The following is a 72,089-nucleotide window of genomic DNA, read 5'->3' as shown; positions in this document are numbered from 1 at the left end:
CTATAACATTTATGATACCACTAACATATATTTGTTTATATCTCTTGATTAGCCCATGTACATATGTGAGAACTATAGATATGTGAGTTTATGGAGGTTGTGCACTAATGCTGTCACCACAGCTCATATAAATGCACCGAAGTGCCACATACAATTACATCGCAGTGCCGCGTAGAATTGCACCGTAGTGCCATATAATAATGTCCATAAGGACCACATATCATTCCTTAAGAATCATATACATATACTAGGGATCAAGTATATGTCTTACCAGACTTCACACATGTTCCAAAGAATACATATATGTCCCGAAGGACCACATATCATTCCTTAAAAATCATATACATATGCCAAGGATCAAGTATGTGTCTCACCAGACTTCACACATGTTCCAAAGAATACATATATGTCCCGAAGGACCCACATATCATTCCTTAAGAATCATATACATATGCCAAGGATCAAGTATGTGTCTCACTAGACTTCACACATGTTCCAAAGAATACATATATGTCCCGAAGGACCACATAGACCCTCGACTCTTGACATGCCAACTATACCCCTAGCTCTCATGACACATAACACGGGCATTGTCATTTATATAATTTCATATTCACACATGCATATTAATTATCTTTTATCACATGTCTGATCTCTTATAATCATGTAATCACATAGCTCATGTCATTTCTTGTAAAATCACATATATCATGTAATACATATAACTTATACACTTTCTCATATGTTCACATGGTTCACATCACATGAATCATATCTTTTCATATAGTTTATGCTTTATTCTCTTATATTCCCATACATGTAACATATCAAGCATGGTTACACTCCTTTTCGATATAACTTGTACCTATATTCTTTTTCATATACTCATAGTCATATAGTATATATTTCATATAACCTCATGAACAACTCACATAGATACATACTCAAATACTCATAGTTACATATCACTTAAATTATTCATATTTACCTAATCCATGGTCATATAGCTTTTATCACCAAGTCACTTATCTAATCTCTTATTCTCATATATTCATATTTATCATATAACACATAAGTTTTATTGCATATTTATATCTCATTCCTACATCACTAATTCATAATATAATTTACATCATATCATCTACCTTATTCTGTATTTTCTTAGTATACACTTACATTACCTAACCTACATATACTATAAACCTGAATATATTACTTCTATTATTTCTTTTATGTACAATTTAATCTATTTGCTTAACTCAATTCCGTACAACTCCTATAATCATTCATATCACTCCATAGCTTCTATTATACAACTAATGTATCATAATTTATTTAAGCATATGAATCTTTCTCCTCTATCTTATTATATGCTCATAGTATCACTGAAGTTCAAGTCTCCTGGTTAATATATATTATTTATGTAACTTTTGCTTACTTAGTTCATATCCTTTCTCATAAACTCACTTTTACCATATTCTCATGTTATTACTTAAATTATCTCATAACATGTATTCACGTAGTAATATTTCATTATATATCAAAGATCTTATCACATAACTTATTTTTTATATTCATATAATTTATTATTATATCATATGGTTTATATCATCATAACATATCACACATTCACATCAACCATATACATATATACAATGTCAACACGTATGAATCATACACATATATACTTCTATTTTGAATTCATGCATTTTACTATGGAAAATAGACTTGTCGCAAGTCTTATTTCCATTTAACATCATATAATACTAATATGCACTCACCTGGCCTCACTAGTCCATTCCAATCTCTTATCTTCCCTTTTTATCGATCTTACTTGTCAATGATTCCGGAACTCGTTTAGGCTTTGAATCTACATAATTATACATTTTAAGACAATTATTAGATACCTACACCTGTAATTTGATACTAGCAACTTAACGAACTTATTAAACCAATATTTACAATTTTCCTTTAGGGGGAATCAGTTCCCTACTAAGGGGTATCGATTCCCTCATGACATTCTGGAAATTTTTGTTCGTTTGAAGGGGTATCGGTTCCCCTTGAATGGGTACCGATTCCCCTTGCCCAGAAATCATATTTTTAGCTCGAAAATCACTTCATTTTTCAGCTCAACACTTCATATATCATCCCCTTTTTCATTCTTAACCTAGTACACATACTTAAACCAATCTATATTCATTATTCATCTTAAACCTCAAAATCCTATCTTCCATATGTAATTCAAGAATCATACCAAATTTTCTATATGTTCTAAATCCAATTCTATCACTCCAAATCTCTTAATTTAACCATTGACAAGTCAAATTTAACTTCCAATTTAAGAAATGAACTTTATTCCAAGATTTCATTTGTAAACTCTAAATCTTTAATCTCTCCTAACTCCACCATCCTTTGCTTTTAAGATGATTTAAGCTTTCCTTAAGCTTAGTTATCATCTAATAATTAAAACCCAACCTTAAAATCAACAATTCAATTATAAACAAAGAAACTTACCTTTGGCTCTTGGCTTCCACGTGAAGAAGAAGAAGAAAGGATAAGAGAACTCTGGAGAATTCTCTCCCTTTCCACGTGCATTTATAATCCCATTTTTAAATCATTTCTTGGTCAATTGACCCTTTTGCCCTTTATTTCCTTTAATAATTACTAAATAACATTCATCATATATATCCAATAATCATTGAACTATTTCATTCTTATACTTTAGTCACCAAATTCTGAAACTTTACAATTTGGTCACTAACCCGGTATTGCGGATGTTACATGTGCGGTGCTTCATCAAGAGCTTTGTAAGACCACTTTTTATGTCATAGTTGCACAATTAAATATTCGAGTTGCCCTTTCAGGTTTTCAAGTCGAATCCTCCTTTGGCTTCAAGATGTTATTTAAAATTTTATGTCTTAAACCCCCTTTATTATTTTTCCTATCATGCATTAAAGATTTTAGAAAACCAATTTTTGCAAATAAAAATTAATCCTGAAAAGAGGAATGAAATATGAAGATAATCTCTTTCACTTAGAAATCCATGTATGATGAGAATGGACTTTTCAGGCATGTAACATAGGCTAGAGCTCACAGTTATTAAAGAAAGGGATAAATAGGCCTAAATGAGTGTTTAAGGGTAATTAAACCAAGGATTAATTCATTCTGATGTATTTAATCTTGCATTGCTTGAATTGGATCCTCTCGCTCCTTATCTTTTATCTTCTTTTACTTTTTTCTGGATCCCTCTAGAATGCCCATTTTTGGGTTTTCACCCTAAAGTTCATCTTCTATTTTCTTATATCTTCAGCATTTCTCGCTCTTGTTGAATCTTAATCTTTGAAACGATTGCACTTGAACAACCTTGTGGATTGAGGCTCAATGAGTTACTCATCTTGAAATACTTGCTTTATTTTCTCCTTTTTCTTTTTCTCTTTTGCTTTTTTCTTTTTTCTTCATATTTTTCTATCTTTTTTCTTTTTCTTCTTTTTCCTTCTTCTTTTTTATTTTTCTTCTTTTTTCCTTCTTCTTTTTTATTTTGTTCTATCTCCTTTTTATCTCTATATTTTTTATGAATTTATTGGATGAGTATAGGACTCCAATTGCTTTGAGTACCTTATTGTCCTTTTTGTTTCTTGTATTTGGAAATTCTTTTATTGTTCTAGACTGGATTTGATCTCCAAACACTTTACATTTGATATGTCTTACGGTTCCTTGTTATTCCTCTTTATTTCACGGAGACTTGCCCCTGTAATAAAACCTGGATTGACGATCTTTATTCCTGCAAGTAGATATCCTTCACCTTGCCCCTCAATGTGGAGGGTGGTCCTTGGTTACGGTTGAATCAGAAGAAAAATAATTTAAATTCAAATGGAAACAACAAGGGATATATTTTCTCTTTTTGTGAAGGGATAAATAAAATAAGGTCATTCATCATTTCATACACATAATTCCTTTCAAAAAGAGGTATCCCCAGGGGGAAGAATACTCGGGATTAACTTTTATTTACATGAAAACAATGTAAGTGATGCATAATAGAATTATTTAAATCATTCCCTTTATTTCTTCTTCGTCTTGCTTTGATAATTATTCGAGCTTCTCTTAAAAAGTTGATTCATGATGCCTCATCTTGTCTCTTCTTACAGGAAGATTCACGGACTAATGAAAACTTTTCACTTGAGGCCTTTTGGTTTTACTGGTATAAAGAAAAATTATAATTTTGTATCTAAAAAGAAAAATGTTTGACTTTGAAGTCGTGTATATAGAGAAAGGTAGTGTTATAACAAGATCGGCTCTACTTGAGAAGGAAAAAGTATAAATTTGTTGTCTCGAAAAAAGGTAAAGGTATGACTTTGGAGTCTCATATACATGTAGTGTCAAAATTTGGTTTTGGTAGTGACCATGAATTATTTTAAGGGAAGAAATCGAATAAGCGTGTTTTTTTTACTTTGGACGGGATATGAAAGGTCTAATTTTACCACTTTCCAAAGATCTATAATTCTTTGAAAAATTAAAAGAATCTTTAATTCACTTGATACTCAAAGAACTTCAAGATTAAAAAATTGATTTATTGTTCATAACCTCAAAAGTATTATCAGTTCAATCACCATACATTTTGACAAAATATTTAGGTAAACAGAACTTCATGATGGATGAAATGATCTCTTCCTAATTAAGAAGCCCCATTACTCATCAGACATGTGGGTGCTCGACTGGATCTTCAGGGTTGTTATAATCTAATGCCCCACTTACTCATTAAAAGACCATGCCCCTAAATGATCAGATTATATAACTTGATATTCGTCGCCCTACAAGTCTTAGCGACATGCCCCGAACTTCATATCTAGCTCTCAAATATTCTCTAGGAACAAACATGGTGGCCTCAATTTGCCTTCAATATTTCTATCACAAGATTCTCCGTGAGTTACCACCAGGATCCCTGATTAATGCATGTTAAGATGCAATGTATATTATGACATATATATGAATGTAAAGATGCAAAAATTAATGCACATACGAATGCGAAAATACAAAAATGAAAATAAAAAATGTGTGATGCAAATGTATGTATGCAAGAGGTGTCATTCCAGAGTGACCAACTTAAAAAACTTTTATTGAACAAAGGGTTTTGGTATATTAAACAAACTTTACATATAAGGAATAACTTTAACTCCTAATTTCTCTATCTCCTTCAGAAGCCAAGTTAATTTCCTCTCATATTAAGGTGTGGCGTTGTCGATCTGCTTCAATTATCTTGTAAAACCAAGTAAACAATCAACTTGCGAGCCTCATTGCTTGCTTGGACCATAGCTTCTTTCATGCCTTCTTCTTTTTACTCCATCTTCTGTGTCAACTTTCGGAGCTGTAGACAATGTTGTTCATTTTCCCTCGTAAGAAAGTCTTTGTTGTTATGAAATCCTTGGATAATATTTCCAAAATCATCTATAATCCTCCTCAATATCTTGTTCTTGACTCTAGTGGCTTCTAGCTCAGCATCAATCACACACTTGTGGCGTTGATATGAAACTCCCATGTTGGCTATTGACATATTCAACATCTTGGCATCTTTCTAAATCATCTATGGTTGTAATGTGTCTTCTTTTTACAATCAGTAAATCATGAGAGGACTTCTTGGCTCAACCTTCATGCACCTTGTAATTCTTTCTCCAGTGTTTAGCGTCATTTTTCAGTTCAGTGACCCCTGTTGTCCACTCATCAAATGACGCACTTGAGCTTCGTACCCTAGTAAATCTTCTTCCTCCAGGATGCCCCCACTAATATCCTTACCTTTGAACCTAACATGACAATCAGTTACCAAACTAGGTCAGCCTCTCATTTCAATACTCCATGATCCAAAAGATGTTGAACTCGATGTTTGAAGGCGGTGCAATTCTCAATGGAATATCATTGATCTTCGGTATGATATTCACAATGAACATTGATGTCATACCAATTTAGATATAGAGGCTACCAAGGTTTCACCTAATGTGAGGCCACCTCTCGAGTCTCTAAAAACTTATCATATAACTTCTTATATGATATAGGGATAAGATCAAAATGAGAGCCCTCTCGGCTTGGATTGAACTGGAGTCTTCATGTTTATTTCCTCTGACATTGGGAGTAGACTCTAAAATACCAACGAATTCTGATTGCATGATTTCTTTTCATGTTTTTGAACTTCTACAGTTGTCACCATTTCCTTAGGGTCTCTAGATAATTTGTTGATATGAATGGTGATTGTTTGTGATTTCTCAGATTGGCTAGGATTAACCTGTTCTAAAGTAATCGCTTGTGTACTTGACATCGCATGATCGTTTTCATCGATCTCTTTCCTTTCTCTTACAGAAGTCTCTCCCCCCTTGGCTAAAGAAGTTATTATATTCATCATCTTGGATATTTTCTCTCTTATGTCTCTTATTTCATTTTTCTCCTCACCGAATATACGATCCTTGGGTGCATAGCTCTTCAATATTCTCGGAGTCTTCTCAATATGTCATTCCCTAGTTGTGTTATAGTTTACTTGATTATAAAAACCTTTGTCCATCTTGAAAACCTTTTACTCTGATAACCACTCATAAATCAACACATTGATTATGTCATGAACATATGATGCAAGCAGAAAGAAAAGCAACATAAAAACAATTTAGTACAAATAAGATAACAAGATTATTATATAAGCAAATAGAAAAATTAATAAGCTAATGCAAAACGAGAATCCAAATGCATATACAAATGCAAATACATGAGGTGTTAATTCCCAAAAGCGACCACCATAGGAAAACCTTCATCATACCATAAGTGCTCCTTATACTAGACAGACGAGCTTTATTTTTTTCATTTACTCGATCTAGGTCTTTCTCACGATTTGATGTTGTCTTTGTAGTCGTTATTGGACTCCTTAAAGTATTGACCCACCTTTCTTTGTTTGAATTCACCCATTGTGATCATGAGATCTCTATACTTCCACTTCCGTGAGATTCTCTAAGGAGAAAGCGGCATTGATATCTCACGAAATATATTCTCACTCTTGACTCAACTACCATCTGGCTATTTGATACCATCTTGATCTTTGTTGAATAGGAATATTCGATCGATCTTTGAGTTCTTCTATCGTCTAGCAGTTTTGTTTGTAAGTTGTCGCCCTTACGAATTTAACTATCTAGTTATGGAACTCTAATGTCGATATGAAAGCCTTCTGATTTGGTCAATCACTTGTGAATTAACACCTTGTTTAGTTATGATGTGAAAATACAAACATAAGGTAGATAAAAATAAGATAAAACAAAAGAAATTGTTAGTACCACTTAACCAAAAAACAAGGAAATATTTACGAAAGGAAAATATCCCACCCAGCATGGTATCTACCATGGCATGCTTTTATAACAGTTCTACCCAGACATACCCCCATGCTTTGTTCAACATATAAATCCTAACCTCATGCCTTCTAGTTCGTATGCTTCGTACGGAAATATAAAACCTAATCGCATACTCTTCTAGTTCTCATGATTTTTGCAAAATAAATAAATAAATAAATAAGTCTGAGGAAAAGGTTAGAGTAAGTTTCCCCTTTGTGACTTTTAAAGAAAAGCAGACAGAAAGTCAGTATGAAACGGGCATAGTTTCGATATTACTAACAGGGTCCTCGAATTGTCCTTTGTGGGTGCCCCATTGGGCATGTCAAACCCTCGATCATCACTCATTATAGGCTTAAACGAGGCGAGTTCAATTCGAGAGGATGCATTTCCCTATTTCCATGCGAGGAAACTTAATGTTTCATTCGTAAACACAAAGCATATATACCCCAGAGGGTACTTGATAAAGTCCATGCAGAGAAAAATATTTTTTCTCACATAAGCGTAGCGTTCACCTCTACCTAAAGGGACAGAGCACAGGTAAAAGGCTCTTAATACTTAAACGGTTATAGCGCGAGTGAGGGAACTCATAATCCTTTACGTCGATCCAAAAACCAACAAACTAAAACAAAAGTCAGAGATCAGAAACATGCAAATCACACGTTAATACAACTAATAAATAAAAGATGTACAATGCGATGCAACCAAAACATGAGGATCAAAATTTAAATATCATTCGAATTTACCATTTTTGACTAAAAAGATGATGTATAATCGATTACAGCCTGACTCTCTAATGTCCCTAGCGGAGTTGCCAAGCTTTCGGAACGATCCTTAAGCTTTTTACGGCTATGGCGAGGAGCGATCTAACTTAATCTTGGAAAAGGTTAAGTTTTAAAATAAAGAACAAATAAATAGATTTGAAGTCACCATCGACCTTTGGGTTAGGTAGGTCGAATACCTAAAAATACATTTTAAGATAATTTTAAGAAAATAATTTTAAAAGATAAAAAAAGATATGTGTTTAACCAGAAATAATTTTTGAAAAAGGGTTCAGGAGTCGATTACGCGTGAGAGAGGATTAGCACCCCCACAACGCCCGAAATTGGTACCTAAGTGAATATACGTCATCTAAATATTGAAATTGGCAAATTTGAAAATACATTTAAATTATGATTCTTTTTTTTAAAAAAATATAAGGTTTTTTTATTTTGTACGAACAATTCTTGAAATACATTCCTTGTCAGTTAATGGGGCATTTCCATGGATTCCCCATACAAAATAATATTGCGCAAATTTTTAGATAAAATACATATACTAATTATATTAAAAACAAATTCATTCAAATATATAAAAGGTATTATTTTGTTCGAACAATTCTTGGAAAAAAACTCCTCATCAGTTAAGGCACGTTTCTATAAATTCCTCAAGTAAAATAATATTTTGAAATATTACAACTAGTAAAAGTTAACAAATATGTAAATGATGGATCAAAATAATAAAGATTGTGAATTTAGTGATGAAACTATACAACCAACAAGAAATAAAGGCAACCATTGCAAATATTTTACAAACTAGGTACTGTAATCATAAATAAACCAACTTCACTCATTCAGGACCATAATAGAAATTATTAAAATAAGACACTCGAATTAAAATAAGTATAAAGATAAAATAATAAGCAGAAAGGGACTAAATTAAAATAAAAATAAAAACAATATACAAATCATAATCAATCGGTGACTAAAATGCATAAATTACAGACATCATATCTAAATTATAATAAAATAATAAACAGAACCCAAACAGTGGATAAAATGAATAAAAATAAAAATCAGTGACTAAATTTGAATAAATCACAATAATAATAGTGACTAAATTAAAACAAGCACAAATTAGAGCACAAAATCAAAGAAATAAAATAAATAGAGGATTAGTGACTGAAATGGAGAAACATGCGTAGAGTAGAGGGACCTGGAAGGAAATAAACCAAAAAGTGAGTGTGGAAAACACGCATAAACATAAAAAGGACTAAACAGAAATTAAAGTAAAATATATAGCATGCATAAGAAACAGGTAAATTACAAAAACAATCCCTACATGTGACCATTTTGCAAAAACACGCCTAACTTAGATGGACCTAAGTGCAATTTCCCCTAAAATTTTCTATAAATATCATATTTTTCTTTTTTTATTATTTTTTCATTTTCTTTTTTTAAACTAGAGAGAATGTCTCCATTCTCTCTAGAAAATCGATCGTCGTTGGTCGCTTACCCTCGTCAGTTGCTGTCGCGTCACCGCCGTTGCGAGAATCGTTTCGATGCAGTGGTCACCGATCTGGCCTTAGCATTGTGAGAATCGGACCCAAGATCCACGAAAACGACCAAGAAAGTTACGGCTTCTACTCCTTCGATCTCCTCCATCAGCCGTTGGATCGAGCTGCCTTTGGAGTATGTTTTTTGGGGATGTTCATTCTCTTGTCTCCTTGTTCAAATCTACGAAGAGATGTCTCGGTCGCCGGCGAAAGGGGTCCGACCGAAAGGGTAAGTCACTCCTTTTCCTTTTTTTTGATTTATTCTTGGTTTTGTTCGGTTTTGTAGGAAATAAAAGAAAAAAGAAAAAAAAACTATTGATTGTTTCGAAATAAAGAAGAAATAAAAATTCTTGAACCTTGTTTTTTTATTGCTTTTTTCTCCCGAAAACTGAAAGGGGGACTTTTTTACACTTTTGTTTTCTTCATCAGTGGTCCTCCCTCTTTTTCATTTTACATATCTCTTAAATAAATAAATAAATAAATAAAGGTTGTTGAATTGATGGTTGTTGGATGCTTGTTGACAGGGGTTGTAGTGGAGTAATATGGTCACGGGAATGGTGGTGGCGTGCTTGGTTGGTGGTGCAGGGCATTGGCACTTGGGATAGGGTTGTACAGTGATGGCAGACAGTAACATGGTGTTGGCAGTAGACCAAACCGAGTCGGATTTGGGTTTTAGGTCAGTTGGCTGGGCTTGCTTGTTGGGCTGAATTTGAGCTTTTTTTATTTAGCCCGATTGGGCCTATTGATGTAATTTGGGCCTGGTTGGCCTTGTTGTAATGGTCTACAAAGGAAATAAAAATAAATGTTAATAATAATAATAATAATTTAGAACTCGGACAAAAACGGGTGTCTACAATTTTATTTGATTAAAAATATTTTAGTGGAATTATGATTTTTAGAACCATTTTCAATATTAACTATGGTTTACATGTGATTTCTTATAATCTTTCATGTTTTTCCATCATAAAAGAACTCAAAATCACTTGTTTTTGTTACATCTTAACCTTTCTCATGCATTCTTTCATTTTTCTTTTATTTCTTTTATCTTTGATATTACTTTTGTCATTTCTCGTATATTTAAATTTCGTTAAATACAAATCAAGTAATCTCAGTGAAGAATTGTTGTTGTTCCTAGAAGTTTCGGGTTCGAGCACCATGAATGCTAGGAGTGTGAGCGTTCAATGTTAAATGGTTGAGAGTTATGTTTAAATAGATACTACCTTATACTTATCTGAAATTAAAAAAAAATCTAATTCAAAGGCTATTTGTTTCTTTATTTTATGGGATTAGCATTGTAATTTCATCATTTTCATTTTGGTGAATAAACTATTTAAGTGACACTTGTTTATAATTTGATATTTTTTATTTAATTCTTTAATTAAAATAAAGGAGGAAAGCACAACTGTATAGAATAAACCTTAGAAAAGAAATTAAAGGTGTTTTATTCATCTTTAATCTTTTGTCATCCATGCTTTAGAGAGAGAAATCTTGAAACCCTAAATTTTCTCTCTAGGCTTTAAACTTAAATAGTCACCCAATTTGAAAAGCAAGTACATATTTGGAATCCTCATCTTGTAAGCTTTGATTTGATAATCTCAATTTTAAGATTCGAACATACTGATTCTGAACTTTAAATTTTAAATATTGGAATTTAAAAAGTTAAAGTGATCAAAACTCTAATTGAGTACACCATTAGAAAGATATTAGATTTTTCTATTAAATGATGAATTTAATTTCATCGTTATTAGATCTCAAATAGGGACTTTTGTCAAATAAGGGTTAAGTGAAGATTGATATTAGATATTGAAATTGATAGTGAATATGTATTTCTTCATTGTCAGAGTTGAGGCATTTGGTGAAATTTCACAATCAAGATGAAAAGCAGAATTCCCAAAAATGATAATATGAGATAACCTATTAGCTTCGTTTAGGTGAGTATAGTTATTGTCTTTGTCAATGTATTGCATTGCTTTGTATGTTGTAGGCATTATCATTAATGTGTAGGTAAATAGATATATAGTTCATTGGCTCACTTAGAGCAAACGTACGGTAAATTATGGAAATTAGAAATTCCGATAAGCTTTTACGGTTATTGATATTGAATGGATTGATATTGTGATAACATTGTTTTGTTACAAGTATTGATTAGCATTGTTAAAGATATCATTGGTAAATTTACATGGTTATTCAAATATTATGTTATATGTGTAATTGTATATGCATTGTATTCATTGATATATTAACGTATGATATGTAATCCTGACTATATTGAGCCTATGAGGCCTTATGATGATCGTTGAGCCAAGAGCTCTACTGTAAACGTTCATAAGTATTAAAATGTCACAAAATATGAAAATATGGTAAGTAATATTATTACGATTATTCATTGTCCATGATTATCTTATCTTACGATTATTCATTGTCCATGGTTATTTTATCGAGTCGGACTATAATTAGCATGTCATAGAATCTATAATACTTGTACGATTACTGTAAGATTTTGGTCTTGTTAGTGATAGATGGGTAATGATCTGGTTAGAATTACGATCAGGAAGTGACGGAGGGATTAATCACTGTCGTTGTACTTTTTTAATATTGTCATTCTTTTTCTTCTTCTTCTTCTTCTTGTCGTTGTCGTCAGTGTCGATGTTGCGGTCGCTTCGTTATCGTTGTCTTCATTTTCGTTGTAATTATCGTCGTTGTAGTTGCCACCGCTTCCATTATCGTTGTTGTTGTCACAGTCGTTGTTGTCGTTACCATTGTCATCGTTGTTGTTGTTGTCCCTGTCATTGTCGTCGTTGTCATTATTGTTGTTGTTGTTGTTACCGTCACTGTCGTTTCCATCGTTGTCATTGTAGTTGTTGTCGTTGCCATCGTTGTCGATGTCGTCGTTGACGTTGTCGTCGCTGTCGCTACCGTCATTGCCATTATCGGTGTTGCCATTTTTATCTCTATCGTTATTATCGTTGATGTCGCTATAGTTGTTGTCGTTACTGTCATTGTCTTATTTGTCATTACCATTTTTGTCGTTATCATGGTCATTGTCGTTGCAGTCGCTTTCATTTTCGTCAGTTTTGTTGTCGTCGTTGCCGTTTTCGTCGCTACTGTTACCATCGTTGTCGTTGTAGTTGTCGTCACTATCGTTGTTGTCTCTGTCGTAGCCATCTTTGATGTCGTCGTTATTGTTGTCATTGTCGTCGTCGATTAGGGATGGCAAAAAAACTTTAACCAGACGGGGAAAACCAAATTAAACAGGGACGGGGAAAAACCGTTTATGCTAAACGGGGATGGGGATGGGGAAAATCGTTTATGTTAAACGGGGACGGGGACGGGTTTAGTAATCCCCGCCCCGATTACTCGGCCCGATAAATATTAAAAATAATTATTTTATATATATATATAATATTAATAAATTTAAATTAAATTAAAAATATATATATAATATTTATATATTTAATTTAAATATATATACCCGGCCTGATATCCATTTAAATAATTGTTTATGCTAAACGGGGATACCCGTTTCCCTGCGGTTTTTTAAGCGGGGACGGGTATGGGTTTTTTAAATGGGGACGGGGACGGGGGGACTAATACCCGGTCCGAACCCGGCCCGTTGCCATCCCTATCGTCGATGTTGTCACCGTCGTCGTTAACGTTGTCATCGATGTCGTTGTCGTCACTGCTATTGATGTTGTCGTCGTTGCCATCGCAATCGTTGCCATTACTATCGTTGTTGTTGTTTTTGTCATTTTTGTCACTGTTGTTGTTGTTATTGTCGTTGTCGTTGTTGTCGCTCAGGGGCGGACCCAGGACAAAAATTCAGGGGTTGCACAAAAAAATTCTTATAAATTTTTTTAGGGGTTGCACAATATTAAGGGTGACACTTGTATTAATTAAAAAAATTAGAAAAAATTAACACTAAGTAGATAATTTTGTTGTATAAATTTTTTTTTTCTATAAGAATTTAACTGAAATATAGGGATTCTACCTAAAAATCACAAAATATATATATAAAAATACTAAATTAATAACATTTGATCAATGTTCCTCACAATTTGAGGGGTTGCCCGTGCTACCCCTGGCAACCCCCTGGGTCCGCCCCTGTTGTCGCTACCGTTATTATTGATGTCGTTGTGTTGTCGCCATTGTTATTGCTGTCATTGATGTGATTGCCGTTACTGCTGTTGTCGCTATTGTTGTTGTCGCTACTGTTGTTGTTGTTGCTTACCTCATGGTATAAACTGTGAAGTTCATGTATGTTGTGAATATAGTAAAAAGACCTAAAATCATGTTAAAGATCATAATTCTATTTCATATAATTTTGCAATTGGTAAGAAAATATAACAATGTGATACATATTTACAAGCGTTAATTGATGTCTAATGCATACAAATGAAACCTTGTTGAAATTGATATATTACTGGGATGTCAAAGTGGGACATATATGTTGCATATAAATTAGGGCAAGTTTGATAATTTTTTTGGACATATTTGATGTAACAAATTAAATATTTGGTGCATAAGTAATCGGTACAAAAATAGGTGATATTTATATTATAAGCTTAATGTGAAATTTTAAATAAAAGGGAGTATTAGTATTGTACATATGATATCGATACCAAATATTACAATATCAATACTTATTTGAGGAGTCCAAATTTAATAACCCTAAAAGGGTATCGATACCATTGATGAAATACCAGTACTATAGTTGTACAATATAAGTATTAGAAAGAGGTATCGATACTAGATTAAGCTTTAAAGTTGAAAATAATAATTTAATATTGATGTTGTTCATCTAATATAGGTATTGTTCTAAGGTTGTATTGATACCGCGTGAACAATTTTGATACCATCAATAATGAATATTAAGAATTGTTTAGTTTAGTCCTTGTTTATTAATGCTAATTATGATATAACCCTCATATGTGTTGAATTATATGATTTAGTCATTGATGTTTATAATTGAAATTATGATTACAGTTTAGTTCCTAATATCATAATTTGATTAATTAATTATTCGATATTTGAATTAGGTAAATTTATCGATTTTGTTTCCAATAAGTAAATGTAACATTGCTAGTCCGGTTTCCGACTAGATCGGGTTGATGGTGTTAGACCTTCAAAAATAAATCTTGCTCAAAACAAATTTTACAATAATTGTAAGTAATGTCGAATTCACATATAATGATGTTAGATAAATTTTATAAAAATAAACAAAAGAAAATAAATAATAGGGGTATTTGTATAATGTGAATTAAATTAAAAGACTTAATTCAAATAAAACAATTAAAAGTAAATTGAAATTCAAGTATGATAGGATATATTAGCCAGAGTAAATCGGAGAATTTAATTCATGATTCGATAACTAGTTTTAATTTAAATATTTGTTTGTTTCACGTAAAACGTTTTTCGGAAAACATTTTCCTCATTTTCCGATGTTTGGTTGGAGGAAAACTAATTGATCAACGTAAAACATTTTCCTGGTCAACAGAATTTTCTTTGTGTTTTCTGAAAAATGACTTACGGTCTGATTTTCCGTAAGTCATTTTCCGAACTTTTCACTTCAAAGAATAAATACTCAAAATAATTTTATTTTATGAATTTAATATTACTAAAATATTTTAATATCATTTTAATTAAAATATTAATTATTAAAATATTTAAAATATATTTATTAATATTTCTAATAATATAATATAATATTTATAATATTATAATAAAATAATCAATTATATTATAATAATATAAGATATTATATTTTTTTTAATAATATATAATAAATTATTAATAAAATTTATATTATTAATTTCATAGAAATAATATTATTAAATTGTTAATCATGAATAATATTATTTATATATTTAATAGTAATATAATAATATTTTACTAAAGATATTTAAAACATACTAATTAATTTTTAAATATAATAAACACTATTACTTTAATAAAATAATATATTTATAATATTTTATTTCAATAAAATATACCGATATTAATATTTTATTAATAAAATTATAAAAATAATATTTTAATAATAAATAAATAAATTATTTTAATATTTTAAAAATAATAATATTAAGTTTTATGATAAATAATATTATTTATTGTATTTAATATATGTAATAAATAATTTTTAAAAAATTCATCAACTAGTAGAAAAGGGTTTAAATAATATCTTCCAAACATCGTAAAACGTTTTTTAAAAAATGTTTTTCAGAAAATGTAATTCATTTTACGGAAAATATTTTCCAAAAACGTTTTCAGTGAAACAAACGGACCCTAAAATTATCTAAACTCTTTTTGAATGTGTTGATTATAGTTACTCAGGACGCCATAATAACATAATCTCTTCTTAGTTTATCATTAACCAAAGAAATGGTTGAATGATTAATATTCTTGTTTTAGACAATCCTATGGAGATGCTCCTAGAATTTAATCTATTCAACAAATTGATAAATTAAAGAGACATAACTCTTAGTTAACCAACTCATATCAGCGTGGATGATTTAAACTAGATTTTATATCTTCATAAATTGTTCTTAGGTTATTTACTATTTATATATTGAAAAATACATATAATTATGAATGAGAAATTTTTAACTAGTAATATAAAGATTTAATAAATTGTAGAGTAATTAGTTCATGCAATAATAAACAAAGTAGAAGATATAAACATATTCAAAAAAGAATGAAAATATAAAGATCAAAAAATCTCGCAAATCCTTGAATTAATAACCTTGAAATAACTTTGACTAGATGAAAGAGTTTAACAACTCTTGAAGAAAAAGAAAATCTAAGAAAAGAGAAGAATGAGAGAGAGATTTTGTTTTTCTCTTCCCCTGATGATCTTTTATATAGTAGGGATCATCCCTATAAAATAAGAGAAGAAATAGAGTTTAACTTATATATTACATCTTGATTTTTTTTTTTTATGTTTGAGTTTTTTGGTGGACTTAATCCATAAAATTCTCTCTTTGATTTAGTGCATTGTTAAGGTTGTATCTTCTTTTGTTTCGATAAAATTCAGTATCGTTTCAAGTTAAAAAAAAAGTCCGAACTTCGTTAAAATCCTCGGTTTTATTTTCAACATGCCTCAAACACATATTTTAACTTGTAAAACACAAAATCTAATCAAAGATATACTTATAAATAATTTAGGTTAATTAAACATGGGAGAATTAATATGAAATATATGCAAATCTATGACCTATCATAGAATTTGTAGGAGTATTATATAAACTTCAATATTGGAAGAGTTGGAGGGATGTTGATGATTGTCCCAACAAAATTGGAGGATGGACCTGCTAATGTGCTTTTACATTATTGGTAGAATTGTAAAGGATTTGTGAATTCGTGTGTCAAAAAAATATCATTGAAGTAATATTAATTTTTTATTGTAATAAATACTGTTCTTATTATTGCTTTTGCTAAAGCATGATCATTGTCGTTGTTATTAATAAAGTATGATCATAGTTATTGCTTATCACTAAATCATGATCACACAAATGTCATTTAATAGTATTCATGGTTAAGATTACCTCATGCAAGCTTACATTATTTGTTTAATTATTTTACAGGACATCGATCTTTATAGTTTAGTTCAAGATTACATATAGTGGGTCGCAAGTTATCATCAGTCTTTTATTAATGCTAATAAGATTATCGATATAGTTTCAACAAACAAAGTAACATCATTCCATTCATGATTAGACTAAGTTGAGGGTAGAGGGTCTTACACAAACAATATAATAATAATTATATAATTTTTAATAATTAAATTAAAGATTATTAAATAATTATATAAAAATGAAATGTTTACAAAAATAAATAAAAAAGGTATTAACATTATATTTTAAAATTTATATACTTTTTTATGCATCAAGACCCATATTAAATGATAAGTGCAAAGCATTTATAAAAAAAATTATCGAACTAAATTATTTACTTTTTAAAAAAAGTATACTAATATTATATAATTTAAACAATAAAAAGCTAACAAAAACTAAAAAAAAAATCTATATGATATAACTTTTTTTTTACACTTATTCGGTGAAAAGAAGAAAGTGACAAGCATTGGTTTATATAGGTTGGCAAGAAAACTATGCCTTTAGATTTTTTTTTTAATTTATTCATGGGATGCACGGATAACAATTCACTTCTTCACGGTCAATCAAAATTAAAAATCTTAACCCACTTCACCACATAACATAAAAATACATATAATTAAATATATCTTTAACAAGACACGATCAATTGTACATATTTTTAATGTCATTTCTTTAAGTAATTTTTTAAAATATTATTATAATAATTAATTTTTAAATGAATACTTCATCTGTCTCGCTAAATTTGTTCATGTTGGACTCGATTGATCAACTGAAAACCATCAAGAGATGGTGAATTGGCTTTGATAGAGTTTGGTGGAAACTTGAAGGAAAAGTAAAAACTTTTGGCACAAATCAATTTATAGTAGTTTGAATTTCTCAACCAAAGTCTACATCCACTACCTTAGCTTTTCACCACTAAGAATTTCAACTAATTCACTAATTTGTTCTTACCTTTAAGGAGAAAATGTAACTTTACAATTCTATCTTTTCAATGGCTAAGATAGAATCACTCTAGTTTTTCTAAGACTGAACTAGAACCACTGTTGTATTACAAGGTTTGATTTGGGTAAACAAAAATATCTCACTAGATAAGTGTTTACAAGGATTTAAGCTCACAAATGATGAATACAATGATTTTCAATAAGGCTTAATACACTATATAAAAGAGAAAATAAAAGAATTAATAATGAAAACTCTTTTCTCTTGATCTTTAAACTTGGATAGGTGTAGTAACATTCTTCAAGTATCCTTGGAGTGTTTTTAAAGTGTGGAATGAGTTTATAGTAGTTTATAAACTTTGGGGATGAATTATAACATTAGGAAGCCCTTATTTCCCTCAATTTTTGTTTTTCTGCATAATGATTTCGAAACCACTATAGGAAGTTTCGAAATCCTCTTGAAAAAATATGATCATTGTAGTAGGGGGTTTAGAAACCAGGCAGGGGTGGTTTAGAAATCAGGCATAAATTTTTGAAACTTTAAGCATATTGTCCTATAGCTTTTGAAACCTTCTTTTGAAACCATACTTTAAATTTTATAAAATGTCATGTTTTGTATTTCAAAAATATTTTTAAGCAAAAAATGATCGAGTAAGCATTTGAAAAAAATTGGCTAAGTTGAAAATCATTTAAAATATATTTTTCAAGTTAATTTGAATTTTGAATCATTTTTTAGGAATTTTGATAAATTCGATTAAGTTCAAAAACATTGATGCATTTTTTTATATCAAAATATAATTTCAATAATCTCCCCTTTTTGATATAACAAAACTTTTTGAAAAGTTGTTTTTCAATAAAGCTCCCCTTACAAAAATATTATTTTGAAAAAGAGAATTTATGTAAAAAAAAAAGTTAAGCTCTCCATTTTCATTGAGAAATTGGATTTTTCAAATTTACTTCTCCATTTTTAGTTATACAAAAAATAATTCAACAATGGAGTGTAGGTTAAGTAAAATAAAGAGTTTAAGTAAAAAAAGCATTTTAAAAACAAAACTCTGCTTAAAAAGACATTCCATGAAAATTTTTAGCACAAGAAGATTAACACTTAAGAAGACTATTAAATTTCAACATAGAAAAGATAAACAAGTTAGTAGCATATGAAATTCAATAAATGTAAGACTTTTATACTTTATGCAACAATAAGAGATAAAACATTGAATTACAGATGCATAAATCACTAGATAATGTCATGCATTTAGCATAGATATCAATTGTCAGTATAATACCATTTGAAAGTGTGAACATATGCATGAACATTTAATCTCATTTGCATTTGCATATCGAAGATATAAAAAATAAGTATACATATGCAAATAGACAAAAGAAAGCATATGCAAGTAATTTTAAGATTTCTTACATATGCATCTTTTAAAATGATACCAATTGAAAAACAAAATAAAACATTATCATATTAGGCATTATAAATTTAAAGTGATTCCAATTGAAAAACAATATTCAATGAATTAAGGATATCGCTTATTTTAAAAATAATTTTCAATAAAAACACATTAAGGTCAAGATATTGTAAGGAAATCATAAAATAATATAAAAACTTAACTTGACCAAAAACATTATAATGAACTAAATATTGATAAAAACATTTAATTTGAAAACATGTCCATCATAATACATTTTCATTATGCATGAGATAATAAAACAACACATAATCATTCATTCTCAACACTCATGCATTAAAGCATAAAACATCATATAGGCAACCATAAAGCATAATCAAAGAGCTTTAAGATTAGAAGATACCCATATTTCTTTTGTGTGATTAGAGCACTCAAATTTCTTTGCATTTCTCTTCATTGCTTCAACACACCTACAAGAGACATTTACTTGATTTTTGGTACACAAATTGCTTTGGGTCCTTGAGAGTTAGTTTCAATGTCCCTAGTTCCTTTAAGAATCCATTTTTCTAATTTTATAAGATTTTTTTCTTAATAGGACAAGTATGTAATGCATATCATGATAATGACGCTGTGAGCATTTTGTCATTATTGAACTAGATAAATTATTTAAAATGATTTTCTTTTCTTTTGTTAAGCATTCAAGATTAACTTTTAAATAAATATTTTCTTTTTTCAAATTCTTCAATTTTCTTTTTTGAAAATTCTAAATCTTTTCTCAAAATTTCATTTTTATTTTCAAAGTCCAGTTTTTCTTTCAAAAGAAAATCATTTTTAACTTTAAATTTAAAAATCATTTTCTTGTATTTGGAATTAATGGTCTCAAATTCCAAAAATAATTCATCATAAATGTCTTGTAACTCATTAAAATAATATGAATTAAATTCATTAGAATTAGAATATACCTTAAACTCTTCAAGAGTCATTAAACACACTACATATGGATTAGATAGTAGGTTTAGTGTTTTCATTTAAAAAAATTCTAAATATTTTCTCAAAATTTCATTTTGAATTTTAAAATCCAATTTTACTTTCAAAAGAAAATTGTTTTCAACTTTAAATTTAAAAAGTAATTTGTTGTATTTGAAATTCATGGTCTCAAATTTAAAAAATAATTCATCATAAGCATCTTAAAACTCATTAAAAGAATATGAATTAAATTCATTAGAGTTAGAAGATACAATGAGCTCTTCAAGAGCCATTAAGCCCACCACTTTTGGATTAGAGAGGAGTTTAAACTTGATAGTTCATCATTGATATCCTTGCTACTAGTTGAACATTGTTGGATATCTTTCTCTTCTTTCTTGTCACCAATAAGTTCTTCAAGTTTATCCCATAATTTCTTGGAATTTGTACATGAAGAAACTCTTTCATACATATCAAGACCAAATGCACAAAATAACATGTGCATGGTCATAACATTTTGTTGAAATTTCTTCTATTCTAGGTTACTCCACTCCTTCATCATCTTCATTGGTGAAGAGAAGTCATTCATGATCATCTCCCATGCATCAAGATCATTAGATTGAATGTATAACTTTATTATATTCTTTTAATAATCATAGTTAGCCCCATTAAAGTATGGAGAATTGTCGATAGATTGAGGAGTCCACCATGTAGAATGAGCAAGAAGTGGAAGTCATATTTCTCGGTTGAATTGAAAATTGCTAGAGCTCTTCAAGGATCATCTCAATAGGTTGTTAGACCTTCTAATGAGTCAAGCTATGATATCAATTATTTGGCTCGATCGATCAACTGAAAATTGCCAAGAGGGGGTGAATTGGCTTTGATAGAGTTTGGTGGAAACTTGAAGGAAAAGTAAAAACTTTTAGCACAAATCGATTTATAATGGTTCGACTTTCTCAATCAAAGTCTACATCTATTACCTTAGCTTTCCACCAAAAAGGATTTCAACAAATTCACTAATTTTTTCTTACCTTTAAGGATAAGTTGCAACCTTACAACTCAATCTTTTCACTGGCTAAGAAGAACTACGCAAGTTTTTTCTAAGGCTAAATTAGAACAATTCCCATTTTACAAGGTTTGATTTAGGTAAACAAGAATACTTCATTAGGTAGGTGTTTACAAAGATTTAAGCTCACAAATCATTAATACAATGATTTTCAAAAAGGCTTAATACACTATATACAAGAGAAAATAAAGAAATTGAGAATGAAAATTCTTTTCTCTTGATCTATCAGCTTGGACAGGTGTAGTAACATTCTTCAAGTATCCTTAGAGTGTTTTTATAGAGTGAAATGATTTTCTAGTCATTTAAAACCGTTGGAGATAAATTATAACCGTTGGAAGCTTTTATTTCCCTAAATATTTGTTTGCACGATGATTTCAAAACCACCAGAGGGGGTTTAGAAACCCTCTTAAAAATATGATTGTTATAGCATAGGTAGTTTAGAAACCAAGAATGGGTGATTTAAAAACCAGGTATAAGGGTTTCGAAACCATTCAAGGGTTTTCTAAACTGGGCATAAATTTTTGAAACTTTGAGCATATTGATCTAGAGGTTTGGAAATCTTCATAGGGGTTTTAAAATCATGCTCTAAATTTTGTAAGATTTGTCATGTTTTGTGTTTCAAACAAATTTGAAGCACAAGAATAATCGATTAAATATTTGAAAAAATATGACTAAGTTGGAAAACATTTAAATTATATTTTTCAAATTGATTTGAACTTTGATAAATTCGATAAAGTTTTAAACTTTGATAAATTTGATTTGAATTATTTCAGAGGAACTTGCTATATTCGATAAAGTTGATAAATATTTATATATGACTTGATACATGATCTAATTTATCAATATTTTTTAAAAATACTTTTATATGATTTGATATATGATCAAATTTATCTCCTGTAATTATATTCTTGATCAATACGAACTAAAATTAATAAGACGGAAAAAAATATTGGTTTTATAAATAAGATCAAAATAAGGTTGGGCCTTAGTGATTGGACCGCTTGGCTTCCGCTACTTTTCAAGTTTCAAATTTCAAAAATGCGGCCACTGAAGTAGCACTTGTCACCGACTGCCGCGTGGACCCCACACCAACGCACAATCTTCATGCTATTTGATATAACTGAATTTTCTTTAATATTCTCTGACACCGTTTGAGTAATATTTCTCAAAGTAGGCGAAAGGCACGTCTTTGGGGACGCGCTTTATTCGTGTTTTCGCTGAGTTGGATGCCACGTGTGGAAGGCGCATCCCCGGGGACGCGCCTTTCGCCAGCTCGACTGCCACGTATTTTGTTTAATAATAAATATTTTATTTTTATTATTATTATAAATTAATAATATATTATGTAAAATGCTTCGATTATAATGTAAGAATTATCAAATGTATTTTGTTAATGTGTGTTAAAGGTAGAGTGAATTATCTACATTAATATGATATAACAATATATGAAAATCAATTTTGACTTTATTGGAGTTATAGGAAAAATGTATGAAATTATAATATTACACATATGGTTATATTATTATTTTTGATTTTGATTATTGATCTATTAATTTTATCAATTAATTATTTAAATGTTATCAATGTAGTCATCTTATATTAATATTTAACGAAAATATTGATGCATAAGTTAATAAATTAGTATAATTACATATTTAATCTTCAGGACTTACATATTTTATGAAATTAGTCTTATTGAAAATTTAATTTAATAAATTTAATCCTCCAATCAGAACATGAAATGTGTCATCGTATACATAAATTTTTTAATAACTTTTAATTTGTTTAATTTAATATTTTTCTCTACTTAGAAAGTGAAATTATTATTATATTTTAAAAAAATATAACTAATAATATTAATTATTCTATTAAATAAAAATATTTATGTATTTAAAAGTTAAAAAAATTATTTAGGTGTACATACATTGACAAATTATATAAATGCAATAACATTAAATTATTAGAAACAAAAACATTCATTTAAATACAATATTAATTACATAAGAGTTAACGGTTATATGATGATAACAAAGCTGTACATTTTTTTCTATTGTGCCCGATGTTTCTACAATGCCCACATCGTTTTTGTTCTGTTGACTTCTCCCGAATATCCATATCACAATGTATTCTAGTAGATTTTGGACGACCTGAGTCCCTCAATAGCAATGGATCTGGTACAATTGTAAGCCAAGTTTGAATCTCATTTGGGTCTCTTTCGTTTCTTATGGGCGGAAACTCAAGTTCATATACCTTGAATACTTGTGAAAGTTGGTATACGGGATCAACATAATTTTTGTAGTCCAAATGCGAATGTCGTCTTCTCGAATGAGTTCCACATGGCGGTGGTTGTCTATTTCGTGGAGGATTTCTTCGTGGAACTTGTTCTTCAGTCTCCTCATCTTCACTATCATCATCAGCAGCATTTTCTTCATTTGGTGTAGATGACGCTGAAGGGGCTGAAGGGCCTGTATAAAATAACGACCTTGGAGGAGTGCTAGTAACAATCCCACCGCTCCCCGGGAACTGTGAAAACTGTGGAAACATTGGCATCGATGTCTGTGATCCAGATGGAGATTGAGGTGTCTGCGGAGAAGCACCACCAGCCAAATAAGATGCATATGAACCATATGCTGGATCATTAAACATAGTCGTATATGCACCTCCATATGGTATAAAACCCTGCGGGCTAGGCATGTAACCTGGCGGGCTAGGAATGTAACCCTGCGGGCTCGGAATGTAACCCTGCGGAGATGGCATATAAATTGGTGGGCTTGGCATATGAAGTGGAGGGCTGGGCATGTACCCTTACTGTGGAACATTGGCATCGATGTCTGTGATCCAGATGGAGATTGAGGTGTCTGCGGAGAAGCACCACCAGCCAAATAAGATGCATATGAACCATATGCTGGATCATTAAACATAGTCGTATATGCACCTCCATATGGTATAAAACCCTGCGGGTAGGCATGTAACCTGGCGGGCTAGGAATGTAACCCTGCGGGCTCGGAATGTAACCCTGCGGAGATGGCATATAAATTGGTGGGCTTGGCATATGAAGTGGAGGGCTGGGCATGTACCCTTACGGCATTGACGAATAAGGATGTTGTGGTGGGACTGACGCAGAACCGGTAACGCCTTCTCTCCGTCCACGCGTCGGGGGACGATGATATTGAGACGGTTGACGTCTTTCTCGGCGCCTAGGAATGTTAACCCCTCATGCTTCCGCCGAAAGTAGAAACGGCTTCCCATTTTCATTAAACCAGTCCATATAGTTATCCGTAACCATATGACCAGTTTCAGCATAATATTGTCGAGGTGCCAACAGTGTATATCGGTTCTCCCAAAGCGCAATCCAATCTCTGTGTCTCACCACCCAGTTAACATCTTTCTTTCCTCGTCTATCTATGTTATGCACGTCGTCTAAATTCCTAGGTGCTCCAGGAAATATGCGTACAACCATACTGACGGAGCACGCGATCAACTGGATGCCTCAATAATAGCATAACATATAATAGGTATAACCGATATCCATACCTCTAATGACCACTAAGGTGGGGTGGGATGCAAGCTTTAACTTCATCGCTCGCATAAGGTATCCCTGAAACTGAAATATAAATATACAATTCAAATAAATAAAATATTCTAATTATATCTAGCATTTAAATTAAAATATTAATAATTAAACAAATTTAAAAACATACCTCAGACCCAGCTTTCGTATCATAAGTAAACGATTTCCTCTAACCAGTAGGATACTTTTTTCCTTTCCTTTCTTTATTAACCACCTATGAATATAATATAAACTAAATTAACCATATTTATTGAAAAATATTAAATCAAAATTTAGTTCGAAAATTACCTCAACAATAAGGGGAATACGTATGGTTCATTCACGATCGGGCATAAGAAGGCATGCGGAACCACTCCCATGATTGTAGAAGCAGAAGACATCCACCGATAGTAGTTTTCTTATAATTCGTCGCCCGACACATTTCTCTAAAGAGAAATGCCAAAACTGCAGCGCCCCAACTATATCTTTCAGCTTCATCAAAATCGATCAGATGCCGCAACCACTACAATGCACCTGGTTGTGAGATTTGTCGGGCATCAATATTCCTCCAATTATTCGTAGAATATATGCCAGAGCACATGCCTTTGCTTGATCCTCTGAAGCATTTTCATTTAAAACCTCAAATTAGCTTTCAACCAAGATAAAGCTATTTTACCTCCATTAAACTTGGCGGAGCAGCTCCAAGATAATCAATGCACATTGATTGCCAATCACTCCGCCATACCACACATCATATCTGTCGACGGGAAGCCCCAGCATAGAGACATCCTCCAATGTAATTGTGGCCTCTCCACATGGAAGGTGAAAAGTGTGTGTCTCGGGCCTCCACCTCTCAATTAGTACAGAAATTAGGACAGGTTCGAGTTTGCAATCGCCTATAATTGTTGCAATATACCCGAACCCAACAGAAGTCAAATATGGTAAAATACGTTCCGGTGTCGATATACGTGGATTTTTAATAAAAGTGTCTAAAATACGATCAGTATCCTAAATAATATACATTATAAAAATAAAAATTAATAAATTCATAATAACTTTAAAATAAATTTAAATTTAAATATTAACATTAATTATAAAAAAATATTACCATATCGCTAAAATGTCTGGAGATATGATCAATATCTAATCGCAACAGCATTTCGTTTTCCATTATAACTGTAGACAAAACAATATAATTAGCAAAAAAATTAATAATTCTAAATAAATAATAATTATATAAATATTATTTAATAAAAAATAATATTACATAAATATTAATAAAATATAATAACTATTAAAAAAATACTAACATAAAAATAAATTTCTTACCACTAATAACAAATTTAAAACTCAAATAGTTGGAGAATTTGAGTTATATAAGAGAGGAGAATATGATTTTGGTGTGAAGAATGAGGGAGGGTTGAGGGGGTTTATATAGGGGAGGAGGAGGGGTAGTTAGGGAAAACGGATGGGGACATTTATGGCATTTAATGGAAGGTGCGTCCCCGGGGATGCGCCTTCCACACGTGGCATCCAACTCAGCGAAAACACGGGTAAAGCGCGTCCCCGGGGACGCGCCTTTCGCCAGCTCAGCAGAAAGGGTGCTACTTCGGGAAATATTGGCCAAACGGTGTCAGAAAGGGAATATTAAAGAAAATTAGTGTATGTTATGTCAAATAGCCCAATCTTCATTGCCAGAGACAAAAGTGCGTCATTCGTTGAGCATTATTCAATCCCCCAACCTGGACCCGTAAAAAAAAAGGGAAGTTATACGGTGCGACTCGCTTAAAAATGCCTTAAAAAATGTTACTGATTTTATTATTATTTAAATAATAAAATCGATAAAAATTACTTAAATTTTTTTGGTAATTACCTAAAATATTATGTTAATCCGGTCATTTTTAAGCCTAATAATATTTTCGGTATTTTTTTCGAAAATCCGGTAAAAAACACCCAATAATAATAAAACCGGTAGCTCCTAATAATATTTCCGGTAATTTTTACCGGTTTTATTATTTAACACAATAGCAAAACCGATAACGCCTTATTTTAGCCATTTTTTAGTTTACCGCACTGGAACTATTTCAAAAAAACACACAAAAACCTCGAAAATGAAATTCATATTCCTAAATAAATTAAATATTTAATAATAAGTTCAGGTAATTCAAGTTAACAATACTGTGTTAAATAAATTTGTACTAGCTCTACCTTAGCTTAAACAAAAGTTATAATATTTTTTTATATAACCACTTTTATGATTTATTAATCGATCAATCTGGATTGATCACTGCAGAGCGACCTTCTTAATCCAATTTGCTCTATTCACAAAAGTCATAATTCAAACTTCTGACTTTACTTAAAAAATCTAATGTCTCATTCCATTATATCAACTGGTTGTTGGTAATCAAAGTCATACTATTAAAATTAGCTCTCAATATTCATTAAAATAATTATTTTCATTTTAATTTTTAGAATATTTTGACTCATAATTTTATTTTAAAATAAAATGATCTATAAATATTTTAGGTTTTATGAATGGATTTTTTGTACCAAAATAAAATAGTAAAGTTAAAGTTCTAAGAAAATATAAACTAAAATGAATATTTTAATATGTTGAGAGGTTAATTATGATATCATGCCAAAATGTTTAATTTACTTTTCTTCTTCCCTTTTTATCATATACAAGTTGTTTCTCAACATATTTATGGAAGTTGTATTAGGATATTTTACGATAATTACAGTAAAATTTAGTTGATATATGAATTCTAAATGATAAAATAGTATATTGTTTCTCAACATATTTATGGAAGTTGTATTAGGATATTTTACGATAATTACAGTAAAATTTAGTTGATATATGAATTCTAAATGATAAAATAGTATATTGTTTCTCAACATATTTATGGAAGTTGTATTAGGATATTTTACGATAATTACAGTAAAATTTAGTTGATATATGAATTCTAAATGATAAAATAGTATATTGTTTCTCAACATATTTATGGAAGTTGTATTAGGATATTTTACGATAATTACAGTAAAATTTAGTTGATATATGAATTCTAAATGATAAAATAGTATATTGTTTCTCAACATATTTATAGAAGTTGTTTTAGGATATTTTACGATAATTACAGTAAAATTTAATTGATATATGAATTCTAAATGATAAAATAGTATATTGTTTCTCAATTTAGCTGGCATTATCTTCTAATATGTAATATTATATTTAAAAATATTAATTTAAATCATAAAGGTGAACTAAAAATTTCTAAGAAAAAGAAAACATGGATCGACCAATAAAACCGGCGATTATGTCGAGGAAATTAAAAATTAATTAATAGAACAGAGAAACCGTGATGTGTTGTTGTTGGGTAAATGAAGAGACTTGATTCCTTTTACCTTCTCTTTGGCTTGAGAGACATAGAAATAGTGAAATACAAGGCAGCCTTCGAGTTGCAGGGAACAAGAGAAGCACAAAATCCCTATCTTTCCAATATAATATAACCCTTTCACCCGATCCGAGATTTCACCATTAATTCCCCCTTCCGCTCTCTAAGATCGGGTCAAAAGGTTTCACCTTTCCTCCATCTAATCCTCCTCGGCTTGTGTTCTGTGAACAGTGTAAGTTTGAAGTTCAATTTTTTATTTTTTTTTTAAATTTGTCAAAGTTTCCTTATCGGCATTCAAGCCCAAGCTTGATTTTACTCTTGCGTTGTTATCAATGAAGTTTCTTTTAGATGTTCAATTAATGGTTACGGTTATCATAATGTGATTATCGTCGAACATAAGAGTTTCTAATTTTTTAAGCATTTTCAAAGATTGTTTTGTTCCGTTATGAATTGAAGATTTCCCCCCTTTTTGATTTAAGTTTCCAAGTTTAAGCAATTACCAACTCAATCACGTTTCTTGGTTTCTGATTTTTTTTTTTCATTTAACGTGTGGGATTATCTTGTTTTCTCAGGGCACAAGAAGGAATTCAAGTCTCTCTCCAAGCAATTGTGTTGTTGTTCTGAGACTCTCAATAAGATAGAATAATTTCAATAAATTTTGAGAAGAAGAAAAAAATCTCCCTTTTTGTACAGGAAAGGAAAGTCGGTTTGGGCATTGTTAACAATTTAGCAATCCTTTGTTGGTGGATCATATCCAAGAACACCAGATCTTAGATTCGTCAAAGTAAAATGTCAATAGCATGCATTTAATTAGTTGGTCTTCATATATTCCTGATAGATGATTTTTTAGGACTTTACCTAGTTAGGAAACCATGACATTGGCTTCCCCAAAAGGCTCTCCTAAAATGACCGCCTTACCTCGCAGCCTTTCCTCCATTGCAGCCTCAGTCGTCTTACTAGCAACATTCTTGATTTTTGCCTCTTTGCTTCTGGTTTCATTTCCCTTTGGTTCAGCTGTTAGAGGGTATTTCTATGGCGTTGATAGGAAAACAGCTTTGCTTGATTCTACCTTTGTTCAAAGTTCTGTTAAGGATGGAAATTACATTCGTAAGAATTCATCATCTGGGTCAAATTTAGAACTGCCCGCAATGAGTTTAAATACTTCTGTTGTTGATAAAGCTTCCGTTAGATCTTCCACTGATAAGGATTCACTACCAATTGAGTTTAATAAGGAACTGCCCTCTAGTCCTAAAGATTCGGTTGGTTCAAGAATTAATGAGATGCCGAAGAAACCTGTAGAGCTTCCAGACTCATCATCTAGAGTAACAGAAAAGGTGGAAACTTCAAGTTTTGCGTCAAGCAATGCATCTACGAGCAATTCAGCCGATTCAGGTATTATTCCTTTATACACTTGGTTTCATAGAACATGTGATTGAGATCTATTATTACCTGTCATACATATTTGTTTGAAAGTTTTTGCTTTAGTAGATGTGGAAACTACATCATCTGCCGGAAATATATAGGACTTTGTTGGTTCTGGTTTATTATGTTTTCTCACTAGATTAATGCTAGGTCTCGTACATGGTAGCTTGCTGTTACAAGCCTTATTTATCAAGAATAGTGTCAAATTTGTTCAACTTTTATATCTTGCTTATATTTGATCCCTGGAATATGTGCAAAGTTTCTTCAAGCAGAGGGAAGAAATGCAGGATAACATTATTGAAATGTTTTGTGCTCAGTTATCTATGTTATGAAGTAATGTCCTGAAATGGATGTTCCAAAACCAGTTAAATCAGTCTCCTGTTATTAGAAGAGAGAGAAAGAGAGATCCCTATACATTCTATCTTCTTTATTGATCCCTATTTGATCTCTTGTCTATCTAAGGAACAATGCTTGCTTCAAAGTGTTCCTCCTAATGGTTTTGCTTGTTACCTTCTCTGCCTGCTCCCTTGTTGAGTCCTGGTTCTCATTTTCATTGGTTTCTATCCTAGGCTGTGACCTGTACCAAGGAAATTGGTTCTATGATCCACAAGGGCCATCATACACCAACAACTCTTGTCCAATCATAACACAGATGCAGAATTGCCAGGGTAATGGGAGGCCTGACAAGGAATATGAGAATTGGCGTTGGAAACCCTCTAAATGTGACCTCCCCAGATTTGATGCCAAGAAGTTTCTAGAGTTGATGCGAGGAAAGACACTTGCTTTCATTGGTGACTCTGTTGCTCGAAACCAGATGGAATCACTGTTGTGTCTTCTCTGGCAGGCAAGCATCTGCATTTCTTAAAGTGCCAGTTATTTTCTGAACAAAAATGTTTGGCAGTAAACTCTAAGATTAGTCCCAAGTTTGCACCATAACTTACTAACCAAGGATATTGTGGCCTTCTTGATTATCTTAATCTGTTGTTTAACTTAAAGTTGTTTAGAAGTAGATTGGCTGTAGCCTATGTTTCTCTGATTTGGTTGTGCTTCGGCCCCAGATATATATCCGGCATGGGTATGTTCAATTCTTTCCAAGTTTTCCTATGTATTTGGAGGATGTTTGGAGAGTCATACCTCTATACCCATGTTGGACACAGCTAGATCATGAAAAATGGAGTCGGAGCAGCTTAAACTATAGCTTTGTCATAGGATTATCAGGCTGGAGTTATCATAATTATTAGCTTTAGTAAACACTTCAGTAATCTTTTGCGCTCAGTATAGTGTTAGAAACTAGGTTTGTATTGTGCTTTTTTTATTCTCATGACAAAAAACTTCTGGGTTAATTTCAGGTTGAAGTTCCGAAAAATCGTGGAAACCGAAAGATGCATCGATATTATTTCAATTCATCATCCGTAATGATTGTTCGGGTCTGGTCGTCTTGGCTTGTCAGTCAAACTACTGAAAAGTTTGACTTTGCTCCGGAGGGTGTTACGAAGCTGAATCTTGATGTTCCTGATGATGGCTTCATGGAATTCATACCCCAGTTTGATGTGATTGTTCTCTCTTCTGGTCATTGGTTTGCCAAACAGTCTGTCTATATCCTGAACAATGAGATTGTAGGAGGACAATTATGGTGGCCGGATCGTTCTCGACCTATGAAGGTCAATAATGTTGACGCATTTGGAATGTCTACAGAGACAATTCTGTCTGCACTTGTTACACATCCTAATTTCACCGGCCTGACCATTGTACGTTCCTTTTCTCCCGATCATTATGAAGGCGGGGCATGGAATACCGGTGGATCATGCACCGGGAAAGTGAAGCCGCTTGGAACTGGTGAAATAGTAGAGAATGGGTTCACAAACATAATGCACAAGCAACAGGTGACAGGTTTCGAACGTTCTTCGGAGAAGGCAACAAACAAGTCCAAGTTGAGGCTGATGGACATAACTGAAGTTTTCGGGTATCGGCACGACGGTCATCCAGGTCCCTACCGGAGCCCTGATCCGAATAAGATAACAAAGCGTGGGCCTGACGGGAAGCCTCCGCCGCAAGATTGCTTGCACTGGTGCATGCCGGGTCCTGTTGATACCTGGAATGAATTTGTCCTTGAAATTATAAGAAGAGAATATGAGGGCCACCGAGACTTTTCGTCTTGAGGATTACATAACACGAGTGTGCTTTTTGTTTTGTAATTGAACTATTGAAACAGTAACATATTCAGTGAAATGTCTGGTTAGAGTGGGGGATAGCTAGTCCTTTTGTTTATATATTGTATTCGCGAATGTAAGATTAATATTATTTGATAAATTATTAAAAGTATTATATTATCTCATCTTTGATTGTGGGAATATAATATTAGAGAAAATAATCTCAGTGACCAAATATGTCTTATAATATACGATTTTAACTAATTTTTTTTGGATTTGTCAAAATGACCAACTAAATCGCAATGCGATCGATAATTCGCAAGCGATCTCCTGTATTGCAAATTAGTTTCCAGATTTGCAACGCGATTCTGACTATGGCATTGTGATTTCCCAAATTCGCGTTGCGGTTTTTCTAATTCGCAATGAGAATACGTAAATCGCAACGCGAATTTGAAAAATAGCAATGCGATTACGTAAATCGTAATGCGATTTACATAGCGCCATTCGTATTAACGCGTATTTTTTTTTCAAATTCCAAACACGAATATATTAATGAATCGGAACACTGAACCGTCCACAGTATATCCCGTAATCGCAACTCATAACCTAAAACCCTAAATCACAACTCAGTCTCATCTCCATCTCTCACTCTCTAAGGCGACATCCGTCCGAAAATCACCAAATCAACCACCGAGGGTTGTTTTTTAATATTTTACTTTGAAATTTTTGCATTATTATTAAGTTTTTTATTGAAATTGATGATAAGTTTACTGGTGTTTTCATAATAGATTAACCATTTCACTTAGATTGCTTATTATCATTCGATTATTGCCAATACTGCTAACTGTTTAGTCTTTAACCCTGTGAAGTTAGTATTTGTCTTTGTTTTGTCTTTTGGTTGAAGTAATGCATCCATCAAGTTTCTTTCAATTTTAGTATTTGAAACCGAGAATGACTATCGCAATGCGATTCTGTCGTTGCGATTTCATTTCGCGTTGCGATAGTCAAATTCGCGTTGCGATAGTCATTTTCGTGTTGCGATTTTCATTTTCGTGTTGCAATTTAAAGTTTCAGAAACTATTCTTCTCTGCAAATTGAAACTTGAATGAATTGCATTACTTCAACCAAAAAACAAAAACAAATACTAAATTCACAGTGTTGCAAATTTAAGTTTGAAGAATAAACTACTACTTTTATGTTTATTGTTCTTGTTATATCTTCACAGTGTAGTTTTTGGTATATCTAAATTGGTATGTTTATGTTTTTGCAGAACTTTTATTCGGCTCAATTGACCTTAAGAAAAAGTAAGCCTGGCCAAACAATTGCGTCGAAGCTTTCACCTACACAAAGAAAAATATTTGAGGATACTTGCTTCGGGTCATGGCTGAAAGTACAACATCCGGGTGGAGATGCTATGTTGACCCATCTGTTTCTTCAAACCATGACTAACGATCTACCAGAGACTATACAACGTCGTGATGAAGAGAAATGTTTGATTTTCCACCGTATACGTGTTTTGGGCGGGAGGAGTTTTGCTTAATCACCGGTCTACGCTTCGGACACGATGATGTAGATCGGTACACTACATATTACCCGCCTATCATGGTTTTCCCGGTTTTTCCTGAGCTGTCAACGAGAAGCCGAATTTACACGTGGAAGACTTGACGAGATTATTGAATAAGAAAGATGGTTTTACTCGGATGGATGACGTTGATGTTGTCCGAGTATGCCTTCTAATACTTTGCAAGCCGCTTTTTAGGCAGAGAGGCCCGACAACCTATTCCTAATGATCTAATTAAATTGGCAGAGGACCTAAATGCATGGAATCTATTTCCGTGGGGTTCGTATCTATGGAGAGCTACATGGAATAAGTTGTCGTCTGCCTTTGATGATCGAAAAAGTTTGCGTGGCGATGGTTCCAAATACACTTTGTCAGGCTTTATTTGGGCCTTTAAGGTAATAATTTTTATATAATGTTTTCAAAATTATAATTAATTCTTAACAATTACAATGTTTGTTATTATAATGTTTGTAGATTTGGATATTTGAGGCCTTTCCCGCCATGCAGACATATGCATTAAAAACTTCTAATGATATTCCTAGGGCTATTTCCTGGAAGAGGAAACGGTCCTTGCAGCAATGGGAAGATTTACTACCGTATATTACAATAAATAATGTAAGTTAACACAAATACTACCATATGTTTATAAACAAGTTATTACTAGTACACGTTTAACTTTGTTTGAGCTTTTATATTGTTAGGAGGCCAACACTCCATTACAGAGGCTGACACCCACGGAAGCTGAGCTTGCCACTGATTGGTGGCAAGCTAGTAAGCGTTTTTTTGATAGCACGGATGATGAGCAGCCACCACTTCGAGAGCCATCACCTCACCCAGAGCCATCACCTGATCGACCCGAATATACACCTCCACAACGAAAGTCATCACCTATTATGTCACATCATCGAGCCTCTTCTCCGCCATCACCTCATGATAGGCGACCGGCAAAGATGCCACGACGTTTATCTCCCTGTTCTCCACCTCCACGGGATGAGTTAGGGGAGTTACGTAATGAGGTCAATGCCTTGCGTGAGGAGGTCGGTACTTTACGCGATGACAATGGTGCATGACGTGTTGAGGTGTCTACTTTACGTGGTGAGGTAGCAGCTCTACGTGAGATTGTAGCATCGTTGCAGAACGAGGTTTATACTCTACGCAACGAGGTAAGTTTAATATTTTTCATATTTAACTTGATGATAAATTTACTCGTAATTTCACTTAGATTGCTTAGTAAATTCATTCAGTTGCTGCTAATATTGTTTAACTGTTTATTCTTTAACCCTGTGAAGTTAGTATTTATTTTTGGTTGTCTTTTGGTTGAAGTAATGCAATCCATTCAAGTTTCAATTTGCAGAAGAAGAATAGTTTACTATCGCAATGCGAAAATGACTATCGCAACGAGAGAATTGCAATGCGAAAATGACTATCGCAATGCGAATTTGACTATCGCAACGAAAGAATCGCAATGCGAAATGAAAATCGCATTGCGATTCTCTCGTTGCGATAGTCAAATTCGCATTGCGATAGTCATTTTCGCATTGCGATAATCATTTTCGTGTTGCGATTTTGTTGTTGCGATTTTCATTTCGCATTGCGATTCTCTCGTTGCGATAGTCATTTTCGCGTTGCGATTTTAAGTTTCAGATTCTATTCTCCTTCTGCAAATTGAAACTTGAATGAATTGCATTACTTCAACCAAAAGACAAATACTAACTTCACAGTGTTGAAAATATAAGTTTCAAGAATAAACTACTACTCTTTATGTTGTCATTGAACCTGCACTAAACCTATATGTTGTCCTTTTAAATGTTTATATAAGTGCTTACTTCATGAATGTTATCTGATGCATTTTGTGAACAATGATATAATAATGACTTGGGTGAATACCGTGCAAGTTTGAAATATATTTTTCTTTGTTTTCACTGTTTAATATCATGTCTGTTTATTTACTGATTTAAGTATTAATTTATTTTTAACGGCCCGCTAAGGTGGATGCTCTACGTCAGGTTTTTCTTGCAAGACAAAGTTCACGCATCAGACGGCGTGCGCGTGCCATTACGTCTCCGTTCACCCCAATAGTGCAAATAATCCGTAAGAAAAAGCCCGACTCACCTGTCATCGTTCAAGTGGCCTCCCCTATCGTTCAAGAGGCCCCTATCATCCCTCAAGAGTCCCCTCCCACCGTTCAAGAGGCCAATGTCATCGTTGAAGAGGTCTCTCCCAACATTCTAGAGCCCGATTCACACGGCGTAATATATCGAATTATTGAGCTCCCTCACGTGCCGGACATGATGGATGACTGTTGGCTTTCGTATAAGTTACCGGCCAGTACCATTCCGGCAGATGAAGTGGAGAGGAAACAACTACCGGAAACAATTCTGGATAATACCCTTTGGGCTAACACCGCAGTTGATTTTTATCTACATGAGCGGAGCCAAGGGTGTTACGCTGATATATACAAACTCAACGATGATATGCATTTGTTGATTGAACGGTCTTGGTGGGGTGTATTATTAGGGGTTGAAGACAACGACTATTTCGATGGGGGTAAGTTATATTTATTCTATATTTCAGTTTGATTAATTTTTTTTAAAATTTATGTAATTCACTAATATATGTCTTTTTTTGTAAAACATCATATTGATGCATGGGTGACACGTCTTCTAATTGTAAGGAAATTGAAGAAAAATATAAAAAAAACGCGATATACAATTATGTCGACGTCTTTTCACGTAGTTCACTTGAAGAATCAATGACAGGAATCATATGTGTTGGCTAATGGACAAGCTAAACTTTATCCTGCATGTGGGAGGTCGATAAGGTTAGTATTTGTTTAATATTTTAAAGGTGTTCATAAATAAGTGTGCAATTTGAATTATTACATTTCGATGCAGGTGTTTATCCCTATTTTGGACCGTACTCATTGGCTTCTCATTGAGCTTCAGCTCCCATCCCTAAAGACAATAGTATATGACAGCATGATAAATTACATATCATTGTCTGATTTGAGAGATATTATTAAGGGATGGAGCTCTCATTTGGCTAAATTCTTGGATGCAATTAATTATTGGACTAAGTCTGGAAACAAGAAGCCAAAGATGTTCAATGTTACAGTTATCAGAGACGAGACCGCGCCACAACAAACGAAGGAAGCCAGAGGGGATTGTGGTCCTCTCGTATGCATGTGCTTGGAGCGTTTGATGACAGGAAGTACACATTTTCTACCTCCAACCGATAGAGATAGAGGTGCAGTAGGCTTGTGGTTTCGGCATTTTATGGCTAGAGCGATATATGCGAGACGTTGCCTACCTGCATCCGCGTTATGAAAGTGTCCATAAACAATTTGTAAGTCAAATGCAAGTGTTGTTAAACATATATACTCTTTTTGGTTTGAAAATGTTTGGTTAAATAGCTAGAATTCAATAATTTGTTTGTTTGTAGGTTTTAGATGTGTAGAAAGTGTTGTTGATTCAATGTTTGGTTTCTGCAGGTTAATCCTGAAGTGAGCTGCGTGAAATGGATGTATGGGTGCAAAAGTTGATTTCATTATTATTTTTTGATTGTTTAATTGATTTGTAAAAGATGATTTGTAAATGTTGATTTGTTTAATTGATATGTACATAATATTTGTGCTTGTTTAATTGATTGAAATGTAATAGTTGATTTGTTGATTTCAATCTGCATTATGTTGAATGCAAAACAGACTATCGCAACGCGGAAATGACTATCGCAACGAGAGAATCGCAATGCGAAATGAAAATCGCAACGAGTGAATCGCAATGCGAAAATGAAAATCGCAACGCGTTCGCGTTGCGATAGTCAATTACGCGTTGCGATAGTCATTTCTGTGTTGCGATAGTCATATTCGCGTTGCGATTTCCGCGTTGCGATAGTCAAATGAATGTCTAATAAGTGATAACAACTGAACATATCATAGCAATGTTCAAACTCAAGTTACTAATACATGCCTAACTGAAAATGTTAAAAGTTCACACATAATATACACATAATACAACGTTTGCATTTAAAAATCACCTAAGTTAACAGTCCCAAAAGGTGAAGCCGGTTGTGATTGAGATTTTGATGAGGATCCATATTTTTATAAAGGAAAAGATGATTGTGATGGCACTGGTGATCCATATGTCAACCTTGTATGACCACTTTCCTTGCACCGACTACATGTCGATCTCTTCTTCTCTTCACCCTTAGACGGTATACGATCGTGACTTTTTGGTCGGCCAGGTAGCCTTCTGTCCATGGCTGGTGGCAAAACTGTTTGTAAGTCATCTGGTATGTCCCACTCAGAAGGATGTGGAATAGGGTAGACAATCTCGCCATAAGTCTGTCGATATACTTCTGTAGTGTAGCAATCCATAGCGTATGCGCTTGAATCATCTTGGTTTAGATGAAGAGAAACTTTTATAACATGGCCACACGGATAACCAGATGTTTGCCATTTTATACAACTACACGTCTTTGCATTTAGATCGACAAGCCCATTTAAGTTATTATCCAGTACTTCAAACAAAGTGTTTGAACATGGTTCAACTCTCCATGACATTGACTTCACATCACGTTTCGTTATCTTTTTTTCTGTCCATGGTGTAACACGATGTTCCAATGTTCCTGTAAATTTAAATAAATAATACTTAGTAAAATATATGATAAGTTACGAATTTAAAGAAATATACCTGCATGGTTTCTTTTCTTGTAGTACCACTGTTGAATAGAGGCTAAAAAAACTCCATTAACATAGTAATGGGTAATTTCCGGGAATGACGACTTAGAGCATTGATTGATTCTGCACTATTAGATGTCATGAAACCATATCTTGCTTCAAGTTGATGTACTCTTGACCATCTTTCAAACCCGACATCTTCTAGTGTTTGAGCACACTGAGGCAAAACACGTCTTAAACAGTTTATATGCTTATTAAAATCCACTTCCCGATAAGCTTTACAGCCTTCCAGTATGTCCATTTGTGATTTTTTATACCAGCAGACCATGATTTAGATTTCTATACAAATGAACACCCACAAAGTCCATGAAAAGCATCTGGGAAACCCTTCTAACAGCGTTGTCAATTGAGTTTGCCCTATCGGATATGATTGTCAGATTGCTAATAGGACCTATGCATCCCTAAGATGCCCCATAAACCATGTCCATGAATCAGAGGTTTCAGATTTGCCAACCCCGTAAGCTATTGGCAGTATCCCATTGTTAGCATCCATGGCTACTGCTAATAAGTTTACTCCAAGATATCGACCTTTTAAATGTGCTCCGTCAACTATAAAAACTGGGTGCATGCAATTAATAAACGAACGAATCTACAAAGTCATATACACAAGAAATATAATCATTTAAATGTGAAATCCATGTAACTAACAAAAATGAGTCAACAAAATTATATTGATTTACTAACCGCATCACCAATGGCGATAAACAGCAACTCAAAGCGTCCATCTCTATCTGTTTTGATATAAGTTACCGACCCAGGATTTTTCAGCTTTAAATTGTGACAATAAGCCGGCAGTTGGGCAAACGATGCTTCTGGCGACCCCCTCAACAATTCCAAGGCATAACATTTGGCTCCCCCAAGCTTGAGAATATGAGATACTAATCTTGAACCGAGCATTCATGTCAGTCATAATTTCATGTCCCCGATATACCCTGCCATTCAAAAACATTAACTCAGCCAGAAAACCACCCAACACCTTTTTGTTTGCATGTCTATGGTGAGGAAAAACTTGGGTTCTTGAACATGTATGTTTATCAATAAAAGTTCTAACTTGAAACATTTCGCAATCTTTTATCCTCTTTGCAATCATACGCGACGTACAGTTTTTGTCAATCATACACCTTGTTTCGAAATGATCTTTGCTTGATTTGTTAACTTTTAGTTGATAACCATCTTCCACACATTTCGTATACAAAGCTATCTTCAAGTATTCCTTTGTATCAAAACAATCATCTTTCTTGATACGAATAATTTTTGTGTAACAATCAACTGCTATCTTTACCAACTCTTCTTCCGGTATCTGAAGTAATTCTGGCATATTCCAATTATACTCCCGTGGCATTTTCTTCGGGGACTTTTCTTTGGTGATTTCTTATTCTTCTTTTTCTTCTTCAGTGTTATATGAATTACAGAATGGATGTTCAACATGTTCATTTACAGTCGTAACTTCCTCCTCATTATCATTAACAACATCTTCCTCGGTAACAGCTGTTTCATCATCAAAATTCGGGTATTGACCAATATCAAAATCATTACACGCAGGGTCTGTTTCTTCTTCTGAAATATCATCAAAATCCGAGTATTGACCAAGATCAAAGTCCGGGTATTGACCAAGATCAAATTTCGAATACTGACTAGTACTCACAATTTTTTCTGTTGGCTCATCATCGTCTAACTGGTCAATACGAAAACCGGAATTTGGTGCTGAAAGTTGATTGGGATTTGGATTAGGGAAAGGTTGTGAGTTTTGAGATTGTGTTTGGTATTGGAAATGTAGTGAAACAAAATTTGCTTGGTGATGAAATTGTGGTGGAACCATTAAATTTTGAGCACCATAAACTGGGGTTGAAAAACTTAGTTGATTATTACCCGCTACTAACCCAACTTCACTACTTCTAGGTTCAATAACATAAAATGTAACATCATCACTTGAAACACTAATGTAAGCAATGAATCGTTCAACATCTTCATTGTCAGTTAACAAATAAACTTTACCATTTCTCTGATAAGATAGCCTAAATCCACTTAGGGGCTCTAAATTCAATTTATTTGCAACACGTAACATTAGAGTTTCATAAGTTAACTTTTTTAATGACAGTTTTAGTTGAAGATTCATGGGTAAAGGCATATATTGTAAAACACCATGAACATTCTCCCATGACCCTCCAAAACACAAATCTATCCAAACATGATCAACATTAGATGATTTCATTATTGTAAATTAATTTACTAAACAAACGAGCTGCGAAACTAAAACCTGTTGCCGGATGGGGAAGGATGTCGTTGGATATAAGAACGGATGTCGCTGGAGAGAGTGATAGATGGAGATGGAATGAGTTGCGATTTAGGGATTTAGGGATTTATGTTATGAGTTGTTACTGCTGCGTAGTTATATACCCAAAACATTTGTGTTGCGAAACTAAAACATGTTGCGAATTCAGAAATCGAGTTGCGAATTTGAAATTCAGTATTGCGATAGTCAGAATCTCGTTGCGATTTTCCAAATTCATGTTGCGATTTACGTATTCACATTGCGAATTAGGAAAATCGCAACGCGAATTTGGGAAATCGCAATGCGATAGTCAGAATCGCGTTGCGAATCTGGAAACTGATTTGCGATACCGGAGATCGCGTTACGAATTATCAATCGCATTGCGATTTAGTTGGTCATTTTGGCAAATCCAAAAAAAGTTGGTTAAAATCTTATATTATAAGGTATTTTTGGTCACTGAGGTTATTTTCTCATAATATTATCCAGAAGTAAATTTTATAAAATTATTCTTATAATTATATTTTACATTATCTTAATTTTATAAAATTTTATATTTAACATAATATTAACATAGTTAATACACTAAATAATATAAAACATATTTTTATTAATATTTTTAATGCTTTATAATTAAATTTAAATAAAACGTTTTTGTCTAAAATAAATTAAAATTTATTTTATCTATGGTTAATTTGAACCAAATAGATAATCTTATATTTAAATTAAAATATCTTACAGATATAGCTGTCACAAGTGTGTTTTTAGTAATCGACAGCGGCATCAATTTTGGTGTTGATTGTCAACCGTCGATATCATTTTTTTTCTTTATTATAGCGTATCTTTATTTTTTTTTCTTTTTAATAATTTGTTTTTATGACATATTTTTTCTGCATTTATGACACGTTTTTCTTTGTCATATGTCATGTTTTCAGTCGTTTGACCGTTGTTTTCATTTGTTCTTTTTCATGGTTGGATTTGATATCGTCACGACTAATAAGATAACGCTTATTTATTATCATGTTGATCTTCCCTGCTTTTGACCCTTAAATTGAATTTGGATACATAATTTGCATTTGTGGACATTATTTTCACGTCGCTCAATTTTGATTTGCGATTTGTCGATAGTCTTTCAATAGCTTCATCCCTTTTATGGTTCGTTTGTCAATGCAGTCAGAACTGTTCGTTTCTACCTTCTGTTCGAATTTATTTGGTTATATTTTTTTAAATTTTCCTTATATGGTCCTTGTATTAGGAAAATGTCCTTAGTATATTTAGTTTACGGTTTTTGGTTGCAAACTTTTATTATAATTTGATATTTTCTATTTTTGATAAAATTAGTGCCTTATATATATATATATATAAAGAACTATCTTACAAATACATATATTATTATAAGGTAAATTATACATTTAATACTTTAATTATTACTTCCGTTTCATTTTAGACACTAAATTATTATTATTTTTTAAATCATATCTAAAATTTAATTTTAAATTTAAAAAAAATTAACGATATGAATCAATTAAATTAATAACGTTAGGGGAAAAAACCGCTTTGCAGGTATCCAGCAAGCAATAAATTAAACATTGTGAATTTAACAAATCTGGAACGTTAGATTCCAGAATCGAGAAATCGGACGGTTGATGGCAATAAATCCGGTATAAACAGGTAGAACAGATCGCTGCCTCCTCAGTTAATTTGAAATTCAAATCGATTCCCAAATCATTAAAAAAAAAAAAAAGCAGCGGCCCTTCTTCAACGCCAACGGTCCTTTTTTCGTAGACGCCTGGGCTACACGCTCTCTCTTAAACTCTTTTCTCTCCTTTCTGTTTGCAAATCCAAAATTCGAACCCCAATTATCCCTTTCTTTTTGTATGAATTCTGCATTTTCTGAGGCAGAATCTTCAATCTTTCTAAAAAAACAAGCATTCCAGTGGAAGAATTGTTAAGGTTCCTCTCCAACTCTCCACCTTTTTATTTTATTTTTTTGTTGCTAAATTTGGATATCGAGAAAATGTAGAGAAAGAAACAAGATGAGGGGAGGAGCTCAAAGCTTTTATTTCGTCTCTATTTTATCATAACTGGGATTCTTTTACTTCTTTAGGTTCGGGTTATTGCTCATTCTGAAAAAAAAATCATGATTGATTAACCAAGATTTGTGCAATAAATCACGATTTACTCTCCTATTAATTGGCCTTTAGTATTTTACCTAAAAATTTTAGGTCTATGTTTTGGAGCTCGCAGTTGATTTCTTTTTTATAGTAAGATTTTGATTGAATTAGGGTTTTCTGATGGCCATTTTCTCTTTGCGTTGACATTTATTTGTAATGAATTCCTCGTTTTAATTTCATTTTATATTTAGTTTAGAAGAACTTCTGGAAATTCAGTCTCGTATACTGTATTTTCCGAAAATAGTAATAAATTTCATTGTCCAAAACAACCACTATATTGAATTTGGATGCTACTGCAAATTATTTTTCCAGATTCCTTGTTCTCAGTTCTCATTCCAGCTTAAATTGATCTGAACCATTTATACGCCATCTGGGATTTCTGTAACTCTTTTTTCCTTCCATTTCGTGCTTCATTGTGGGTATAATTTTGGGTATCTTCGGATTTCTGACGACATTGGCTTTGTCAGGAATTCTGCAACATGTCGAATCCAAAAAATGATCCACTTATTCAAGTGGAAACAACATGTGGAACCCTTCTGTACGAACTTCAGGTATTGATGAATATTCCACAAAATAGACACCTTCAAGTCTTCCTTTTTTTCCTTGGCAAGAGGATGCCTACAAACTACTGCCTTGTATTGATTCTGAAAACCTGAACAATAATATTGTATTTACCCTTTCATGGTTCTTTGAAAAAAATTAGATAATCTGGGATGAAGTTGGGGAGACAGATGCTGACCGTGATAAAATGCTGCTCGAGCTTGAAAGAGAGTGCCTGGAAGTATATAGAAGAAAGGTAGATCAGGCAAATCACTGCAGAGCTCAGCTACGACGAAGGATTGCTGATTCTGAAGCCGAGCTTGCTGCCATCTGCTCAGCAATGGGGGAAAGGCCTGTGCATATTAGGCAGGTCAGGAATGAAACAAATCCTGGACGAAAATTTTCTGAGTAGACTGAACTATTTACTTATGGTTAAATGTTTTTCTTTCAGTCTGATCAAAACGTTGGAAGCTTAAAGGAGGAGCTCAGCAAGATTCTTCCACAATTGGAGGAAATGAAGAAAAGAAAGATCGAAAGAAGAAATCAATTTGTAGATGTTTTAGAGCAGATACAAAAGATCACAAATGAGATTTATGGATCCTCCGTATCAATTTCTTCCAAAGCAGTAGTGGATGAAACTGACTTATCCTTAAGGAAGCTTGAAGAATTGCATAGACAGCTCCATGAACTTCAGAAAGAGAAGGTCAACTTCCCTTCCTTATGTCTTTATTGTTTCCAAAGAATTTTCTCAGTAACTGATCTCTCTCTTGTGCAGAGTGATCGCCTGAAGCAGGTTCAGGATTTGTAGATGTTTTAGAGCAGATACAAAAGATCACAAATGAGATTTATGGATCCTCCGTATCAATTTCTTCCAAAGCAGTAGTGGATGAAACTGACTTATCCTTAAGGAAGCTTGAAGAATTGCATAGACAGCTCCATGAACTTCAGAAAGAGAAGGTCAACTTCCCTTCCTTATGTCTTTATTGTTTCCAAAGAATTTTCTCAGTAACTGATCTCTCTCTTGTGCAGAGTGATCGCCTGAAGCAGGTTCAGGATTACCTTAACACATTGAACTCACTCTGTTCTGTGCTGGGTATGGATTTCGAGCTGACAGTTAATGAAATTCATCCTAGTTTATGTGACCCCAAAGGATTTAGGACTATCAGCGATAATACAATTGAGCAGTTGGAAACATTGATAAAAAAGTTATGGGAAGTTAAGATACAGAGGATGCAGAGGGTAAAAATGTTATATTTTAGCATTTTGTGCATTGGAACATTCTCCTTCCTCTGCATGTAACAATGATTCTTTGACGCTTGGCAGCTACAAGATCTTGCAACTACCATGTTAGAGTTATGGAATCTGATGGATACACCTATTGAGGAGCAACAGATGTTTCAGAATGTTACCCGAAATGTGGCTGCTTCAGAACATGAAATTACTGAACCCAACACTCTCTCCGTGGATTTTATAAACTACGTAAGTGATGCTTGTCTAAACATGATCTTCTCTTGGGTTCTATAGATTTCAGAAGCTAGTAGTTGCTTTCTTCTAGACTAATTGAGAAGTAAATGTGATATATCGTGCAGGTTGAGGCAGAAGTTTCCCGGTTGGAACAGTTGAAGTCAAGCAAAATGAAAGAGCTGGTCCTGAAGAAGAGATTAGAGCTAGAGGAGATCTGTAGAAAGACTCACCTGCTTCCAGATTCAGAATGTGCACTAGAAGATGCCATTGAAGCTATCGAGTCTGGTACTTGATGATGATATTATTTTCTTCATCCTATCAGTTATATGATATTCCACTTTGCTCCCTTCTATCGACTGCCATCTTACTTTTTTATATCCAGGGTTTGCTGATGCTGCCACCATACTAGAACAAATTGAACTTCAAATTGCGAAGGTCAAAGAGGAGGGCCTTTAGCAGGAAAGAAATACTTGAAAAGGTGGAGAAATGGTTGACGGCATGTGATGAGGAGTGCTGGCTTGAGGAATACAACAGGGTGGGTGTTTTTGGCATCTCTTAAAGAGTAGTCTTCTTCGTTCTTCTAGACTTGCTTAATTGTCTGTGATTCAACAGGATGAAAACCGATATAACGCGGGAAAAGGTGCCCATCTTACGCTCAAGCGTGCTGAGAAAGCCCGTGCCTTGGTAAATAAGCTTCCAGGTAAATAATAAGACTAAAGGTTGAGAAATGTAAACTTACAACCCAATGTTACCTGTTTTGCTTAGAATCGCTTACACTGTGCTGAAGTTGTTTTATCATATTAAACCAGGAATGGTGGAGGCATTGGCTTCAAAGACCACGTCATGGGAGAAGGAGAGAGAGATTGAATTTTTGTATGATGGTGTGAGTACTCTACCAATGTACACGAACCTTTAGTTCCCATATATGCTTAAAACTTTTGGCATGTAACTGATCCTTGCACACTACCCAGATTCGTCTCCTTTCTATGCTTGAAGAGTACACTATTTTACGACAAGAGAAGGAGCAAGAACGGCGTAGGCTGCGGGTATGATACAAACCTTATTTCCCAATTGTAGTGCACATGCAACTAAAGGTTATGGAAGTTTTCCCTCACTAAATCGAGCTAATATAATTGTGTCATTATTGCTGTGCTCTAGGACCAGAAGAAACTTCAGGGACAGCTGATAGCAGAGCAAGAGGCACTCTACGGGTCAAAACCAAGCCCATCAAAACCCCAGAGTGTGAAAAAGGGTCCTAGGTATTCAACTGGAGGTGCAAGCAATAGAAGAGTTTCCTTGGGAGGAGCCATGATTCCCACTCATAAACCCGATTCACTTCACTCTGCAAAGGCTACTACCAAAACGCGTCCTAGTAAGAAAAATGAGCGAATGCAAAATGAACATCTAAATCATCGGCAGGATGACGCCACAGCTTTCTCAGCTAGTAAGTTCTGTCTCTGCTTTTTTACATTTAAGAAACGTCTCAATTGCTTTCTAGGATAACTAGAAATCTGCATCCAAAAGGCACCATATTTTCAATATGTATCATATGTTGAACCATTTCACTAATTTTCAGTTAGGAGAGGCCTGGACATGGTTGACACTCCTGTACGAAAACATTCTTCCACTCCCAGAGCTGTAAATGCGAGCGAACCAGAGTCGCCATTGTTAGTTCGTAAGCCATTCTCACCGATCACTTCTGCAGTATCATTGAAAAGCAATACAACAAACATGCTAGAAGTTGAAGATAATGATGAAAAATCACACAAGATGCTTTGTCCGAATAATGATCTCTCATACACTACCCCTTTGAAGACAATTTCTTTGGTGGACGAAGAAAATAGGACTCCGAAGGTGATGCCATTTTCCTTGCACACCTTCGACAGTGTCGGTTCCGATGCAGACTGCCATGACTCCAGCAGCTACGCCTGCACCTATACCTTTCGCTATTACCAAGCCAGTCGAAGAGAGTGAACAGTCCTTTGAGGAAAGAAGGCTTGCTTTTCTGCTTTCTAAGACTCAAATTACAGCATCATGAGTCATTTTAACTGGTTTATAATGGCAGAAGTCAATTATAATTTGACCCCTGTTATGCCTTGTGCGAGAGTATGCGAGCCTGAATGTGGACTAAACTGTTGCAAACAATTGTTGTGGCGAATGATACTTTTAGTTTTCTTATCAATATTCCCCTTCCGATCAGCATTTTTTATTTTACAAAATTAGAAAAAATGTGATTTCTTTTTTTCAGTTAATCGATATTGAAGAACCCCTGTTATGTCTTGTTTTTTTTCAGAAGTTACTGGTTCGAGTAACTATATCTGCAAAGTGTACGTGTATTATCAATGATTAAGAAATATTCTGAACAGAAACTATAATATTGTAATCATTCCAAACTATGTTATTGAATTTGAAAACAGATTTGGATCCAGAGCATTAAAGTGGGCAAATTTTCTTGAATCTCAAATACTCATTTCCAGATTTTCTAATCTCCATTGACCATTAACCTTGGCAATGAATTCTTCCACTCTTCTTCCTAGCTCTTCATCATCTTCAGCTTCATCGTCATTTTCATATTCATGGTTATGATCATCTTTAGCTGTTGCTTTGTTGTCCTCCATGGCTATTGCTTCTTCACTTGTATTGGGAAAAACTTGGTTATGATCAGGTGAAGCAATTTGATCATCGACGCTGGAACCATGCTTTGATCCTATCAGGACCATAACAATGATCAAATTAAATACGAAAAACACGTAAAGATTGTTGGAAACAATATGGCTCATCAAATCTAACACCATGGCCACAACAATTATGGATATTGTATTGGGAAATACCAAGGCTTCTTTTTTATATAGCTTTGTGCAGTTGGAGAGAAGAGTGTATGAGAAGTTTTTTTTTATATAGCTTCGTGCAGTTAGAGAAAAGAGTGTATGAGAAGGTTTTTTTTTATATAGTTTTTATTTTTATTTTTATAGATATTGATGGAGCATTAGACAACTGGTAAGCGGGTTTTTAGACTCATTTTAATAATTTATTTATTTGGATAAAATATACAAATAGTCCGTAAAATATACTGGAGCGATTTTTTATTATTAGAATTTTAAAAATTATAAAATAATCAAATTATTATATAAAACATTAAATTTATGAAATATTATAAAATGATTTCTAAACGAGCTAATTGCATCACATGCTCCCAATATATAATCTTTATTCTAAATTAGTCCTTAAACTTTTGAATATTCTAATTTCATCCCCAAACTATGACTATTATTCTAAACTAGTCCTTAAACTTTTGAACATTTCAATTTTAATCCCTAATATATGACCCTCTTTCTTAATTAGTCCCCAAACTTTTTGAATATTCCAATTTCATCCCAAATTCATCCAAACATGTAATTAGTTTCAAGCCTAATTTAACCTAAATTATGTTTTTTTTTCAAACATATAATAATATAAATTGGCCTACCGGTTTTATTAACAAGGTATGTGATTAGTATATATGTATGGTTTGGGATGAAATTGGAATGTTCAAAAAGTTTGGGGGCCAATTTAGAATGAAGGCCATAGTTTGGGGATAGAATTGAAATGTTTAAAAGTTTAAGGACTAATTTAGAATGACACTCATAGGTTAGGGATAAAATTGAAATATTTAAAATTTTAGGGACCAATTAAAATTGATGGACATACTTTGAGGACATGTGATGCAATTAATTATTTTATAATATGTAATGATCATTTTATAATTTCTAAAACTCCAATAACTAAAAAGATTATTTTAACATAATTTAATGATTATTTATCTGAATTATTTTTATATAAAATAACCCAAATTTATTTTTATATAATCCATTATAAATAATCCTTTTAATTTAATTAATTTAATTTATAAAATCACAATTTGAATTTTAGATGTTGTTTCATCTGCTTAAATCGAATTCTAATAAATAATAATATAACCTCACTAACTTATGACTGCACACTGAACTGAAGCTTCTAAGTCCCCCTATTTTTCTGTCATCGTTTAATTTTTTTTTTTTTTTGCATATTTATGATTACAAGATCATAACCAAAAAAAAGAAAAGAAACATTTGCACACAAAACTGTCAAATTTAGTTAAAAAAAATTCTAATTGTTTATTTTTCTGACCAAAATCGAGTGGGAGTAATGCACAAATAAAATCCAAAATTATATTTGTTACTAATGTAAATAAAATAATAACTTTAAATTTGTTGATGAGAATAAAGGTGTCACGGTTGTTATAGCGGTTCACTCCTCTTAATATAGATGAAGAATCATAATTGGTGGTGGAACAACTGTTAGCTGGTGTCTAAACTTTATATATCCATAAGAAAGAAGAAGAGGGATGAGTGAAGAAAAGGGGTCCAGATCCCTCCCTCATAGATTTTATAGTGACCTTTAATACTAGTATCAGGCATAAAGTCACTATGACTACTCGTATATTAATAGACTTAATGAATATGATTGGCTAATAGTAGATTTAGCTTTGGTAGGTCACGTGCACCTGTCAGAGATTGTATTAAGAGGTCACGATTTCTCAAGGAGTGTCAAACATTTAAAGTTCTTCTTCTAGAAATGTTCTTATGGGATTTTAACTATAAAGAGGTTTTCTAGAGGTCATATGGTGCGGAGATCAATCTTGCGGAGGAGCTTTGGAAGAGGAATAGCATTTGTCCCCCTTTAGTTGAAGAAATGTCATAAAGTGACCTACTACTTGTTCGTTAAACATTACTGGCATTTAATAATTTTTTTTGGGGAAAATGTCGTAATGATTGTTTCTTGAACAACTTTGAGACTTAATGTGTGACACATTGTGTTTAGGGAAATTGAATGACACGATGTCTCGACCGTTAGGGACATGTTACTTCATTCAACGATTTAAGACGGATTTGGAATAGCAATTGTAAATCTTTTTTGTTGCCTTCTCTGTGTGAAATTTTCTTTAATTTTCACTTGAATTTGTTTGTCATGATGAAAATAAGAGTATCATGAAGGCTATTAGGAAATTATAGGAGAAAGTATAGGCGAACCACCCTTTCCCGACAGATGACAATACTTTTGAATGCAAAACTTTTCGGCTTGAGATGAAAAAATATGTTATTACGTTGTGTTATGCTATGGGAAAACTACGAGTTTGAGTTTATTATTTTGTCCAGTTCGCATTGTATGAATGACTATGGTGATGAAACCGATGAGGATCCGGAGTGGTTTTATCTCCCTCTCTTTGTTATGGGGGCCGATTTTACTTTCTCATGCATGATTTTGTGAAGGATGTATTGAACACTGGCAAAGCTTCTTGGTGCATTCTTGTATGTTATCTTTTGCCAGCAGAAGTGGATGTCTTCGGTGGTCATATTGCAAAATCTTTTCACCCTCGATAACACAACTCAGCAAGCGTGTAGAGGGCTCTATGAAGGCGTAAGGAACGACTAAAAATTGGGGAGCTTATCGCTGGTTGGACCAGTAGGTGAGGGTTGAACTTAGGTCATTCCAGATTCATTAAAGTGGCTCGAAAGTTTCCTGACGGGTTCAACTTTCCTCTTTGTTGGAGTGTGTTCCATCATCAGTCGAGGACTTTGCTGGAAATCGAGGGGGTCCTACTCCTATTATAATCGGAAAGAAAAACAATGGCAAAATTTAATCTCTTATTTAATTATCCTAAGATCTCGTTCATATCATATTAACTACGGAACCTTAATCATTGATTCAGCAATCGTTCAGTGTTGTCTCAAATCTACTTTTAATCTCCAAAGGTGTTGCCTTAAAATTGGGGAGCCTATCGCTTGTTGGACCAGTAGGTGAGTGTTGAACTTAGATCATTCCAGATTCATTAAAGTGGGTCGAAAGTTGCCTGACGGGTTCAACTTTCCTATTTGTTGAAGTGTATCCGATCATCAGTCGAGGACTTCGTTGGAAATCGAAGAACTGATCCTAGCATGATTGGAAACAAAAGCAACAAGAAAATTTAATCTATCATCGAATTATACTAGAATCTCATGCATATCATATTAAATCAAATCTACTTTCAATCTCCAAAGGTACTTTCTAAAAGACGACTACCTTCTATAAGTATTCACACGCGAACATATGACGAACATCTATCGAAATGTTAGTTCCTCTCTATTTTCTCAAAGTAGATTTTTTCATGGTTTTTAGTTTTAATTAACTAATTTAATTATTATTAATTTAATCTTTTAAAATTAAAAACTTATTATTTATTTAAAACTCTTTTTTAAATAAATAATAATTTAAATCATTAAATCATATCCTTTATCTGATAAGGAATTCAATTAAGGAATTCAATTTCAAGCAAAACTTAATTAACAAGGTATTTCTGAAGCAAATAAAGAAATAATAAAAAATAAAATATTCTATCAAAAGAATATAAATTTAACTTCTTAAATTTGAATAATAAATAATCTTTTAAAATATAATTTAAAATGATCACATTAGCTAAAATTATTATTGAGAGTAATAACCACAATCATTCTTAATGTGAGACCCTATAGGTTCAATTAATGTTGTCAGTATATTAAATTATATTTGATCCTACAAGTCATAAGTGGTCTCTAGCAAGACATTATGACTATCTAAATTAAATAAAAAGTTCACGATGACAATCTTAACGCAACTATGTCATAATCATTTTATCTCACGATGTCCTGATAGAATATAAGATATGAAAAATGTCAACCTTATATTATTCTATCTTAAGTTTCTCGATACTCAAATGAACTAACTAAAGAAATGACAATTATCTCTATCAACTCATTTGAGCATGACCATGCATTTTTCAATCTCAATCATCGAAGGGCCTTGAGATATCTCTCTTATGATAATTAAGAGAGATAAATTTCATCTTAATCACTCACATCTCACTACATGTTTCTTGTTATATTTAAGCACAACATTTATAATTGTCCGATTATAGATAACGTATGTCAAAACATAATAATCACCATGTTGAGAACGGTAGTAATTTTAGGTCCAAGGATATAATAACATAACTGTTGAAGATTAATATATGACATTGATTCATGTATTAATCTCAAAATAAGTCTATCCAATAATTGTTTTCAATAAATACATATGAATTTGATTTGAATCTCATTCACATATTCATCCCATGAATATCTATTAAACTTAATATCAATCTTATTTTATTATCATTCCTAGAATGATAATCGATTAGAGATATTTAAAATACTTAATAATAATAATAATTAAGAATATTAATATATATAAAAGACATGTAAATTATTAAAATAATAAATTTAATAATCAAAATATTATGTCTATACAATAAGCCTGGGTACTATTGATAACATACATTTGTCCTGATATTACGAAAGAATGAGAGGGAGAAATCTGTTTCGTTAAAGGGATGTGGATGGCTCAATATTTTAGAGGTGGTCTCTTTCCATAACAATTTTAGATATTGCCTTTGAAAAAATTCCTTAACGAGTTTAGGGCTAGGAGTGATATATTCAGGGTGGAATATCCTTCAGACATTCACGATTTTAGAGATGTGTGACCCAAAGGAGCACGTATAAGTCGGCAAAGGTATTATTAGGAACGTTAGTAGAGAACGGCGATACATTACTTTCCTTTTGTCATTATCTTCGGAGACTTTGGTCGGACTGACGATCACCTAGGGGATTCATTCAATTATTAAGAGAATAATTATTTATTTCATTATGTATTCATTTAAATCTAATAGATAATAATATATAAAATCGATATTGTCTTGTATTCATCATAAATTTGTTAAAAAAAATTAATAATAAGAGGCTAATTTCGTTATTTTTTTCTAAAAGTTTTGCTTATATTAACGAAGGATGGTTAGTAATGCAAATAAAATAACAATTTCCCCTGTGAAAGAAAGTTGATAATGTCATAACGTCTCTCCGGGGATTCGTTAGACTAAAAAAATTTAATTCGGGAAAGACAATGAAATTCAATTTTGAAAACGATTTGATTTTGGAGTCACTACCAACCATTAAATTAGGTAGGTTGGAAACCTTAAACGTTAAAAAATGGTCTGTGTTTTACCAAAGATTCGTTTTTAAGAGTTCGAGAGTCGGTTACGTGTGGGGAAGGGTTAGCACCCCCACAACGCCCACCATTAAATTAGGTAGGTTGAAAACCTTAAACGTCAAAAAACAGTATGTGTTTTACCAAAGATTCATTTTTAAGAGTTCGGGAGTCGGTTACGTGTAGGGAATGGTTAGCACATCCACAACGCCCAAATGTTGGTCCCTAAACGATTATATGTTTTTTAAATATTGGGAATTATAAACTTCGAAAATATATTTAAATTATGATCCTCCTATTTATTCAAATTTATTTAAATAAGTGTCAATTAAAAAAACAACTTAAATAAGGGATGCAATGGATCAAAAAGATTAAATAGCTCGAAAGATATTTTATAGAATAAAAAATATTATAAGTATTCTTATAAGTGAAAATGCGTCATTTTGTACGAACAATCTTTGAAAATGCACTTCCTTTATAGTCAGGAGACTTTTTCATAGATTCCACTCACAAAATGGCATTATTTCTCATTTTTTCACAAAATAAAATAAAATAAAATTGGTGAAAAATAATAAATAAATAAATAAATGTAAAGCGAAGAAAACTATTGAATAAAAACATTTGTGTGAAAAATACTCGAAAAGATAACTTCTCTTGTAGTTGGAAGATATCTTCGTAGATTTCTCTCACAATGAAATTTTCCATTTACATATTTTATAAAACAAATTTAAATATATATAAAAAATGGAAGCAATAATACCAATACACACCTAAATACGAGACCAAAAATATAAACATGAAAAAAATAAGAGCCAATAACAAAAATACCAAATTTCACATATAGCAGAATCAATGACTAAAATAGAAAGAAATATAAATTATAAACCCTATTATGTAATAATTATAGGAATTAAAACTTAATGTGGTCAAAAATAGCAAGGACTAAACTGGAAATAAAAGCAAAGTCAACACAAAGTTAAAATTAGTGGCCAAAATGCATCAGAACCAAAGTACAAGGATTACAAACATAAATAGAACATGCATTTTCTTTACACAATAACTAGTGACTAAAATGAACCAACAAGAAAATATACTGCATGTGTATAAATAAACTAAAGTAGGATGGCCCAGGCACAAATATAAACACAAAAGTATTTGAAAGCAAATAAGGACTAAATTACAACAACAACAAATAGGAGCTAAAAATGGAATGATGAAATTTCATTACAGTGACCAGATTACAAACATTACAAAAGCTTGAGGGACCTAAAATGAAATTGTCCCCAAAAGTGAGAAACACGAAAAAAATTACGAAACTACGAGGACTTATTCTGCTATTAACCCTAAATACAAAAACACGTTGAACCCCTTCTATCAAATGACGTCGTTCGACTATGTATTTATAAACTAGCTTAAGGGTTTTGAAAACCCTAATTTCATTTCCTAACTCTCTCTCAACCTCATTCTCTCCATGCTCTCCCCTTTTTCTTCCTCGCCGAGGAGATAAGCATATCTCCCCGACCACCGTAGATCGGTGGCCACGGGGAGCAAAGAAGCTTCATAACACCCCATTTTCTTCCCCTACCCTTCGAAACACCCAAAACTTGAAGCCAACTCACCTCACTCAAGAATCGACCCTAACTACCCAAAGGTAAGATCTTTACCTTCAATGATGGAGGCTTGGGTCCAATGAAGCGGTGGCCAACACTCCTTTTGGGTAAGATTTTTTTTTTAGTTCTCACTCTTTTTCTCTTATGATTTTCTCTCCTTTCTATCTTTTTTTTTCTTAGTTTTCTCTTTCTCGTTTTTTTCTTCTTATGGTTGTTTGAATGTCCCTCTGTTTTTCCTTTTTTTACGAAATCTCTCCTCTAAATGGTTGATGTATCTCCCTTTTAGGGTGATATTCAGGTAAATAATTAGATCTAACTGTAGGGGACAAATTTCCCGATTTATCAGGATTTTTAGGGTATTATTTTAAGGGGTTCGAATTTGATGAGATCATGCATTATAGATGATATTTTGCTTCACTGTGTGGCAGGTTGATGACGATGGCGGCTCAGAATGTCTCGGTGGCGGCTCACGCGCTGGTCTGGAGGAGCACGTGCATCACACGCGTCGGCGAGGGCTGTTCAATTTCACTGGCGGTGGATGACACCTAGGGTTAAACCCTAATTGCTTGGCCTGCTAACTTTGGGCCAGTTCGGGTAGCCCAAGTGGGCTTCATACCGGGTTTGGATCAACTATTTGGGCTTCAACTGATCGGTTCGGGTCCTCGGGTCGGGGCTGTTGCTGGTGGATTGCTGAGTCGGGTCTGGGTTAATGTAATGGGTTAGCTAAGCTTGGTGTTGGGCTTATAGTTGTAATTGGGCTTGCCTGCAAAAAAAAGTGTAATATGTAAATTAATAATAATACTAATAATAATAATAATAATAAAACGAGAACCCGGACAAAAATAAGTGTCTACAGATAATTCTTCATTTGATATACCAAAATAATTTGTTTGTTTATATTTTCTCTATTCCTATTTTATCTGGTGTTTTTTATTTTTTTCTTCAAAAATAGCAATGTCAACCAAAGTAAAAAAGGGTTCTATTCTATCTAAAATATTAGGTTAATATTAGAGGACAATATCTACTTTTGAAACTACACTAATTCAAACAAAGTTACTTCTAAAACAACAATACATACAGATAATAATTTTATTCGACTATTTTTATTTATTTATCTATTATTTGCCAATGCTAACTATTATGATTTTGCAGCACTTTAAACTAACAATATTTTAAAGCAATAAAATTTACTTGTTTCTAGTTTTTAGTTCTTACTAAACATGAACATAAAATTGACATAAACGAACATGATGGGCTTAAGCCATTCCTTTCATTGGCTATATTTTGTCAATGGAAAAATGTATCATTCAATACAAAAATTTGATCTATTCAGTAAGGCACAAATCACCACTTTTTGCTAGAAGCTCAAAATTAATACAAAATTGGATGAAATTGAAAATTGCAACACAACTCAAAATATTGTTTCTTCTCTTGTTCATTGATGATCCCTCGAGCAGTGAACAATATTTTCATAGCATAGCTGGGGTTAGACTAATCACCGAACTCCGATCAACTCTACATCAAACTCAAGCCATGCATTTGGAGGTAACCTTGCCGCCAGCACCCTTAGAACCATAACTGCATTTGAAAAACAAAATGCATTTGCACATGATCATGATTGCCGGTTATATGAAAGTGCTACCAACATTAATGACAAATTTACATAAGCATGCATACCACATTGCTGGTGGAATTATGAGGTTTCTTTTATCTCCAATGCGCATGCCTGTGGCCAATTTCCAGAAATATATATTGAAAATGAATTAACACGACAAGATCTAATTAAGTTCTTAACGATTCATATTACATTACCTTCAACGCCGACATCCCATCCTTTAATGATTTCTCCTACACCTATAAAAACAAACAAAATATTTAAAAGTAAACCAACTAATTGAAAGTTTCCTTCCAGATAAAAGCCAAGTTTTGGTATTTCATAAGTCGTAATGCCATAGTACCTAAGCGGAATTTAAAGGGGACCCTTCCGACATTGGAATAAAAAAATTTTCCATTCTTCTGGAGCTTCCCAATATAATGGACACTCACCTGAACCCAAAAGGCAGACGGGTAAGAGTCCAACTAAATCCTAATAACATGCACACAAATTATACACAATCTTGTCATCAAATATAATTCAGAACCACGCCCCATAAATAATTGAAATCTCTATCAAAGTTATTATACAAGCTCCATTCTCTTTTCAGACAACTTCTATCCATTCCCTCAGTTCAGAAAATGTCCAAAATATTATAAAAGAATTCATAAATTGAGGAAAAAGATGAAAGCACTAATGCTATTTTTCTTGGGAAAAATTGATCAATAGGAAACTTAAAGGAGAAAGAATAACCTGCTTCCCACGAGAAGCTATTTTACCATTTGATTTGCCCATTGCTAATTCCTGCACAACCAATCCATTTGGAAAGGTTCTCACTTGAGACAACTTGCTAGCAGTTTGCTTCTCCTCAGACTTCAAAGTGAAAGTACCCTTATCTCCACTTTGTGAAACTGATGCATTTGCAGCCACCTGATCCAGTTGAGTAGTTTTCTTTTTGCTCTTTTTCTTCTTCTTAGAGAAGTTCTCACCAAGCACGTTGTCCGAATCTGAACCAAAGACCCTGCCAGATATACACAGTAACATTTTTTAAGAACTAAAATATAAATTTAGCTATGGGCAGCATCTAGACTTGGCCTAAATACAAATCATAATCCAGCATTTCAGACTTTTGAGAGAGAAAAAGAAGAAATCCTGACATCCTGTCATTTCGAAGTTTACACCACTTCAAGACTTAAGATATAAGAAGTAACATTGAACGTTAAGCCAGCTCTTGCTTATGTGAATTCAGATCAATATGTTAAGGAGAAGAGAGTCTTCTCACTATACCTTTTGTCTAAAGTTTTTAACTTAAGACCTTGCCTAATCAGTATACTTGTTTATCATGCATGCAAATTTAAGAGTATTACGACCTATTTTATTGGGAGACAATTTGAAAGGAAAACACCACTAACCAGTACATGGATGAGCATATACAAAGACAGGCACTGTCTATGAATACACAAAAGTGGAAAAGAGTACTCACTTATTACTGTGGGGGTGATCTTGTTCGTTTCTAACAGGCATAACCTGCTCTGGGTCCTTGCTCTCACCCTTCACGGGCTTACTTCGTCTGGCAAACCATTGCATAACAATCTCAGAGATCAATGGATTAAACATATCTAAACAAGTTAGGCTGCCAGCATAATATAAATAATACAACCATGACATCATGTTCAGGAAACTGCTAAGTTGAAGGGCATCTCACCTTTCTTGTTGACTCTCTTCATCAGTGCCTTTAACTTTTCTTTTCGGTAACATCTTTTCTTGTCTTCTTGTCTTCTTCAGTAGTAAAATTTCTCTCTTTTTCTCAGTTTCTGGTTGAGGCTCTTTGCTGTTGTGTGAAGCAGAAACTGGAAAGCCATCTTCATCTTCAGTTTCCAAATCTGTCACACCAGCACCTCTTTGACAATAGATTGACACTGAGTTCTTTTGTTCCTCAGAGCCAGTCAATTTATTCTTTCTCTTGCATCGTTTAGCTTACTCGCCTGTAGGTTTTTCATCATCCATGATCTCCTCAATACAACTAAAGTAAATTAAAAAAAACAGTAAGCAAAATGCCTGTAAAGTACCAGTTAAAAAGCAACAAAAACCCTGTATATGGAACTATGAACATCTAGCAACTATGCCACGATTTTCAAAATTGGGCAACAGATCAACAAAGTGTAATAACAAATCAACTTATTGGTAAATGCTTTGATACTATGCTTGAAAAATAAAAAATTTCACCAAAAATCTCAACTTTCAACACTGATGATCCTTTCTGAATTATATAATAATATAAGGTAGCCAAACCAATTATATTTAATAAATTCTCATTACGTCAATCAAACAGTTCTTAGATATTCCTTTGTTCACATTGGTGTTTTCTGATACTTTTAGTTCACGTTTACATCCCCGGGCCTTCTTTTAAACACCATTATAGATAGGTTCTAAACAAAAAGAAAATTTTTCCATCTGCCAAACTTCTGCAGTGACATAAATTTCAACCAAAATTTTCTATTTGTTCAAAACTAACAGATTTCTGAATCAATAGATCACAAGTTTGGGCAAAAGACTAATCTTTTTCATACCATGTTAGCGATGCATTACTTCCTAGTTTTAGCCTGTATGAAATTATTAAAAAAGTAAAAATAAAATAGTTTTGCAGGCTAAAGATTGGTACACGTTACATAATAGGAAAAGGAACATCAGAACATGTACAATCCAATTTAATTAACTCCAGTAAAACTATAAAAAAAATGTCAAAAACCTCCACTATTTGGGACAGGTGAAGGTGGGTAGAACTCACGATCATTATCATCTATGAAGTCATCACTATACTCGTCATCAGAATCAGACTCATCTTCAGACTCGGTCTGAGCAATATCCTCTCCATAAGAATCACTTCATATTGTAGTAAAGAAATGAATAAATAGCATTATTTGAACCATATCCTAAGTCTAAATAATTCTACCATGTACTCAGTTCTTTCATCAGACATTTTAAAAAGAACTGGAATGGAAAAATTATGGTCAGTGAAATCAGAGAAACTGAATAAAAGGATACGACTCATATTCATCTCGTAGGTGGCCTCTATCATCAGCAACAAAGTAACCAGAAAGGTGGATGCTTTGAGAGCCAATTACTGAGAAAGCAACTAAATCATCATCTTCATCAAATTTAAGATCTAAGGAGCAAGTCTCGTTATGATTTGGTAACAAGGAACACAAGATTATCGGACTCTTGTGTCCAACAGAACACTGAAGTACAGCCCTCTGTTTAGAGGATCCAAGGCCTAAAGTTGCCTGTGTTATTACATAATATAGGTTAACAATGGAACATACATGGAATCAGGAAAAACACAACCAAACCAGGAACCCTAAAATTTTTTGAACTAGCAATTCGGAGAACAACTATGCCCCAATTATTAACCAATATAAGCTATATAAACAATGCACTCCATTATGAAGGGTCAAAACCTCAAAAACTAACTTTTCAAATCCATATAAACGCTCTTTGTTTTTAAGAACAATATACCCGAGCAATGTGAAGCTTTCCCCTAACACTGCCGGAATGATAAGGGTGTGGTATTCCAGGTTTGACTTCAATTCCTAGTATAAAAATATAAAAGCATATAATAACATATAGAGAATTTGAAATTTAAACAAATACAACTCGTTTGGTTACTGGAAAATGACAGGAAAACGATAATGAAACTTGGGTTTAATTTCAAAAACTCGATCCAAACCCATTATCATAATTCAATTTTCTCAAATCGTTCCTCTACAGTTTACCATAACCGAACGATGGAGAAAGGAAATCTGAAACATAAAAAATAGTAAGAACTAAAAAGGGTTTTGTTCAAGAGCTAACCCCAGAAACCCATTTCTTCCTGCAGGAGAAATTATTTGAAACCAAAAGCAGCTGCTTCTAAGACTAAAACCCATGAGGTTTTCGCTAAACCCTAATGCCCCTAGAGGTTCGAAGGATTACATGTACATGTAGTCTTATAAAACGTGGTCTTACGGTAATAGGTGGTGATTGATTGAATCGAATCGAGTCGAGTTAAAATACTTTGAGTTATTCGAGTTGACATAATTTTTTCGAGTTGAGTCGAATTGAATTTTCTAATTCTTATTTAAATTTAAGGGTAAAATATAGTAATGGTCACGAAACTTTTCTAAAGTTTTCATTTAGGTCCCAAACTTTTAAAACTTTTAAAACTTGCAATACAATCCTTCAATATTTAGTCCGTTTGCAATATGGTCCCGAAGTAACCGGAAGTTTGACGATGTTACACTACCGTTAATACGTTTGCAATATCGTAACTGAACTTTTCAGGCGCTTGCATTTAGGTCCCTTAACTTTTAAAACTTACAACATAATCCTCAATTTCCAAAACATGTAAAAAATCCAATTCATTCACGATATATCAGTCCCATAATCAACATGAACTTATTAAAAAGAATACGAGCTCACAGAACGTCAAAAACCACAGGTCGGATCAATACAATTCTTAGTAAACTAGTAACAGCAGTCTCTCGGATTGAGTCTAATGATTTTACTATGTCGATACTCACAACCAATTCCTTGATTTAAAGAAAAACCAAACAAGAAGATAAAAAAAAAATTAGCCTAGGACCCTCTTTCACTTCTATTCTAATGGACTTAATATCTTTCATAAGGAGTATTAAAAGTTTTGATTAAAAAAAAGAAAATTAAATGGTTTTGGTTCAAAACTAACACTGAATATCCAGATCATTGATATACAGTTCTAGAAACATAAAAATTTAAACAAAAAACACACAATGCAAGCTAAAAATGGGGAAGTGTGAAAGAGGAAAAGTTTACTTCCGGATAGCCCAAAAGAGAATAAATAACTTTTAGCAAATGAGAGGAGAGGCTAAGAAATAAACGCAATCGATGTTGCGTTCTAATAATTCTTCCTCCATTTTTTCTTTGTAAATAAAAAGCTGAAGACAGAGCACTGCTTGGGTTTACAATTTTAAATGGCGGAAAATTGAAGAACAAAAACCAAACGAGAGTGCATGTGAGCGAAAGAGACTGAGAGGTGAATGCGCTGTTTGAGATTTCATTATATTTGATCATCTGTTAGAAAATCTTTAACCACAAGGATCAAACGAATAAATTATTATATGCTATTTATACAAAATAATTTCAGCTTTGTTGGTGACTTTCAACAATGATACTTAGTTTATCTTAGTAGTATTTATCAACTCTGCATTTCTAACCCCATTTTTTTTCTCACAAGCATTTCATCGAACATCTATGCTTCACCTGAGATGACATGTATCTAACATTACACCTTGAATCATTGATGGTCCCGATAGTCCCTTGGTCGGGTCTTCTCTCAGTGGACCCTTATTCAAGTCAACACCTCTACATAATTCAAAGTTAGATTAGAATTTCTCATACATCCCCGACTGAAAAGTTACGCTAGAAATGAGAATAAAGAAGTGAAAAATGAAATTCGAGATCGAAAAGGATTTTGGGGTTTAGAATGAAATTAATGACTGTGTTGCAAGTTTTAAAAGTCGAGGGACCTAAATGCAAGCGCCTAAAAAATTCAGTGACCATATTGCAAACGTACTAACGACAGTATAACGATGTCAAACGGTCGGTTACGTCGGGGACCATATTGCAAACGGACTAAATGTTGGAGGACTGTATTGCAAGTTTTAAAAGTTGGGGACCTAAATGAAAGTTTTAGAAAAATTCAGTGACCATTACTATACTTTACCTTAAATTTAATTGTAAATATTTATAATATTATGATATTATTTTATTTCAATTTAAATAGTTTTTTTATAATTATATATAATATATATATATATTTTTTTCATATGTGATATACATATATCATAAAGAGTTTAGGTACTCGACTCAAACTTAAAAATCAATCTACTAATTACTAAAAATTTCAAGTTATTCGAGTTGTATTTTACAACTCAATTTAAACTTACAATGTTTTCGAGTTGAGTCGAATTTATGAAATTATAACTCAAAATAAACTTAAATTGATTTTTTTAATTGAGTTAAATCGAAAAAATTAATTTTTCAAATCGATTTGAGTTTTACTCATCTATAATGGTAAATGCATGCAACCTGATGAGAAAAGGTGACACGTGGTTATGGTCGACTATTTAAACCGTGGATCGTCCCTTGCGCAAAGGCTCTAACGAGTTTTTGAGCGGTTCGATCAGATTTTGAATAAATAAATTCTTTTTATTAATTTCCGATTTCTGTTCATTAACAATTCTTTTTTATTTTTTTCCCATTTTATATTGTTGCTTTCTAATGAGGGTTTTCCAAATTTTAAAGTTTTGTAAGACGTTAGTATTTTGAAATATATTTACGATTATTTAATTTATATAAATAATTATTTTAAAATATTTAAGTTATTAAAATTTTATGAGTTTTAAAATAAAAAATAGTATGGATATCATAGATTTGTATAAATATATAAATAATCTAAATAAAAAGATAAAATATACATTATAATTACATAAAGTGATATTTTAAAGTTCATTTTTTTATACTAGTATGCAATACAAGAACTAAGTTTGGTATGAATTAAAAAAAAATGATAAACTACATAAATAATCACTTATCCTTGAATAAATCTTTTTTATTGATATTTCGAGATTAATGATTTGAACATTAATATTATCGATTTATAAAAAAATTGGATACTCGTCATTAACATTCGTTATTGTAAGTAACTGAAAGTTGGTGTGACTCGTTAACCGCTTCGTGTCATGGTCGTTGTCTTCCACTTCTTCATAGTAGCCATCTCCCATCTCTTCAAATTGCTCCTCGTCATAATCATCTTCATTGCCGATGCTACCATTAAAATGGACTGATGCTTTCTCTTTGCGTGCACTACTTTTGTCTTGATAGGTCACCTCAGAATATGATGGATGCTCAGCAAAGTCAAGCAGCAAAGACCTAAGTATCACACTTCTCTGTGATTCAAGGCTCACTTCCTGTAATTTCAACCACAAATTAAAAAAGATTTATCATTTCAATCAATATTAAGTTCCAAGAAAGTAAATATCGACCTCATAAGTTTTCATCTGTCTTCGACAACAGGATGAGCTATTACTATTGAACCCAATCCATCCTCATACAGGTTTGAGAGCTGTGGTGTTTTTGCAGTAGTAGGAGCCAAAATTCCCATCGAGGAGTTCACAAGGACAGCTCTCCATTGAAGCTTTTGAAAGCTCAACTTCCTCTTCAACCTTTTGCATGCAAGAGAGTCTTGACTTGACCTCTCAACAAAGCCTCACCAGAGCCAGAAGTCATCATCATATTCCTGATTCTACTGCTTCGGTGTTTCCATTGTAAGTCCGACAATAGGTGAGTCATTTGTTATACTGATAAGAGCAGCTCTTTCGCTTTGTTGTTTCCCATTTTTTGTTCTTGTTTTTGACACTCTTCCTTGTTTCCTTCTACTTACCAAAATGTAAAGAGTGAAGATTGAAGAGAAACAACGGTCAAAATAAAGAGAAAATAACCTCAGTGATCAAAAATGCCTTATAATATACGATTTTAACCAACTTTTTTTGGATTTGCCAAAATGACCAACTAAATCGCAATGCGATCGATAATTCGCAACGCGATCTCCGGTATCGCAAATCAGTTTACAGATTCGCAACGCGATTCTGACTATCGCATAGCGATTTTCCAAATTCGCGTTGCGATTTTCCTAATTCGCAATGTGAATACGTAAATCGCAACGCGAATTTGGAAAATCGTAATGCGATTACGTAAATCGCAACGCGAATCTGACTATCGCAACGAGATTCTGACTATCGCAAAATAAAAATAATTAAAAAAACTAACCCTCGGTGGTTGATTTGGTTGATTTTCCATTTCTGACCGTGAATGATTTCGCCGGAGATGGAGACTGATATCGTCGGAGATGGGGACTGATTTCGTCGGAGATGGGGACGGATGTCGCCTTAGAGAGTGAGAGATGGAGATGAGACTGAGTTGTGATTTAGGGTTTTAGGTTATGAGTTGCGATTACGAGATATACTGTGGACGGTTCAGTGTTCCGATATATTAATATATTCGAGTTTGGAATTTGAAAAAAAATACACGTTGGATACGAATGGCGCTATGTAAATCGCGTTGCGATAGTCAGAATCGCGTTGCGATAGTCAGAATCGCGTTGCGAATCTGGAAACTGATTTGCGATACCGGAGATCCATTGCGAATTATCGATCGCATTGCGATTTAGTTGGTCATTTTGGCAAATCCAAAAAAAGTTGGTTAAAATCGTATATTATAAGGCATTTTTAGTCACTGAGGTTATTTTCTCCAAAATAAATATGTGTGGTCAAATTGTGTCAGACAACGGTTAACACGCTACTTAACTTTATATCACCGACAATAATAATTTTTTTTAGATAAATTTAATTTTATTATGCATAATTCTGTTACATAAAAAAAATCCCATCATTGGGATAATGAACAACCTACTTACAACAAAATTTTAATGATCTACACCCCAACTATTACAAAAATAAGTATTGAGACTATCTAATATATTTATATTCCTTCCTCTTAATTGGATACATACAATCTCCTTAATTAAACTCAGAATTTCGTTCTCACTTCTTGTGCTTCCTCGGTACAATCTTCTATTTCTTTCCTCCCATATGGAATAGATTAAAGCGCACCAAACAAGTTTCAAGATAGTAGTGAGGAGGGATTTACCTTTCCAAACACAACTGGCCCAGTTTATCATGCTCGTCTAATGTAAAGTTGGGGTGCTTAAGCTGAAGAGATTCAAGATAGCCTTCCATAAGGAAACTACCATAGAGCATTCACTGAATAGGTGGTCCCTAGTCTCTATAGCTTCATTGCAGGTTATGCAGGAATCATCGGTAACGATTCCCATTCTTCGGAGCCTCTTCTTAGTTGGTAGTCTATCCAAGAGTGCCATCCATGTTATAATGCTATGCTTGGGGACGTGTAGAGGAAACCATATCAATTTGTGCCATGAGACTTTATCTCATTTTACCCGTAGTTCTTTCCAGAAATCTTTCGTCTTCGTAGCGCCTATAGATAAAACAGGGATTGCAGCTGCCCTTAGTTTAAGTAAGCACCTGATACACCTGTTGGAATTTGCTATTTCATCCACTAACAGAAAGTCTTCACCTTTAATAACGTAGCTTTTGATCCAAGCTACCCACAATGATCCCTCTCCCTCAAGGATGGTCCTGATGAGTTGTATCATACATGCTTTGTTCCATGTTTTAATATCTTTTAATCCGAGTCCTCCTTCAGATTTCGCTAGGCATATTTTCTGCCAACTGACTCTGGCTCTAGTGGCAGCTTTATCTGTACCTTTCCAGAAAAATCTAGAGCAAAGTTGTTCAATATTGTTAACAATAGCCTGAGGTAGAATTAGCTGCCTACACCAGAAGTTAGCAATACTGAAGAGAACATCTCTAATAAGTTCTAATTTGCCGGCGTAGCTCAAGTGCTTTCCCGACGAGTGATGTATCTTGGATTTGATCTTTTCAATAAGAACCAAACAGTCCTTTTCAGTGAGTTTCCTTATGACTAAATGAACCCCTAAGAATCTCACTGGCAAACTGCCATGTTTGAATCACGTGGATTGTAAAATATGCTCAAGATTTCTGAAAGTGATTCCAGCAGTATAAAGTTCACATTTAACAGCATTAAGTTTAAGACCAGACATTTCGTAGAATTGGTCAAAGACACTGATGACTCCAGAAACTGATTCAATGTTTCCTTTACAGAAGATTAGTAGGTCATCTGCAAAAGAAAGGTAAGTGAGGCCAATCTTCTTACATTTTGGGTGATATCCGAACAAGCCTTTAGTTGCAGCCATGTTTAGAATTATAGAAAGCACATTCATTGCAAGAACAAATAAGATAGGAGAAAGAGGGTCACCTTGTCTTATTCCCCTTGCACCCTTGAAAAAGCCAATCAAGCTTTCATTGAAAGAGATGTAGTATCTTGCTTCTTTAAAGCAGGTTTCAGTCCATCCAATAAAAGTATTAGGAAGCTGTAAAGCCTTAAGCATAGCAGAAACGAAACTGTAGATGCTCGTTTTTGTTCGGGGCTAGATCAGAGCAAACCCGAAGCAGAGCAATTGAAGGCCCAACTCAAGCCCACGTGAATACTCCTTAGAAAACTAAAAGTAGTTATCAGGAGTTAACAAAAGATGGATTTTAGTTTTCTTAATATATCAGAAAGAAACTGTAAAGGAGGGGGTCAGTTTTTAATAAGCAATTAACCACCAGAAACGGGGAGATACGCGGAAGAGAGGATACGAACAAAGAAAAAAAATTTAACCGAGAGAGTCAGAGAGGATTTTTCATACCAGAAGCGAAGAAAGAAGCAATTAGGAACCAGCCGAGAGACATCAACAATTAACCGACAAAGCAGGAAAAAAAACTCATTCCCCATCCATTCTTCTTACAGAAAAGAGAAACAAACATAAAAAAAAGTGTATAAATATCGAAATTGTACTGTATTTTCTGTGGATTTTGATTATCAAAGGAAACAGAGGAGTTCCTTCATTTTTTCAAGCCAAAGCAATACACAGAATCATAAAGGGAATTTATTTTACTTTCATTTTCCATTGCTTTCATAATGTTCTTGTGTGTGTACATATTCGAATAAGAACCAAAACAGAAGTAATACAAGCATCCATAAACAGGTTTCTTTTTATTTATTTTTTTTGAAATGGTAAGCAATGCTACACATGGTTTATTATTTCTCTTTCGAAACAAAATAAAATAGGAAATATGTAAGAGATTTAGTTGGTTTACCTTATTCGCTTGAATTCTTGCTATTGGTTTTGCCGAGATTGATAGTGAGGACTGGTTGTGTGGCCTAGCTGGAGTGAGCGTTGGGATTTGGGGTTGAAGGATCTCGTCGGCCTTAGAAACAAGGACCACTGTCGGTGTGTATCGTCTCAAAGTTGAGGATTGCATCCTAGGTCTGTTAGAAGCTTGCCAGTTTAACATATTCGAGTCCTTATTTAGGGAACTTAGAACGAAAGTATAATGGCTTTTGGATATTTGGTGTGTTTTTTGGTTTACCTGTAGTAGTCGGGGTGAACGTTAGGCCGATTATAGTTGGGGAACGGTGGCAGTAAAGCCTTTAAGATCTCGGCCGACGGTGTGGTGACCTTTGGAGGTCGGTGGTAGCAAGAAAGGAATGAGAAGTAAGATGAGTGTTTTCTTTCTTTCTTGGGGTTTGAGGAAGCTTTTAGTCAGAAGCTAGTGTTGGATAATGGAGAAGTCGAGCAGTTTTGGGTTGGTATTGTCGAAGTGAGCAAGGGTCACCGGTGAGCGGTGGTTGAACTTTGTATTTGGGAGAGGGTTGCGGCCATGAGAATGAAAAGGAGAGGGAAAGGGAGAGAAGGAACGGCTGAGTGATTAATTAAGTTTAGGTTTATTTCTAATTAGGTTTTATATTAATATATTTGGGTTAATTACTATCCAAGCCACCGAATACAAGAGTAGAATTAGATTTTAGTTTTAAATTTATGAGTCTTGTTGTAAATTAGTCACTTGAGGAGTTAATTTTCGAATTTGGCCTTTTGTTTGTCCTGATTCCGTCATTTTCTAATTTTATATTCAGTTATAAGTTTATTGAATTATTTAGGTGTAGGTACCTTATTTATGCGCTTATTTTATTTAAACCCTTATTTTATTTTTTATGTTTTTATGTTTTTTATTTGTATGCTAAATTTTACATTTCTTCAAATTTAGTCATTACATTAATGTATATATACACTTTTTAAAATTTATAGTTTAGCATGTTATGATTTATTTTTTATATTTAGGTCACATGTGTACATTGTATGTTAATATGCATGGTTTATAATCCTTAATTAAAATATATGTATGTAAAGTTTTGTATGTCACGTTGTATGATGTTTTTAATTTTGTTAATTAATTTTGGCATGACATCCTTTTTTGCACTATTCGCATGGTAACCTCATTTGCATAACTCGACATAATACATAATTGGATTAAGGGTAAAACACTTTTAATTTAAAATTGTTTTAAGTGGGTTGTCATATGCATTTGAGGTATGCTTTTAATGATTTTAAAATAAAAGTGTATCCCAAAAGTAAAACCTAAAAATCGATTCTTCACCTAAAATTTGGGAACGAAAGAAAAAGAAGTGTTCGTTTATTTAAATTTATCGAGAAAAGGTTGTTATAGCTTTTAAGATCTGGTCTCGATATTTGTAAATAATTGAACACTCTTTATCTTTCTAAAATGACTCGGTAATGTTAATTTAATTTATTTGAGTGCTTTTGAATATTATTAAATTCACATCTTTGTTTTATGGGATCAAAAATCAAATTAAGTTCAAATTTGTAAAGTTCATTGCAAAGACGTTAATTAATAGACTAGGTACTGATTTAGGGCACTGTGGGGGTGCTAATCATTCCTCACTCGTAACTGACTCCCGAACTTGATTTTGGTAACGCAGACCTTAACTTGTTGTTTTAATTAAAATTAATTTTTATTTAAAATAACAAAAATGTTTTTTGGGTACCCAATCACACCCTAATCAAATATTAGTGGCGACTCTTCGAACCATATTTTTCTATTGTAAACGGAATCCCAAATGTTTTGAAACGAGAGGTCTTCTAAATCGTATTTGTTTTTAAATTAAAAAGAGGATAATTAAGAATTAATGTGGTTTTCAAAATCTCATCTTTTTCACTTTTAAGGAAAAAATCGTTTCGACAGCTTGGCGACTCCACTGGGGAGTTTTTTTAGAGAGTCAGGTCGACAATCAATTAATTAATTGTCTTTGCAATTGAAAATTACAAATTCATTTTAATTTGGTTTTTGATCCCTTGTTTGGTTTTTAATAAGTTTTGTTTGCATTTTGATTTTTTTTAATTTAATTCGATTAATAATTAAATAGTTGTACTGATCTGTTTGCTAATGATTTTAGAATAATTGTGTGTTTTGGGAATTGATTTTGAGTGTTTTTATTGTTTGTTTTTTCGCTTTTCCTCACACACTACACAACTGCATTATCATAACATGAGCTAAAACCCCGCTTCGTCCTATTTAAGTAGGAGTGAGAGACTATGCCCTCGTGTGGTTTTCACATTCGCATGGGATAGTGGATCGCTCTTGGAGCTCATGCCTTATGGTCCTCGTGATGGTAATCACCTCCGTATGGACATAAGGAGGTGTGTTCCCTCGAAATTGAACTTGATCCCCTAAAGCCTGTGATGGGCTAGGATTAAGGGTTCGACAGCCCAAGGGGGCACCGACAAGGACAATTCGAGAACCTATTACTTTAGAACCGAACCCAGCATATAGTGAACATAGAGCATGAACTTAGGTTGAGCCAAATCCAAACCTTAAGAATCCCGTGAGGAGAGTACACAAGGAAAAGCTTTTTTGAGTCATTTATTTTCATTTTTCGAATAAATGTATGCGAACTAGATATTATGCGGTTAGGTTTCTTTTTCTCGAACAAGCATGCGAATTAGATATCATGCAGATAGGATTTATTTTTGTGAATAACAAAGCATGGGGGTAGATATCATGTTGGGTAGGATCTGATAAAGCATGATTGGGTAGCCAGCATATGTGGGTATGATTCTTGAACAAATTATTATCCCGACTTAATTGCTTTATATTTACTAACCGATCTTTTGTTGTCTTTGCTTTATTTATTTTCTGTTTTGCATTGCAATGTCCATTACATGGTGTTGATTTGGGATCGATGTCCATATAGAAGGCCAGTAATATGGAACGAATGGTTCAGAGAGAGGTTGAGGATAATGTAGATGTTCTGAGGTGGTCGGAACAGTCCCAATTAACCAATGGGGATAGGGTGATACCTGGGTACGTGTCGGAGTTATTTGGTTATACTCACATCAACGTACGTCAGAATGATCTAAGTGAGCTAAAGGAGATATAGGGAAGATGGATAGTAGTTGATAAGGAGATGTTTTATCAGTTGTATGGCGATATTCCTTATCTTCTAGATGTTCCTATTGACCGAAATCTATTTAGAGCATTGGCGCAGTTCTGGAACCCGGCTTATAGCTGTTTCACATTTGGTAGAGTGGATCTAACACCAACAATAGAGGAGTATCAAGCTTTGGTCTGTTGTCCAAGGTCCCAAATAGATAGAGTATATACCAAGCTGCCAGTCATTCCCTCATTTAAGAAGAAATTACTATTGATAACCGGAATGAGTGAAGATTGGGTAGTTAAAAACATTAAGAAGAAGAGAGACAGTGAGTGCATCTCTTGGGCTGCTTTGAAAGAAGTAATTGCTCATCACCCTGATAAGAGAAAGAAGCTTGACTTGTTTTCTTTAAGGATTTATGGGCTTGTTATTTTTCCAAAGGTGCTAGGATATATAGACGTATCAATCATTGACTTGTTTAAAAGATTAGACAAGAATGTGGATCCCGTTCCAGCCATTCTAGCTGAGACGTTCCGGTCTTTGAGTTCTTGTAGGCGCGAAGGAGAAAGACGCTTTATAGGATGTGTGCCTTTGTTGCTAGTGTGGATTCTAAGTTATTTCAAACATGTTAAAAGGGCACCAGGACGAGTGTTTCTAGATGGGTTTTCGCCTTTGAAGGATTTTCTTTCTAAAGAATGGCCTGGGGGCTTTACCGAAGAGAAATGGATGGTCATCTTCAAGGATATCAGGGACGGTGATATTTTAGGGCGAGCTTCGTAGAATGTCTCTTCAGATATACTTTATCGATGTGTAGAGCGAGATTGGGTTCCTTTACCAGGTATATGGGGTTCTGTTGGGTATGCACCGCTACTAGTTTACAGACAGTATGGGTCAAGACAGTTCATTCCAGCCACATGGGACTTGGTAGGGTCAGATTTTGCATTCAAAGGAGATCAGTATAAGGGTAAAGTTAAAGGGGTTGATGAGGCCTGAAAGCAAACTCATCGTGTGAAGTTGTTCACTTATGATCTCGAGTTATCTCAAGAGTACGAGCAGTGGAGAAGCGGTCGAGTAAATGACAACATCCCGATGGTGAATCCTAAAAATATTCAGTCGGTGGAAGAACAGTTGAGAGTGGTGCCATCTCCATTAGAGTTAGCTAAGCACGATTTTGAAGCAGAACGAAGACAATGGAGAATGACTTTGCAGAAGCTGGAAGATGAAGTGTATCAAAAGGGATTGGAGATTGACATTCAGAAGAGTAGAGCAGATCGAATTGAAAAAGTGGAGAAGCAACTTCAGCTAGAATTTGATGATCTTCGGTCAACTTATCAGCGAATGGTAAAAGCTCAGGCAGGTTCTAGCTCGAGTAAGTCTGTCGAATTGAGGCAAGAGGTGGCGAGCCTCAAAAGAGTAGCCGGAGAGAGTCAAGAAGAGCTCAAGCAAAGTAGACACCAAGTTAAGATTTTATCGAAGGAAAATGATTCTTTAGAGCAGCAGTTACAAGAGAGTCAAGCCCATAATGAGAAATTGAAGGAGAAGATTTCAAGTTTAGAGACTGCATTATGACAATACCGAAGCAGGGAAGGTAGCTCAAGCCGTGGGGAAGTTGAGAGTCTGAAAAAACAAGTGAGTGAGCTTGAAGCCATGGTTCAAGATTTTTAGAGGCAAGCAAGTGAGCTATCGATAGTTCCTTATGAGGGGGATATACAGTGGCATTTTCGATGGGAGCGAGCTCAGGCGAGAGTTAAGCAAAGAGAATACCTTATTGCTTGTTACCTAGGACATGCGCAGAGAATAACTCAATATTTGGTCATTCTATCTGAGGAATCTGCTGATGCGACTGAAGAACTAGATCCCAAGGCTGAAGAAAACCAGAAGATTGTGGAGCTGCTAGCACTTGTATAACAAATAGGAGAGATGGTGCAGATTTATTTGTGATATGTTCCAACTTTGTAATTGAACGTC

General features: G+C 33.4%; 1 protein-coding gene and 2 pseudogenes across 1 annotated transcript; 2 read left to right on the top strand and 1 right to left on the bottom strand.

Moving 5' to 3' along the window:
- Nucleotides 1–29,385: 29,385 nt before the first annotated feature.
- On the top strand, nt 29,386–32,342 carry LOC120168383 (protein YLS7-like). Its single transcript, XM_039177095.1, has 3 exons — nt 29,386–29,992; nt 30,592–30,866; nt 31,372–32,342. Exons 1-3 carry the CDS (start codon nt 29,473–29,475, stop codon nt 32,179–32,181), a joined length of 1,605 nt encoding a protein of 534 aa, XP_039033026.1. The 5' UTR covers nt 29,386–29,472; the 3' UTR covers nt 32,182–32,342.
- An 11,021-nt stretch (nt 32,343–43,363) lies between these two features.
- On the top strand, nt 43,364–47,117 carry LOC120168367 (annotated as a pseudogene).
- An 8,824-nt stretch (nt 47,118–55,941) lies between these two features.
- LOC120167761 lies at nt 55,942–66,237 on the bottom strand (annotated as a pseudogene).
- Nucleotides 66,238–72,089: the final 5,852 nt, after the last annotated feature.

Source organism: Hibiscus syriacus, unplaced genomic scaffold (genome assembly GCF_006381635.1).
Source record: "Hibiscus syriacus cultivar Baekdansim isolate YM2019G1 unplaced genomic scaffold, ASM638163v2 tig00003041_pilon, whole genome shotgun sequence".
NCBI lineage: Eukaryota > Viridiplantae > Streptophyta > Magnoliopsida > Malvales > Malvaceae > Hibiscus > Hibiscus syriacus.
This window is presented reverse-complemented; position numbering and strand designations above follow the sequence as displayed.

Bases quoted from the DNA above. Each gene is read 5' to 3' on its own strand.
- LOC120168383 (XM_039177095.1), top strand. From the start codon at position 29,473: ATGACATTGGCTTCCCCAAAAGGCTCTCCTAAAATGACCGCCTTACCT. The intron at 29,993-30,591 runs GTATTATTCCTT...TTTCTATCCTAG, and splicing joins GAGCAATTCAGCCGATTCAG to GCTGTGACCTGTACCAAGGA. The intron at 30,867-31,371 runs GCAAGCATCTGC...GGTTAATTTCAG, and splicing joins TGTTGTGTCTTCTCTGGCAG to GTTGAAGTTCCGAAAAATCG.